This window comes from Miscanthus floridulus, chromosome 7, assembly GCF_019320115.1.
Source record: "Miscanthus floridulus cultivar M001 chromosome 7, ASM1932011v1, whole genome shotgun sequence".
In the NCBI taxonomy this organism is placed as follows: domain Eukaryota; kingdom Viridiplantae; phylum Streptophyta; class Magnoliopsida; order Poales; family Poaceae; genus Miscanthus; species Miscanthus floridulus.
The window spans coordinates 103,654,081-103,724,482 of record NC_089586.1 but is presented as its reverse complement, the minus strand read 5'-3'; the positions used below and the strand labels follow the sequence as shown (position 1 = coordinate 103,724,482).

Genomic DNA, 70,402 nt, shown 5'->3' with positions numbered 1-70,402 from the left:
AGATAAGTCTGTCGTTCACTGAGCAGCCGTCGCCGGGGAACAGGTGTCCGCCACTGGTGCTTCAACCTCCAGAGGGGCTGTCGTAGCAGGCAGACAATCAGGTGTTGCTGCTCTCATTTGGCGGCTCACGACGAGCGAGGCGACAAGCTCCTCCAACATCGGGTCGAACGAGTCGACCCATACGGGAGGTCCCGCGCTCGCACATAACGCCAATGCCAGCGGATCTGGCTCAAGGAAGCAAAGTGTAGCAAGCGCGCCCTTGCTGATGTTGGAGGAATTGATTCATGTGTCGCAGCGCTTCTCCTGAATTTATTGTGATACTCATATGGAGCCACATGTTATGAACCTGTGGATTGAGGTGGTCTGTTGCATGGTGCCAATTAGTTTGCCTTCTGCCTCTACACGATAGTAGACAAATAGTCACGAGAGCGCTAGAGGCGAGGAGGTAGAGAACATATGCTGCAGTCGAGAGTATTGAGATGCGATGGCTTCGGCCGAGTCAAAATATATATGGCATTAGGAAGAGGAAGCGGCCGATGTGGTTAAATTTTAATTTATTGTATTGGAGTCGCATGCTGGCCATGATGTATAAATACTATTACATGACCTTTGGTCCCTCGAACGGTTTCGCAAGAATTACTTCGGTGTCTCTTCATTCCTCGATGATATTTGGTGGGAATGCAATTATAACTGAGCTTAGTGACGGTCTTAAGATGACTCTTGATGATATTTGGTGGGAGTGCAATTTATAATTTAGCTTGGTGACTTGGTGGGGGTCTTATTAAGATGACGTGGCTTCATGAAATTGCAGAGAAATATTGTAGTGAGGTTTTTGCTTTATAAGAGTTATAGATGTCACGAGAGTTTACTGAGCATTATATAAGCTACGAACTTAGCAATATAAATAATCTACAAACTTAACCAATATACTGATATTGCATAATATTGATAAAGAGATAGGATCAAAATTTCATAGGATGCAACAATACCAAGTTCATATTGTTTTCTAACACATGAGAGCCTTGGAAACTAGTCCTTATTTAACTATGAAAATTAGTTGTATAGTTACTTAGACCTCACATGTTTTTTTTTAAACTGACCTCACATGGGTTTTGATTACGCTATTAGTAGTACCTCCACACAAGAACATATATATATAATACTGTAGGAAAATAGTCATATAATACTGTAGACCTATCTTTAAAGTCGAGGGACCAAAATGACTATTGCTGTTTGCAAATTTAGGTACAGCACTTGGATCCCAACAAGCAACCGAACGATATTTTGAGGTACCTTTTAAACTCCTGATTGTACTGTTGCTGTAAATATATTATGACTCCACGACAACTTAACTCAATTTCAAAATCTTCATATATCAGTAATGGATAAGTCGTAGATCAGCCTTTTGCTGTAAGTACTGGCCCCATGGTACTAATCTACAGTAAACCTTTTGCTACAAATGTTAGTAAAGCTAATTGCCTAATTCACGTTGTAAAACCTATATTTAAACCAAGAACCTATAGAATGGTTAACAAATAAAAGGGATAAGCTGGCGAAAGGGCGTGATAAAGCTGCTCAAAACAAAATCAAAATCAAAATGCTCGATCGAAAAAAAAAACGAAATTGGTACTATGGGCTGTCAGAAACAGAGCAATATGATTGGAAACATGTCGATGATTATTATTCCATCGATTACAAACTATAAGACATTTAAGCTTTTCTAGATACATAACTTTTGGTGTGAAGTTAGATGCACTATGTCTAGATACAGCCAAAATCTCTTATAATTTGAAATGGAGAGAGTATATTTGTGATGTTGACCTGTTACAAGAACATGCAGATGACAGATCAAAGACAGAACATCCAATCCCAAAACAAAACTGATAATTTGACATCATATTTTAATCTGTTCAAAGCCACCTTTGATTTTTGTTACAATATCAAGAAGTTTAAAGCTGTCGAAACAGTATGATCTGTTACAAGAACAATGCTCAGAAACGTATATCCTTTTCAACTTCAACGGTATCTAGTGACCTGAAGTCTTATTGCTTTTCTTGCTTCTACCAAATTTGATTTCATATCATACTGCTCTTTCATGTGAACTGAGGAACTCAAATTGGCTGTCATTCTTTTTCCAGGATGACTTGCTCTCTGATGGAGAAATACCCTTTTCTTCTATTTTGCCTTTACTTGGGTTCTGTGATTCTGTGATCCATAGGCAATAATAGCTTCTTTACCTATAGGCTATAGTCAGGAGGCCAGCACCCACTATCCCATGACCTGGTGTCTGACGGCATAAGTGAGATTATTTCGTAAGAACTGGGTTTAAGTTGGCAAAAGTACATCATTTACCTTGCAAAAAGTTGGTAGATCGTCACACATGTCAGCAGTTACCTGACCACCAAAACTGCTACAAAACCTACAAGTGTGCTGCACTAGATTTTTTTTGAACACTTCAACGGGGGGATTGGTCCCCACCTGATTTATTGAGTAAAGCTCAAGTTACATGATTACATGAACTTTGTACAGGGGGTTTTCGCTAGGATTTCAGAGCATCAAGACAGATTCCATAAGACATATTACATAGGGACCGAGTTGATTGCCATTTGGAGAACCGTGCTCCAATCCTCAGCAACTCGCTTGCTTCTCTTTGGCATACGAGCTTTCCAGTTTGCTGATTCAGATTTGCATTGTAGAAAAATGGTTCTGATAGGGATCACTTCATCTCTGAAAACAAACGCATTTCGGCGTTTCCAAGCACCCAGCAGCACATCATGATGAAGGCACTGTATTGGTCATCGGGGATTCCAAACACTCTCTGAATATGGTGCCAGTTTTTGCAATGTAGGCCATCAGGCTGTATTCCGAGCACCCGCCAGAACTGTGCAGCGATTGGGCATTCAAAGATTAGGTGATCAGGCGTCTCATCGTCCATTCCGCAGACCAGGCAGTTTGGCAGGTCCACGATGTTCTTGCGGTATAGGTTTGCCCTGCATTGGATTCTGCCTCTGAGGAGTAGCCAGATGAACATCTGAACCCGAGGTGGCGCCGCGTTCTTCCAGATAAAAGCCGAAGAGGGGTCATCTTGATGTCCTTGGGCTTTGAGTAGCCTGTAGATGGCCGAGGTGTCGAGTTTGTCCTTCGTCCGACTGAATGTCGACAGCCGTGTGTCCGGTTGATCCGTCAATTGGGTTTGTTGGAGGATAACCTTAAGCTGCTGCAACTCATCATTTGCCTGCGTTGACATTCGATTTACAAAGCAGCCATGAAGGTTGGAGTTAATAGCTTGCTGCACCGTTGAATCTTTCCTGGTGCAATGGGAGAAGAGCAGTGGAAGATGATCTTCCAACGCCTCGTCGCCATTCCAGACATCCGTCCAGAGAAGAGTTGATCGGCCATCCCCCAATTCCACCATTGTCAGTACTTGGTAAAGTGGTAGCAGTGACTGAAGTAGCTCCCAGTGATGTCCAAGATTTTCCCCTTTCATGTTTGCAATATCAGCCTTACCCCTGATCCACTGTGCCCATGCCGATGCATCAGTGCAGTGGAGGCGGTGGACAAGGTTAAGCAGTAGGTAGATGTTGTGAGTGCCGAAATCCCTGATTCCAAGCCCCCCAAGTTCTTTTGTGGTGCAAACGTTGGTCCAGGCCACAAGACATTTGCCGGCTGAAAATTCTTTGTTGCCGGCCCAAAGAAAGGAGCGGCGACATTTGTCTATCTAGGAGATGGTTTCTTGAGGAATCTGCATTGCTGACATGATGTACACCAGCTGTGCATCTAGGACCGAGTTGATCAAAATGACTCGTCCCATGGTATTGAGTAGGGAAGCTTGCCAGGAGTAGAGGAATTTGTCGGTCCTGTCGACATACGTTGAGAAAGCTGAGACTGGCAGTTTCGAGGCCGATAGAGGGAGGCCTAGGTAGTTTTGAGGGAAAGACTGCTGGGCACACCCCATGATGGTGACACAGTATGCTGCCAAGCCAGCGTCCATGTGAATGGGGACTAAGGTGCTCTTGCTGTAGTTGATTTTTAGACCTGTGGCCTCTGAGAAAGCTTGCAGGATATTCTTCAAAGCTTGGACATCAGCAACATCACCCCGTAGAACCAGTAGAGTATTGTCCGCATACTGAAGAACCGCGCAGGGGCTGTCACTATCCACCGGACTCCTGACTATCGCTGCTGACCGGATCATAGCCTGAAGAGAGTCATCCACCAGAAGAAAGAGGTAGGGCGACAACGGATCACCTTGTCGCAGGCCCCGTTTGCATGTAATCCAAGGGCCCGGGCAGCCATTAACAAGCACCGCCGATTTCGATGAGGATAGGATATCCCGCATCCAAGCACACCATCTATCATGAAACCCCCTGGCCTTTAGAATAGTGTCCAAACTCTCCCAAATCACTGTGTCAAAGGCCTTCGCAAAGTCTAACTTAAGCACCAAGGTCGGCAGTCTCCTTTTGTTGCAAGTCTGAATCAGTTCAGCTACAAAGACGAAAGTTTCAGAGATAGAGCGACCCTTTAAGAAGCCTGTTTGGTGTAGGTCAATCAAGTTCCCAATCTCTTTCTGCAGTCTTCTTGTGAGCATTTTGCTAAGTATCTTGATGGAGCAATTTTGTAGGCATATTGGTCTGAATGCGTCCACAGCTACAGCTCCAGGCTTCTTAGGGATAAGCACCATGTAAGAACGGTTGATCCTCTCTAGCTGCACTTGCCTCTGGTGGAAGGCTTGCAGGAAGGCCATGACCTGCGACTTTATACTGCTCCAGGCCGCCCTGTAAAAAGAAGGTCCAAAACCATCGGGGCCCGGTGCACTTGATCTGTCCATGGATTTTAGAGCTTCGAAGGCTTCCAACTCAGAGAAAGGAGCGATGAGCTCACTGGACGGCCGCTATTTGTCATGGAAGAGAGCATGCACATCAAAGTTCCAGACTGAGGTCCCTGGGTCACCGATGATGGAGCTGAAAAAGTTGGTGAGAGCTTGTATTTTCCCGTCATGGTTGACAATCACCGAGCCGTGCACTTCAACCCATCGGATGGTGTTGTTTCGCAGACGAACGGTGGCCTGGGCATGATGAAAGGCAGTTGTCGGTGTTTCGGACCGGGGGGTCCTTAACCAATGAGTGAATTTGTGTTGCGTGCCCCTAATCCCCGATGGTGATGCAAAGAGACACAAGGTTTATACTGGTTCAGGCAATCGACGCCCTACGTCCAGTCTGAGAGATCGATCTTGTATTCTTTGCACCGGAGTGCTTGTAGTAGGGGGTTACAAGCTAGGTGAGAGAGGGAGCTAGCCCTAGGTCTCGGCGGGGGTGGTGCGGGCTGCTTGAGGCGTTGTTCTCAAGCAGCGTAGAAGTGTGTGGTTCTATTAGTGAGTTCCTCTTTCTGCTCGTTGTTCTCCTCTCCCTAGAAATGGCCCCGGTCCCTCCCTTTTATACTCTAAGGGAGAACCAGGAACCTACATATGTTGCTACATAGCGTTCTATAAATGGGGATGGCGTGTTCGAGCCCTGCAGCCGGCCACTGTTGTGGTATGGTCGATGGAGTGGCCCCGTCCTTGTCGTGCAGAAGTGACGCGCCGGTCATACTTGATCTTGTGCGTCATGGGGCTCCAGTTCAGCTTGAGGCAGGACATGGCGGGTGACGTGCCGGTCATCGTGCGATGATGTCGTAGGGAGCCGAGGCTCTGTAGATGCTGAGGCCGAGCCATCGTGGGGGGCTCGGCGGACATGGATCCTCAGGCTGTCGAGCCCCTGAAGCAAACTGCCGAGGCTTTGGAGGGAATTATTGGTCCTGGGTACTGATTCTAAGGCCACAGTACCCCGGACATGGCTCCCCACGCCGCGTTGTTCTCGGAGCAGGAGTTGGCAGCACAGTGAGGCATGGGCATCAACCATGTGCATAGCGGTGGGCACAGTGGCGGGTAACCCCTGCCTAGTCCTACCTCCTGTCCCGTCGGCCATTCCGCTGTACTATGCCGAGCATGCGGCCGATGTCAGTGGCAGCAGTTGGCTGAGTTAATGCGACGCGACGTTTTGTTAGAGGGACAGGTGTAGGAAGAGGCAGCGGAGTGTTGCCGAGCCCGCCTCGCGTGAGGCGGAGGGTCGGCGACCCGGCCAAGGCCTGTGACGAGAGGTCGCCCGAGGCCAGCGATGAGGGGGCCTCGGGCGAGTCGGAGAATCGGCCGAGGCCAGCGGTTGTTAGATGGTTTCGATCTTTACGAAGTCTAAGCAGTCGCTTTTTGGTTCTTGCTTAGGGTACCCCTTCTCACGGTATCCGACAGTAGCCCCTGAGCCTTGGGGGGAGTGGAGGCACTCCCCCTGAGGTTCTGACAAGAATCGGCTTTTGATAGTTCCTATCGGAATGGTGTTTCGTACTCAAGGTTTCGGTGGGTGCGCGCGAGCGCACCCGCCGGGTGTAGCCCCCGAGGCCTTGGAGGAGTGATTTCACTTCTTCAGGGGCTTTTTTCTCTTTCGAGTGAGGGGTTTTCATTGTGTTTGCCGAGCCCGTGGGTGCGAGTTTAGATCGCTGGGCCTCGATGATACTGCGAGAAGAGCCCCTTAGCCTCTGCCTGGAGCGAGAGGGCCGTCAGGGGTTCCCTCGGCTTTTTGTACGACCCTCGCGCTTCCTTTTCGCTCGGAAGGAGGGGTGGAAGATGCCATGCTACCCTTGGTGGGCGCAAGCGATGACATCTCTGATGAGCTGTTATCGGGTAAGTCCGAGTGGAGGCCCGTACCCCGTTCGCTGGGGGTAGGCTAGCAGTCCAGGGATGCTCTCCATGAGTACCAGAGGGTTTCTCTTGTGGGTGCCGAGGCCGTTCGCTGGGCCTCGGTGGCTCGGTGCCTCCCTACGGTGGGATCCCATTCAGAGACATCTCTGTCGGTCTCAGACACGACTCAGGGCGTCCCAAGCATTTCGCTTGCTTGGACCTCGGCCTCGTACAGGCTCGCCCGTAGTCGTCCCTGACTCTGTTGCCTTGGGGCAGCTGTCGAAACTCCTGGGGGCCCAGCCTTCGAACCCCTGGACCATAACGGGCTTGGGTCGTTTGTCTTTATCTTGGGTGCAGGAAGAGCCCCCGAGCCTTCGCACGGAGCGAGAGGGTGGTCAGGGGTCCTCCTAACTTTTTTGTCCGTCCCCCGCACGTCCTTTTCGCTCGGACGGGGGGGTTGTTTGTCGAGCCCACTCGTGTGCGAGCCTGAGCTGCTGGGTCTCGGCAAAGTTGTAGGAGGAGCCCCCGAGTCTCTCGCACGGAGCGAGAGAGCGGTCAGAGGTCCCCCTAGCTTTTGGTTTGCCCCTTGCGCGTGAGGGTCTGTCCGCCGAGTCCCCCTTGGGTGCGAGCCTAGGTCGCGGGGTCTTGGTGTCTTTGCAGAAGGAGCTCCCTAGCCTCTGCACGGAGCAAGAGGGCCGTCAGGAGTTCTTCTGGCTTCTTAAACGACCCTCGCGCTTCCTTTTTGCTCGGAAGGAGGGTTTGTTTTGCCGAGCCCCCTCGCGTGCGAGCCTAAGTCGCTGGGCCTCGGCAATGTTTTGCAGGAAGAGTCCCTTTGCCTTTGCGCAGAGCAAGAGGGCCGTCAGGGGTTCTCCTAACTTTTTGTTCGACCCTCGCGCTTCCTTTTTGCTCGGAAGGAGGGGTGGAATGTGCCACGCTACCCTCGGTGGGCGCGAGCGATGGCATTTCCGGTGAGCTGTTATTGGGTAAGTCCGAGTGGAGGCCCGTACCCCGTTCGCTGGGGGTCGGCTAGCGGTCTGAAGACACGCTCCAAGAGTACCGGAGGGTTTCTCTAGTGGGTGCTGAGGCCGTTCGCTGGGCCTCGGTGGCTCGGTGCCTTCCTACGGTGGGATCCCATTTGGAGACCTCTCTGCCGGTCTTGGACACGACATAGGGCGTCCCAAGCGTTTTGCTTGCTTAGACCTTGGCCTCGCACAAGCTCGTCCATAGTCGTCCCTGACTCTGTTGCCCTGGGGCGGCTATCGAAACCCCTAAGGGCCCAGCCTTCGAACCCCTGGACCGTAGTGGGCTCGGTGCCCAGTTCCTTTGTCTGAAAGGAATCGGGTGGGGGTTATTTCTCTCCCTATGGCTAACAACGGTAGGCGCATCTTTTGAGGCAGCTTTTTCGAGGAGGTGAAACGGCGCCTGCTGCTGCTATGGTTGGACGCGACGTGGTGTCAGCCGACGGGACATAACCGTATGCGCAATTAATGAGGAGGGAGTGGGCGCGTGGGCGGTAAGACCAGATCTGGATAACCGCAGCGGATTTTTGGGGGAAACTTCCCCGATTTCATCGCCCACGATTTGCTCCCTTCCCTGCATAAATACGAAACAAGCCTCGCCCCTTCTCCCCTTACCTTGCCTGTGTCTGCCTTTGCTGCCTTCTAGCTGTTGCTAAAGAAAAACAGAGAGCACCGGGAAGAAGGGAGAGAGGGGGGAGTGAGAGGCAGAAAGCGAGCCTTACCGCCTTAGTCGCGACCTCCACCGCGTGCATGGCTAACGTCGTGGTCCTCCCGGTGGACCCATGGGATTGGTCTGATGTGACCGTGGGAGTGCTACAGTCGCTTGTCAACGACGGTCTCCTCCGCCCGATCACCGATCCTAGCAGGCCAGAGTGGATGGCTCCGGGAGGCGAACCAGAGCCGAGGCCTTGCGACGGCTACGTTGTGAGCTTCGTGTCCTTCCACGAGCGTGGTTTCGGCCTCCCGGCGGATCAGTTCATGTGGGTGCTCCCGCATTACTATGGCGTGGAGCTCCACAACTTCAACCCCAACTCCATTGCGTAGGCGGCCACCTTCGTCGCTGTCTGCGAGGGGTACCTAGGAATCCCTCCCCATTGGGAGCTGTGGCTTCACCTATTTCAGGCGACGCATACCACCAGGCCGACGGGTATGACGGGCACGAGGAAGGCGACGAGGACCGGCGGCTGCACTCTCCAAGTGCGTCAGGACCGGCTAAACCTCTACATCCCAGCCCAACTCACATCATCCAATCGTCACTGGTACTCTAGCTGGTTCTACCTCCATAACGACGACGGCGGGCTTCCTCCTTATACTGGGAGGGTAGTGGAGGTTCAGCCGGAGCACTGGCGGTATGGCGTCCCGAGCGAGGAGCAACACAACTGCTGAAGGCGCTAGAGAGGCTACGCGATCATGGCCTTACGGCGGTAGTGGCGATGGTGGCCTTCCATCGCCGGAGGGTGCTGCCGCTGATGGCGCGGCGGCGACGTTTGTTCGAGATGACGCTGGACGAGCCGATTGACGGCATCCAGATGTCTGCCGCGCCCCTCTCCGACGAGGAGGTTCTGCGCCGAGTGAACGAGGCAGTCGAGGGGCGGCAGAAGATCGGCGGCCTGTCCCCATTCCCGATGCGCCCGTCGCCGGGGTACCTTTCCCGGGTGAGTCGTGTGCGGCTGCAGCCTCCGAGGCCTCCTTATTCCTCTCCTTGGCCTGAGCCCTTATTCGTATTTGTCATTTTTTGCAGGGGATGAGGGACATACGAGCCTCCCCACCGCCCGTCCCTGAAGACGCATAGCGGCGGGCGGTGAACCGGGCGTACGTAGAGGCCCAGAAGAAGAAGAAGGACGCTAAGACGGCAAAGCGTAAGAAGAAGATCGTTGAGTGCGACGCTCTAGAAAAGCGTCGTTGGAAGCAGAAGCTCGAGGGTCTCCTAGTGGAGGCGTCTTCGTCGACGTCGGTGGAAGGTTCGAGCGGCGACGATGGTGGTGGGGTGGGGTAGGGTCCCCTCGACCGCCTCCCTAACGTCAGGGAGATGGTTCTTGGGGCGTCGGTGGGTGGTCCGACGTCCCAAGGAGGAGGAGGAGACAGCGACTCGAGGCAGATGAGCGCCTGCCCCACGGCCGAGGCCGATACGCCCAAGACGAGGGTGTTGGGAAAGCGCGCCGTCAGCCCACTGGGCTCGACGGCAGAGGTGGAGCAGGCGGCTGCGGGACCGGCTCCACCGGGGGTTGAGCGAGCGCCAGAGTCCGGCGAAGGTCGGCCGGCCTCGGCGGATACGGGGGCCGTGCCACCGCCGCCGTTGCAGAGGAGGGATGTGGTGAAGAAGCGGTTGAGCATCCGCTCGGGGTGAGTATTTTGCTAGTGAAGTTTTTTAACATCTCCTGCTTTTGTTTTGGTCACGAGTCTGATCGTGTTTTGCCCTCAGCCGGAAGCGTTAGGCGGAAGTGCCTGCCTTGGCGCCGCGCAAGGCGCTCAAGGTGGGCACGGGTTCCATCGCCCCAGGGGCGGTGGAGGTACAGGAGTTGGTCGCCCAGGTAGGGGCTACCCAGGCGGCTGTGGGGCGAGAGGAGGAGGAGGAGCCTACACTCCGCGAGGCCATAGCACCTGCAGCTGTCGAGGCCACTGTGGGTGTGGCTGAGACCCCCTCGGCCGTGGAGGCCACCGAGGCCGAGGTCGAGGTCGAGGCCCCCACGGTTGCCGAGGCCCTCCAGACCTCAGGGGCCGAGGTGGTGGAGATCGCGGCGCCCGGGAACTTCGGGGCCGAAGTGGTGGAGGCCGGAGTGAGCGCGGCGAGGGCGGCGGCCCTAGAGGTGGAGACGGAGGCGAGGCAAGCCTCAACCCTGCCGCCAATTCAGAGTGCGCTTCCGGTACAGGGGAGCACCCAGGAGGTGGGGGTCTGCCCGATCCCTACCGACAATGCTTCCCGGGGGAAGGGGGTGGCCGATGCCGGGGCGGCCAGCGCCGTGGAACAGCCGGCTTCGGCTTTGAGCGAGGGAAGTGCGGCCCTCGTGTGAGTGCGGCCTGAGCCATACGGGTGGGATCACCTGCGCGTCTGGTGGCGGAGCCGGGACGACCCTGAGGGGGAGCCCATCTTTGCACTTGAGGACGTGGCCGAGGGGGGTCGCTGGGACACCCTCGAGCAGTACCGCAGCCTAGCAGAATGATCGCTATGGACAGCGCTGTCCGTCATGGCCAATGACCTGCCCGGGGTCTCGCAGGTACATATCCCCCTTTTCTCGTGTGACGTCGTCTTTCTTCGGGTTTATTCATAGTGCTCAACTTATGTTCTGCCTATCAGGAGCTCGAGGCCCGGTCCTTCGGGAAGTCGCTGTTCCTTCGGCGGGAGAGGGGTGTCTGGGACGAGCTCTGTCGGCAGAGGGAGCTGCTCGCCCACGCCAACGAGCTTCTGTCGGTGCGGAGCACGAAGGCGGAGGATCTCCGTCTTTGCTGTGACAACCGGGAGGCTGAGGCGGCCACGGCTTAGGGGCAGGTCGCCCCTTTGGCGGCATGGGTCAAGGAGCTGGAGGAGGAACTGACCCGTGTGGCCGACGAGCGAGACGCCTCTAACTCCCGGGCAGAAGAAGTGAGGGCCACCGTCATAGCCACCGCTGGGCAGCTAGGTGCGGAGCAGCGGGCGCAGGAGCTGACGAAAGGTGCCTTGGCAGAGGCTACCAAGGCGGCCGAGGCTTCCCAAGGCAAGGCCCTAAAATGGAGGGAAAAGGCCGAGGGTGAGTCATGTTCCCTTTGTTTCGTTCGTTTTTTTATGCGTTCGACACCTGACTTCTTGTCACGACGCAGAACTAGAGAAGGAGGCTTCCAGGGCAGCCGAGGCCTCTCGTGTCGAGGTCCAGCGCTAGAAGGAGAAGGCCAAGGGTGAGTCCCGCAGGCCTCGTGCCCCTGTTTGGCTTGTTTTCTTTGACGCTTAATCCCATTCTACTTGTTTTGGCGCAGGGTTGGACGATGAGGTCTCGCGGTTGACCGAGGCCTCTGTCGCGCTACAGACAGTGCTCGATCGCGAGATCGAGGAGCACGACGTGCTGCAGAGCGCCGCTCGCACCGTCTGCGAGGCCCTGGAGATGGAGGGGGTTCAATCGGGCAGCTTCCTTAGGAGCCGCCTGACTGCGTTGATTGGCCAAGCGCATCAGCGACTATGAGAGGCGCTACACATAGGCGTCAAACGTGCCCTGGCCGTCGTCTCCTCGCACTACACCGGCGTCGACGTCGAAGGCGTCAGTGATGGCTATGTCCTGTCTGAGGATGCTGTCGAGGCCGAGGAGGAGCTGACGAGGCTGGAAGCGGCAGTCGAGGGCCCCGGCACGGCGTTGGCGAAGCTGTTCGAAGAGGAGGTGGTCCCTCCTTCGCCGTCTGCCGATGCGGGAGACCCTGCGCCTTGACCTGGGCCGAGGGGGTCATGTAATAAGTTAGATTTATTACTGTGTCGTGATGTTTGTGGCCGTCGAGGCCTTTGTGAGGTGCCTGTATATATACGTTTTTTCTAATCATTTTATTGTGTTTCCGAGCCTCTGTCCTCTGTCTCGCCTCCGAACGTATCATCTGTAAAAACTCCCTTGGAGCCTAAGTTGTCCCTCGGGTAAACGGTGGTGAGGGAGTTGCCATAGCCTGGAGGCGTAGGTCATTCTCACAGCTCGGTCGGCCTTTTAGCCTTGAGACATACTTTTGGTCCTTAGGTTCTTTACAAATAGTCTGTTAGAGCGCGCTAGAGAGAGTTTGGCGTAGGAATTTAACTGAAAATCGATTAAGAAATGGGGTCCGGGACTTAGGGGGGTCCCCCCCTTCTAGCCCCCGAGGGAGGCTCGGCCCTGCGGAGGCATGGCCGAGTCTCCCTTGAAGCGTTATCGTAAAGCGTTTTACCTTCTGTTCCAATTTCTAGACAAGTCCTTTGAAAAAACCCCCTCGGAGCCTGGGCTGCCTCTCGAGTGAAAGGTGGTGAGGGAGTTGCCGTAGCCCGGAGGCGTAGGCTTATCTCTCGGCTCGGCCAGCCTTTTGCTCTTGAGGCGAACCTCCGGTCCTTAGGTTTTTTTTGTAATCGACTTGTCCTAGTACGGGACAGGTTCCCCTTGATGGGGGTTTCTCGAAAAATTAGAACAACTAAAGACGCTTCTTTAATGTATTTCGAGAAACAAAATATACAATGCTTGGAAATTTAAGGGTAGAAACGACGTAGCTGTTCTATGTTCTAAGCGTTGGTGAGGACTTCGCCCTTCTCGTTAGCTAACTTGTAGGTCCTGGGCTTCAGCACTTGAGTGATGATGTACGGCCCTTCCTAGGGTGGGGTCAGCTTGTGGCGGCCCTTGTTGCTCTGCCTCAGTCTCAGCACCAGGTCGCCCACCTTCAGGTCTCGGCTTTGGACGCGCCGGGCTTGGTAGCGTCGTAGGGCTTGCTGGTACCTGGCTGAGTGTAGCAGCGTGACGTCTCAGGCTTCTTCCAGTTGGTCAAGGGCGTCTTCACGGGCAGTGCGGTTGCTTTGCTTGTTGTACACCTGTAGCCTCAGGGAATCGTATTCTAAGTCGGTGGGGAGGATGGCCTCGGCTCCATAGACCAGGAAGAACGGTGTGAATCCCATGGCTCGGCTCGGGGTGTTTCTTAGGCTCCAGACGACTGACGGGAGTTTGGCAAGCCATTTCTTGCCAAACTTCTTCAACCGGTTGAATATTCTTGGCTTAAGGCCTTGTAGGATCATGCCATTGGCACGCTCTACTTGGCCATTCGTCCTAGGGTGTCCTATGGCCAACCAAGCCACCCGGATGTGGTGGTCGTCGCAGAACATCAGGAACTTGCGACCGGTGAATTGTGTCCCATTGTCAGTGATGATGGTGTTAGGAACCCCAAACCTGTGGATGATGTCAGTGAAGAATAGAACCGCTTGCTCGGATTTGATTTGCATGATCGGGCGAGCCTCGATCCACTTGGAGAACTTGTCGATGGCTACCAGCAGGTGGGTGTAGCCCCCGGGGGCCTTCTGCAGAGGCCCAACCATGTCCAGACCCCACACGGTGAATGGCCATGTGATGGGGATGGTTTGGAGGGCTTGGGCCGGGAGGTGCGTCTGCCGCGCATAGTACTGACATCCCTCGCAGGAGCGTACTAGCTTGGTGGCGTTGGCAACTGCCGTTGGCCAGTAGAATCCTTGGCAAAAGGCGTTTCCGACGAGTGTCCGAGGCGCCGCATGGTGCCCGCAGGCTCCCGTGTGCAAGTCCCAAAGCAGGGCCTGGCCCGCCTCGGTAGTGATGCATCGTTGGAGGATGCCTGACGGGCTTTGCCTGTACAACTCACGGTCGTAGAGGACGTAAGTTTTGGCTCACCGTGCAAGCCGTCGGGCGTTGGTCCTGTCTGTAGGGAGCTCTCCTCGAATGAGGTAATCAAGGAACAGGACTCACCAGTCTATACCCTGGTCGGCCTCGGGAGGCTCTACTTCGATTTCCATGACTTCAGGCTCGACTGCGGAGGTCTTGGCGGCAGAGGGGGCCTTGGGCCCTTCGACGGGCTTGACCGGTGAGCCATCTTCTGCTGCCGAGGTGCAGTCGATGGAAGGTTTACGGAGGTCTCTGGCGAAGATGTTCGGGGGGACCGAGGCCCTCGCCGACGCCATCTTTGCCAGTTCGTCCGCGGCCTCGTTGTACTTTCGCGCAACGTGGTTGAGTTCGAGACCGTCGAACTTGTTCTCTAGGCGATGTACTATCATGCAGTACGCCTTCATTTTGGGGTCATGGCATCTTGACTCTTTCATCACCTGATCGACGACGAGCTGCGAATCACCCCGTATGTCGAGACGTCGCACTCCAAGTTCGATGGCGATTTGCAGGCCGTTGACGAGGGCCTCGTATTCGGCCACGTTGTTGGAGGCAGCAAAGTGAAGCCAAATCATGTAGCGCATGTGTACTCCGAGGGGCGAGACCAGGAGCAGGCCCGAGCCAGCCCCAGTCTTCATCAGAGACCCGTCGAAGTACATGGTCCAGCATTCTGATTGGATCTGAGCGGGTGGCAACTGTGTGTCGGTCCACTCGGCTACAAAGTCGGCCAGGACTTGTGATTTGATCGCTTTTCGAGGCATGAAAGACAAGGTTTCCCCCATGAGTTCGATAGCTCACTTGGCTATTCTACCCGAAGCCTCCCGGTTTTGGATTATCTCTCCCAGAGGAAAAGACGACACCACAGTCACCGGGTGGGACTCGAAGTAGTGACGCAGCTTGCGTCGAGCCAAGACTACGGCGTAAACCAGCTTCTGGATGTGGGGGTAACGCATCTTAGTCTCGGAGAGCACTTCGCTGATGAAGTAGACAGGTCGTTGGACGGGTAGAGCATGTCCCTTCTCCTACCTCTCGACTACTACGGCCGCGCTGACCACTTGGGTCATCGCGGTGACATAGAGTAAGAGGTGCTCGCCCTCGGTGGGCGAAACTAGGACGAGGGGGTTGGTGAGCAGTGCTTTGAGCCTGGCGAGGGCTTCCTCGGCCTCGGTGGTCCAAGAAAAGCGCTCAGACTTTCTCAAGAGGCGGTACAGGGGCAGGCCTTTTTCGCCGAGGCGCGAGATGAAGCGGCTTAGGGCCACAAGGCATCCCATGACCCTCTACACCCCTTTTAGGTCTCGGATCGGGCCCATGTTGGTCATGGCCGAGACCTTCTCCGGGTTGGCCTCGATACCACGTTCTGAGACTATGAATCCCAAGAGCATGCCTCGGGGAACCCCGAAGACACACTTCTCGGGGTTGAGCTTGATGCCCTTCTCTCTGAGATATGTGAAGGCAACCTCCAAGTCGCCGATGAGATCACCGGCCTTCCTAGACTTGACTACGATGTCATCCATGTAGGCCTCGACGGTTCGCCCGATGTGTTCGCCAAAGACTTGGATCATGCACCGCTGGTATGTAGCCCCTATGTTTCTGAGGCCGAACGACATGGTTACATAGCAGTACATGCCGAATGGAGTGATGAAAGAGGTCGCGAGCTGGTCGGACTCTTTCATCTTGATTTGGTGGTAACCGGAATACGCATCAAGGAAGGAGAGGGTTTCGCATCCTGCAGTGGAGTCGACGATTTGGTCAATTCGTGGTAGTGGGAATGGGACCTTCGGGCACGCTTTATTTAGACCAGTGTAGTCCACGCACATCCTCCACTTGCCACTTTTCTTCCTGACTAATATAGGGTTAGCCAACCACTCTGGATGGAATACTTCCTTGATGAACCCGGCTGCCATGAGCTTCTGCACTTCTTCGCCGATGGCCCTGCGCTTCTCCTCGTCGAACCGGCGCAGGCGCTGCTTCGTCGGCCTAGAGCCCGCCTGGATATCTAAGGCATGCTCGGCGACCTCCCTTGGTATGCCTGGCATGTCCGAGGGACTCCACGCGAACATATCGACGTTCGCACGGAGAAAGTCGACGAGCACGGCCTCCTATTTGCTATCGAGGGTGGCGCTGATCTTCAGTCCTCGGCCATTGGGGACGGTGGGATCGATAGGGACGAGCTTGACGACCTCCACGGGCTCGAAGGTCCTGACGCGCCACTTGGCGTTGAGAACCTCGCTACCAAGCTGGTCGAGATTGGCGATGAGGGTCTCGGCCTCCACGATGGCCTCAGCGTACTCGATGCACTCGACGTCGCAGTCGTATGCATGTTCGTACGTGGACTTGACGGTGATGATGCCGTTGGGGCCTGGCATCTTGAGCTTGAGGTAGGTGTAGTTGGGGACCACCATGAACTTGGCGTAGCACGGGCGCCCCAAGATGGCGTGGTAAGCCCCCTTGAACCCAACCACCTCGAAGGTGAGGACCTCCTTGCGGTAGTTGGAGGGAGTGCCAAAGCAGACGGGTAAGTCGATGCGCCCGAGGGGCCGTGTGCGCTTTCCTGGCACGACGCCGTGGAAGGGCGTGGAACCACCTCAGAGCCATGACTGGTCGAGCTCCAGGAGCTCTAGAGTGTTGACGTAGAGGATGTTGAGGCCGCTGCCTCCGTCCATGAGCACTTTGGTAAGCCAGGTTTTGCCGACGATCGGGTCGACGACAAGCGGGTACTGCCCGGGGTTTGGAACATAATTGGGGTGGTCATCCCGATCAAAGGTGATTGCCTCCTGAGACCAATCGAGGTACCGGGGGGTGGCCACCTTGACCGAGAAGACCTCCCGGCATTCCCTCTTTCGCTGGCACGCTGTGAGGCATGCCGAGGGTCCGCCAAAGATCATGAAGGCGTTGCGTACCTCGGGGAACCCATCATCTTTATCGCCGTCCCTCCCGCCGACGCCCCTTTTCCTAGCGTCATCGTCATCGGGGAGCCCGAGCCTGGCGTAGTAACGCCGGAGCATGGTGCACTCCTCGAGGGCATGCTTCACCGGACCTTGATGGTAAGGACAGGGCTTCTTAAGCATGTCATCAAATAGCCCGGGGCCCCGGGGGCCTCAGGGATTCCTGCGATCTGCTGTGGCGACATGGCCGGCCTCGAAGACCTCCTACTTCCCTAGGCGACCCTTCTTCTTTCTCTTGGGGACGCGGGTGGGTGAGGCCTCGGGGGCCTCGTCCTTCTGCTTCCCCTTGGCGTCATTGTTGGGGAAGATGGCCCCAACCGCCTCTTCGCCCGAGGCAAAGTTGGTGGTGATGTCGAGGAGTGCAGCCGCTGTGGTTGGTACATTCCGACCCAATTCTCAGACCAGGTCTCGGCAGGAGGTGCCAGAGAGGAATGCTTGGACGATTTCCGAGTCACCGACGCGGGGCAACTCGGTGCATTTCTTGGAGAAGCGCCGGATGAAATCTCGAAGAGATTTGTCCGGCTTCTGGCGGCAACCTTTGAGGTCCCAGGAGTTCCTGGGGCGCACGTAGGTGCCCTGGAAATTCCTGACGAAGACCCTCACCAAGTCGTGCCAGTCGTGGATCTGTGCGGGGGGAAGGTGTTCGAGCTAGGCTCGCGCTGAGTCTGACAAGAACAAAGGGAGGTTGCGGATGATGAGCAGGTCATCGTCCGCACCACCTAGCTGACAAGCCAGGCAATAATCGGCTAGCCATAGCTCGGGGTTCGTCTCGCCGCTATACTTTGTGAGGTTGGCAGGTTGCCGGAACCGAGCTGGGAAGTGAGCGTTGCGGATGGCTCTACTAAAGACCTGAGGGCCAGGTGGCTCGGGAGAAGGACTGCGGTCCTCTTCGCTGTCGTAGCGACCGCCTCGATGTGGGTGGTAGCCCCGGGCGGCTCCGTCGTCGTGGCGCCATTGCCTGCCAACTACTTCGTGGTCGCCTTGTGCCTCGCGTTGGTCTCCAGGTCGATCGCGCACCGAGGGGGCCCTGTTGGCCGTCGGTGCGCGAGCAGGCTCGGGACGGACCGAGGCAGCCTGGCCCCGGCGAGGTTGCGCCGTGGGTTGCTCCAAAGTGCCTTCGCGCCGGCGGGAGGCGGAACTTTCGGCCTGCTGCACCGCAGCGGTCTCGAGGAGGTCGCGGAGCTCTCCGCGGACCCGTCGCCCCTCGGTGGTGGAGGGCTCGGGCATTGCTCGGACCAGCATCGCAGCCGCTGCGACATTCTGGCTAGCACGATTAAAGATTGGGGGTGGCTCACCCCCCTCATTGTCGTTGATGCGGTGATGGACGTCGTGGGCCCTCCGTCGGGCTCCTCCGCCCTCACCGCGCCCTTGCTACTCCTGCTCGAGAGTATCCCGAAGCTGTTGCAGAAGGAGTCGGTCTTGTTCGACCTTGGCTTGAAGCTCGCGGAGCTACTCCAGGTCTGGGCATCGATGGTCCCCGCGGACGGGATTCTCGTTCCATGCTACCGGGGCTTCGAGACGCGGAGGTGTGGCATCGCCCGCCCTTGCCTGGGGCGGGGAATGGTTGCCTGTCCTCTTGTCCTCTTCGCCCGCCCTTGGCATCTCGAGCCCGACGTGGAAGCACTCACGAGACGGATCGTAAGTCCCTTCGTCGTCGGAGTCGGAGTAGCCGAAGCAGTAGTCGCTTGCAGTCATGAAGCGGCGCATGGCTTCGGGGTCACAAAGACTGGAGAAGTCTGCTCTAGCCCATGCCTCGTCTTCTTCCGAGGAGTCAACGTGGGCGTGCGCCGATGTTGCGGGGGAGAAGTCGAGGGCGAAACGTTGGTGGAGTCCTGAGGGCTCTGCGTGCTTGGAAGCGTAGGCGGAAACGAAGGCGGCGGCGGCGTTTATCAACCCGAAGGGGTACGGGGATGGTGCCACTGCCGGGCGCCGCTCCGCCGGGGCTGGCCCCTCAGGAGGTGGCGGGACAGAGCTCGATGACGAGGCGTCGCCGTGCGTCGCCGGAATCTTTTCCTTGCCCAAGCTCAGGTTAGATAAGTCCCCGACCAGGGACTCTGTACCAACAGCTGGGTAAGGGATACCGGTGGAGCGCGGCGCATTGCCCCGAGCTTGCGTGGTGACGGGGCGGTCCCGCTCGCATCGCGCCTGGTGAGTGCTACGGGAGCCGCGGCCCGGACGCTGCCTGCGCCTAGGCCGCGGGTCTGTGGTAACATCGTCGGGCAGTGGAGCTCGGGGTGTGAGGAGTACCATATCGTATCCACATCCTAGAGACATGAACTCTAGGCTCCCGAACCATACCACCGTGCCGAGACGCAACGGTCGTACGGGGTCTGCCATCCGGAACTTGCTAGGACAATGAAGCTAACACGCAGCGAGCCCCTACCTGGCGCGCCAACTGTCGGTGTTTCGGACCGGGGGGGGGTCCTTAACCAACGAGTGAATTTGTGCTGTGTGCCCCTAATCCCCGATGGTGATGCAAAGAGACACAAGGTTTATACTGGTTCAGGCAATCGACGCCCTACGTCCAGTCTGAGAGATCGATCTTGTATTCCTTGCACCGGAGTGCTCGTAGTAGGGGGTTACAAGCTAGGTGAGAGAGGGAGCTAGCCCCAGGTCTCGGCGGGGGTGGTGCGGGCTACTTGAGGCGTTGTTCTCAAGCAGCGTAGAAGTGTGTGGTTCTATTGGTCAGTTCCTCTTTCTGCTCGTTGTTCTCCTCTCCCTAGAAATGGCCCCGGTCCCTCCCTTTTATACTCTAAGGGAGAACCAGGAACCTACATATGTTGCTACATAGCGTTCTATAAATGGGGATGGCGTGTCCAAGCCCTGCAGCCGGCCACTGTTGTGGTATGGTCGATGGAGTGGCCCCGTCCTTGTCGTGCAGAAGTGACGCGCCGGTCATACTTGATCTTGTGCGTCGTGGGGCTCCAGTTCAGCTTGAGGCAGGACATGGCGGGTGACGTGCCGGTCATCATGCGATGACGTCGTAGGGAGCCGAGGCTCTGTAGATGCCGAGGCCGAGCCATCGTGGGGGGCTCGGCGGACATGGATCCTCAGGCTGCCGAGCCCCTGAAGCAAACTGCCGAGGCTTTGGAGGGAATTATTGGTCCTGGGTACTGATTCCGAGGCCACAGTACCCCGGACATGGCTCCCCATGCCGCGTTGTTCTCGGAGCAGGAGTTGGCAGCACAGTGAGGCATGGGCGTCAACCATGTGCATAGCGGTGGGCACAGTGGCGGGTAACCCCTGCCTAGTCCTGCCTCCTGTCTCGTCGGCCATTCCGCTGTACTGTGCCGAGCATGCGGCCGATGTCAGTGGCAGCAGTTGGCTGAGTTAATGCGACGCGACGTTTTGTCAGAGGGACAGGTGTAGGAAGAGGCAGCGGAGTGTTGCCGAGCCCGCCTCGCGTGAGGCGGAGGGTCGGCGACCCGGCCGAGGCCCGTGACGAGAGGTCGCCCGAGGCCAGCGATGAGGGGGCCTCGGGCGAGTCGGAGAATCGGCCGAGGCCAGCGGTTGTTAGCTGGTTTCGATCTTTACGAAGTCTAAGCAGTCGCTTTTTGGTTCTTGCTTAGGGTACCCCTTCTCACGGTATCCGACAGCAGTGTTTGCATCGCCTTCCCTGATTGCCCGGAACTTACTACGCTGCTTCCAGTAAGCTGCTTTCTCTTTGATTGCTTGGGCGAGGCAGTCAATACAAGTCTTGCGTGCCTGTAACTCATCAAAAGAAAGAGCCCGCTCCTCCTCAAAGGAATCAAGTAAGAGGATTGCGTGCCTGTCTCAAGTCGGCTAGAGCCGCGACAAAGGTTTGGGCACGGCGTTTCAGGGCGCCTCGCCAAATAATTTCCAACTGCTGCACTAGATTTGGGGGCAGCATCAGCCAGTATTCGTTTTAGTGAGCTTTGGTTGGAACCTGGAAATCTTCATAAATTAGCGCGTGTTTAGTTCCTACCTCAAATTCTCAAAAAGTGCTACAGTACCCATCACATCGAATCTTGCGATACGAGTATGGAGCATTAAATGTAGACGAAAAAAAACTAATTGCACAGTTTGGTTGGAAATTACGAGACGAACGTTTTGAGCCTAATTAGTCCATGATTGAACACTAATTATCAAATAAAAACGAAAGTGCTACAGTGGCCCAAATTTCCAAATTCACCAAACTAACCACGCGCTTAGTACAGCCTACTAACTGCAAGGTGCAAGTAAAATGATTGACTACACTACAGTTATAGCTTGATTGGGTAATAGAACACGCCGAGCTACATTTGTCAGGACAGGAACCAGGCTCTAAACTTGAAAAGCTGTCAGGACTCAGGACTTAATAACCATGTATTCAATCAAAAGTGTAATATAGATGAATTGATTCAGCTAAGGTACTACTAAAAGGAATAGCTTGCCACATAATTGGAACCAAGCATTTTAAATTTAAAAACACATAATCGGCAACCTAATGGCAATGTAATTCAAGCAGCAATGGAAATATAAACCAATGATCTCAAACATTCATCAACCCAGTACTGCAAACAGGCGAAGAAATTCACAGTTTATTTACACAGTGCAGAAAATCCACCTCTGTTTTTTGTCGTTATCATCAAAGGTGCAGGAATTCACAGTTTCAGTCATTCCTTCTGCCAATGACAGATTAAAGACACTGAAATCCCGAAGGAAAATGATGCTTTATTTGAGCCTCTGACATCATCTGTTTATTCAGTTCGCTCATCGAGAAGTCTAAATCCGTCGAAATGCGACGATCTGTTGCAAGAACAATGACTGAAACCTGCAAAACCTACTGATTTCGAGTAAGAATTCGAGGATTGAGTCCATGTACATGCAATCCCGTCCAAGAATCCTTCACAGAATCAAGTAGCCGCCAAGAATTCATCAAGAATCGCTCTCCAGAAGTACGAAGCCGACGAGATTCAATCGAGAAGGCTTCTTGATCGATGCTCAGAACCCAACCAAAGAACTCACCAAGGACAAAGAACTGACCCGCCAGGCGCCAGAGATGACGCGCCGCCCCGACGTCAAGAATCCCAACCGGTCTTGGGCGCCAGCGGCGAGGCCGCAGGCGAAGACGGCGGCGCAGCCCAGACGTTGCAGACAGGGCAGCGGGGCGAGATGGCGAGCCACTGGTCGACGCAGTCCTTGTGGAAGGCGCGGTTGCAGCGGGGGAGCATGCGAACGGTGCGGCCGGGCTCCATGGGGTCGAGGCAGATCGGGCAGAGCGCCTCCCCCCTCCTCCTCCTCGTCCTCTCTGTCCGTGGACTCCAGCACGGCGACCCCGCCGAGGCGCACCAGCTCCGCCTCCGAGAGCCCATTCTTGCCGCCCTCCTCCTCCTCCTCCTCCGACGTCTGGGGCGTGGGTGGCGGCGTCCGCGGAGCGCGGCCCCGAGCCACGGCGTCGAAGAGGTAGCAGAGCCAGACACCGAGCACCCCGAGCATGCCGATGGCGAGCGACGCCACCGCCAGGGACACCGCCCACACCTGCGCCATCTTTCTCGGCCGCTCGGTCCCCCTTCTCCCCTTGATCGATCGGTGATCGCTCGCTCGCTTGTTCTCCCCGTGGATTGAGAGTTTTAACTGTACCATTGAAAAAAAGATGGTTCTTAAGCTTTTTTTTTCTTCTTTAAGCTATTCCGTACACTTTCATCTTTAAGATTGTCAAACTGCTACATAAAAAGTCCAAACTGACCTTAGGTCCGAGCACCATGCCACTGACTTCTGCAGGACCTGAACGCATGCCACTGACATGTGACATGTGAGCCCTCCATGCCTTAGGCCACTGACCTGTGAGCCCTCCACGCACTCCGCCAGCTAGAACGGTACAAGACCGAGAAGATAGCTAGCAGATTCAGGGCTTGTTTGGCACGGCTCCTCCCGAGGAGCCGGAGCCGTTTTGAAGGAGCCATAAATTGTGGCTCCTCCAAAACGGCTCCGGCTCCTCTGTTTTTTACTGAAAAACGGCTCCTCCAAGAAAACGTTTGGCAGGGCTCCTCTGGAGGAGCCGGAGCCGGAGAGGAGCCCTGCCAAACAAGCCCTCACTCACTCACGTTAACTTGCATCTCAAACTTGCACAAATTTACAATCCATCTCACATAATTTAACAAAATCTTAAAAAAATAAAAAAATCTGAAAAATAAAAAAACATGACAATAACATTTCTGGTGACAAATAAAAAAAATCTGAAAAATAAAAAAAACAGCAATGAGCCCGCCTCCGGGCGGCGGCGGCGCGCACGGCATATTCGTGTCCAGCGGCATCAGCGGGTTCGGCTACGGCGTCGTCGTGTCCAGCGATCCTCCTCGTGATCACCACCGTCGCGCTCGCCATCTACTTCTGCACCCGCACGTCCATGCCTGTGTCCACCGCCGCGCCACGGCCATGACATGGAGCGGGCCAGCGGGGCATCGACGAGGCGACGTTCCCGGCGGTGGCCCAACGCGGCCACCACGAGCGGCTCGGACGCCTCGGCGCCGCACTTGTCGAGGGCCCACGCGGCGTCCGCTGCATTGGAGACGGTGGCCTCGGCAGCTCCTACGACGGCGTCCACCCCTCGGGCGACATCGAGCGGGAGGTCAAGCTCAGCAACTACCGCGGCGTGACGCGCGGCCGTCCCTTCGCACAACTGGGAACAGGTGTTCGCCTTCTCAAGGGAGACCATCCAGTCGTCATTCGTCGAGGTGTATGTGCACGGCGCAACCTGTCAGTGACCCCGGCCGCGGTCTTCGCCGGGTTGCCGCAAGGTCTTCGCTGCGCCGCGAATCCCGGGCGGGATGAGGAGCTGTTGTTGTAGGTACGGCGCTGCGCTGCGAGCGCCCCCCTATACCGCGCCTGCGAGCAGGGCGCAGGCCACGACAACGCCGAAGGCGGCCCCCGACGCGAGGATGTAGACCAAGGCGAGCGGGGTGCCCTTGCGCCCGCGCCCCGAACGGCATGCCGACGACGAGTCCGAGCTTGATGCAGGCGAGCACGGGCAGCGCCTTCACCGAGAGCGCGACGCCGAGGAACACGCAGAGCGGGAGGAAGGCTGCGCGGCTAGGAGCCGGCCACGGGACGGCAAGCTCCAACAGCAGCACGAGGCCCGGCGCCGCGAGGAACGACGGCACGATGGCCACCACAGCGACGGCCACACTGCACGGCCTCGCAACACCGCCCCTGCGCTAGCTCCCTTCGCGACGGGCAGGCTTCACCCTGCACCATACCGTCCACGCGACGCCATCGCCCTGCCCGGCCTCGCCCGCCCTGCTCCATCCCTGCGCTGGCTTCGCCTCGCACCTCTCTAGCACAGCGCCGTCGTCGGCCATCTCATCCCCTCCGCCATCGACCCCGCTCATCCCCTCGGCCGGATTCGCTCGCGGCGCTCCTTGGGCGAGCGCGAGCCCAGCCACCGCCCGACGCACGCCCCAGCCACCGCCACTCGGGCGAGCGCACGGCGAGCACGGAGAGGGGCAGGCGGACGTGCAGAGCCCGCATTTTAGGGCAGCTAAACGGTGAAAACCGGATGGGAGGTGAATGGAATGGTCTGGGAGGAAAAAAAAAAGCTTACATGGTATTTGCATGTGCTCAGACTTTTTAGTGCCACGTAGACAAGAGCTATCTTTTTTTTAATGGACAGGTAAAACTCTCCCGTGGATTGGTTGGTGAATGGTGGTGCCCTTTGGTAGCGCGCGGCCCGCTGTCGAATCGCACCGGTGGGGAGCTGGCGGCCTTAATAAATGCTACTAGTACGGCCTACTGGCTACCGGCAGAAACGGATCAATGGGCCTCAGAACCCGGTTCAGCCCAAGAGGACCGGCCCAAGACTGGCTCGACTAGAAAAGGGCTCGTCACTTCGTGTAGCGGAGTAGCGGACGGACCGACGGAAACGGAATCGGCTTCTTTGTGCCAAGTAGAAACACGAGGATCCCAAGTTCCCAGCACAAAGCGCAGGGGGAAGCGAACCTCGAGCAGCGCGGCCATGGCGAAGCAGGGGGCGAAGAAGATGAAGGACGAGAACAAGAAGCGCCTGGACTTACTCCTGCGCATCATCCTCGTATCCAACGTGAGCACCCGCCTCCAATCTCCTCTCCCCTCCCGTCCGTCGCGTATCGCGCGGGACAGATCCGCGCATCACTTCTTCGGCCCGTATAGATTGCTGCCGTCTAATTTGTTGTTCGTACAGCTCGTGGGGTGATGTGGTAGGTGAAACTTAGAAGAATTGGAGTAACTATTTGAAGAGTCGAAACTTAGAAGAATTGGACTAAGTATTTGAAGTATTGCGTGCTCATTTTTTTTTTCACTCTTTCCTGTAAGGCCGGAGGGGAATAACACTCTGAATAGAACTGGATCTGGGATGCCACTTTTCTGTGCCGGGAATAAAATTCCCTGAGGATGAAATTAGGTGGAGATATTCAGTTTGGCTCAGTGGAATTACTCAGTGAAATTAGGTGGAGATTTAGCTTAACACTTTGCTGTTCGCCTATGGTAGTATTGTTGTGATGTCGGGAGGTCAGTTGAGAACTATGACATGTTCCTGATACACCCAACGACTAAAAAAAATAATCTAGTCATAGATTTTTAATACTTTATTACAATCCACAAATGGCAGAAGATAGCAAATTGATGAACCTACCAGTTGAGAGCTCATGTTAGTGGGGGGGGGGGGGGGGGGGGACCATCCACGCCCCCCCCGGACCCCACTCATGTGGGAGCCTCCGGCACTAGGTCTGCCCTTTTTTTTCTTCTTATTTTTCATGTGGCGTGTTGTTTATCATGAGATCTTGTAGTGATACATTATGTGATTCATTCAAGATGGCTATACTTTGTGGATGTTTCCGTCTATTGCATTTGGCTTGACCTGCTGGAAGTATGCCACCAGCTAATTTGGGTTTGTAAGGTCTAGCTCATATATGTTTCATTGTTCTACAGGCTATTTACATAGTGGTGAGGATGGCTATAATGCATTCATCCTTCACCTGGAAGCATTGGATTGGCCTTGTGTTAACATCAGCCGCATATTTTCTTCCTTATAAGCAACTCGCCAGTATGGCAAAGCCAGTTTACTCTGATAACGGAGAACTACTGGATGGTGGCTTTGATTTGAGCACTGGTGGGGTTTGCGAGTAAGGAACTGCACTAGACTGTGTACCAGTCATCTGCTACACCAACTTGCATTATGGAACCTTTTGTTTTGACTCCCTTCAAACTGGGTGAACCATATTTTTACTTCTTATCATTGCAGGTATTTATATGATGTGATCTACATCACCGTCTTTGTGCAGCTGATGTCTATCATTTCTGAAAAATTTTGGTGGACATATTTAGTGGTAAGATAATACACATGTCATTATACTTGTATTTCTGTTCAGTTACTTTATATTGCTGCAAATAGCAGGAAATATGAAAAAAGTACCTTTTGGGCCCAATTTCACAGCATGCTTCTGGTTCTGCTTGACAGCCATTTACTCATTTTAGCTTAACTAAGCTGTCAGAAATGGGAACAGTGCTCATATACATTAGCTGATTTGTGTCTAACTTGTGTTTACTTGCTGCTAAAAACGGCTTTGCAACTCGGTAGCAAACAAACTTGTGGTTTGAACAGCCAATGCAAATTACTACCACACCACTAATCACTGTTTATTTCAAGTAGCCATGTTCTTGTATTGAGTCATTTCCTTATTTTCTGTGTCACAAAAGATTTCCTTTAGGGTTTCCAAATTCCAAGAGAGCTCGTCAATGATTGCAAACTTCTTATTGTTTTGCTTAATATTTATCTATTCATTTGCAGATTCCAGCTTTTGCTGGATACAAGATTTTTGGTTTGTTGAGAGGAACATTTTTCAGTGGCGGCTCAGAGGTAAAAAATTGATTGATAACTGATTTCAACATATTTTTTATTACAATCTTTGACTTTAACATAGTTTGCCAAAAATTAAAATCTACAGCTTTTGGCTCCTATTGTAGGAGCATATACATCTGTTTTGACATCATGTTACAAAAACCTGCAAGTTTCTTCTGCTAATGCTGTTGTCAAGGTAGTTGTAGGTTTTTAAGAAAATTGCAGTTTTTTCACAAGGTATCAAAATAATTGCAGGTTTCTGCCATAGGCCACAAAAGATGTAGTTTTTGCAACCTATGTTAAAATTCCTGTTTCAAATTTACGGAGACGAAAAATACCTGTATTTTTTTTAGAAAAAAAACAAAATTTCATTTATGAGATATAACAGACAAGTATCATATCTCTGTTTGCAGGGTGAAGTTGAAGATGAGAAGACCCGAAAGAAAAGGGAGAAGATGGAGAAGAAGGCATCTAGGGGGAAGATGATCAAAACTAGGACTCGCTGATATGACAGCTGTGCCCTGTTGCTTGAATGTTAGGTTGGTTTATCATAGCCGTCCAACTGAATTCCAAGCTGTTTGTCAAATATTCTATCGTGAATTCGTGATAGTGTTCAATGATGACTTGTTTCAAACAGCGAGTATTACGTAGGAAAAATGCCAGCTAATCTCCAACTTTTCTGATGAATAAGAATTTCCTGTGTAATTCCTGACTCTTTTTTGACCCATAAGTCATACACCGACATTGTGGCATAGCAAATGGAATATCGTGAATACACAATACACAATGGTGAACTTTTTACTGAAAGCTTGATAAGATCCTGCATCGTGGTAGCCATTGTTGTGTCATGTGAAATCTGGCATTATGGTTCTCTGAAAAAGGAGTGAGAACTGGGAAGTACTAATCAATGCCTAGTTGGTAATAACCAACTAAATTATTTTGGTGAGAACCAGTAAAACGCTATTTACTTAAGCAGGGGCACCTAAATTATTTTTAGGTGTAGAAGATTTAGTTGAATTTAAAATTGTTTAAAAATAAGACTTGCGTTTGTTTAGATCTGAGGGAGTACTAGAGTCTGCAGTCAAAAAGTGGGTACAATATTCCAAGGTGACTGGAAAATACATTATACATCCACCCAATAGCATTGCAAGACGGCCAAACCAGCGACTTCAAGTCGTCCATGAGACCATGACTCGCCTCATCATTGCAAGGGCACTCTGGCTGTGCAAGGAGCAACGTCTCGCTCTCGCACTCTCTTCTACCTGCATCTCTAATTCTCTATTTTTAGGATCGCTCCCAAATGACAGACACTGAGCTCATTAGTCCTGCTTGTACACGTGCCGCAAATCTTCCTTTCGATCTCCAAACCTTCTTCCTTCATGCGGACATTACATTTGTTCTGCTTCTTCCTTCTGTGGCGTCCATGTTTGGCCGTGCCACCAGGAAGCAGCCATGGCTCTGACGACAAGCCCCTTCTGGACCCAGCCGGCTTGGTTGCTTCATGGAACTCATCCAATTACCTTTGCAGCTGGAGGGGAGTTGTTTGCGGCCTTCGGCATCCTGAGAGTCATTTCGCTGCAGATGAACTCTTTCGGCTTGGCGGGGCGTATCTCTCCATCGCTCGGCAATCTCTCCTTCATCAGGGAGATCGATCTCGGCAACAACCATCTTGAGGGGCAGATCCCTGAAGAGCTTGGTCAACTAAGGCGGCTCCAGGTTCTGAACCTCACCTGGAACCTTTTGGAGGGAAGCATCCCGGAAGCTCTGGGAAGGTGCACTCGACTCTCGTATCTTAACCTTGGGATGAACCACCTTCAAGGTGAGCTTCCGTCAGCAATGTTAAAAAAAACGCTAGACGCTAGGCGAACGCTAGCCTATGGTTTAGAGTTTCGGAAGTTTAAACGTAGATTAAACGTGATTAAACGTTTTTGTTTTGTTTTTTACTTTTTGTGATGCTGAGAGCAAAATCAGTACTAATAACACAACTAGAAGTAATAACAGTGACCACACCTCTTGCTGCACACTTGTTTTTGACATCAGTTCCTTTCCTCCTTGGTTTCTTGCATTCAACAGCAGCTAACAATCAAAGAGAGACAAGTTAATAATCTGAAAACAGAAAAATCAAATAATAGGTAAAGAGTAGAAACTCATCTATGAGGGGCAGCTCAATATTGTACATGACTACATGTACAGCCAAGCTTCCAAACAACAGGGCAGCAGCACAAGGCAAAATATCACAAGAAAATATACACACAACAGTCACAGTTCATCACATGCCTTAATGGTCCACAAATTCAATCTTAACCCTAAATCCCCAATCCAATTCATCAATTGAGTGATTGACATGCAGAAATCAAAACTACAAAGCATGGGAAGATGGGGAGAGACCGAGGGAGCACCTGGAGAGAACGGGCGAGGGGTTGGGCCTGCACCGGCCGGCCTCTGCGTTGCCGTTGTCGACTCCTGGTCCTGCGCCGGCGGCCTGCCCTCTGTTGCAGGCGACGGCCCCTGCGCCTGCGGCTGCCAAGGAGAAGGGGAGCCCCAGCGACGACCCCTACGGCCCTACCAACGGCGGCGAGAAGCGACCAGGCGGGAGGTAGGCGGAGGCGGGACTGGAGTCAGGAGTGCGACAAATCCCGATTCTGTTTCTTGCGGCCGATTTGTGCTCCCGCGTCGGGCCCGCTTGCTGTTTTCCGCGCCCTCCCGCGCTTCTTTCCCGCGCGCGCGATTCCTTCCCTCTTCCCGCCCGCGCGCCGCGCGCTTCCCTGCTCGCGAGCCGCGCGTTTTCCACCGCCTAGCTCCGTTTTTTGACCGATTCCGCGCCGTTTAATCGCTGCCGCGCGTGTAAACGAGCGCCTAGGCGCGCCCAGCGTCTAATTGAGTGTCTACCCCCTAAACGCAACGCTGGGCGAACGTTCAGCGTTTAAACTAGATTAAACGACGTTTAATAACGTTTTTTTGAACATTGTCCGTCAGAGATAGGGTCTTTGAAAAACATTGCCTTCTTAGAGCTTTCCCATAACCATTTGTCAGGACAGATCCCACAATCCCTAGCCAACCTATCATCTATAAAAATTTTGGACCTTGGAAATTACACATTTTCAGGAGCTTTTCCTTCATATCTTGACAAGCTCCCTCATATCTCCTATGCTTCCTTTGAGTTCAACAACCTTTCTGGAGTCATCCCTCCTTCATTTTGGAACATTTCCACACTGATAAGCTTTTCTATGGCCGGAAATATGCTTGTTGGGACAATACCTCCAAACACATTCAACAATCTTCCACTTCTGCAAGTATCCTATATGGAATTGAACCAGTTTCATGGCCACATCCCAGCTTCATTAGGTAATGCTTCTGATCTATCGGAAATCCAGCTCAATGTTAACTTCTTTAGCGGAACTGTTCCCCCAGAGGTTGGGAAATTAAAACATCTCCAGTACCTAGTGTTATATGGAAATTCCCTAGAGGCTAATGAGCCCATAGATTGGAAATTTATTACCGCGTTAACTAATTGCTCCCAGTTAAAGTTTTTAGTGCTATATAATAATAGGTTTGCTGGAGTGCTTCCTGGTTCAGTTTCCAATCTGTCTTCTTCGTTATTAGATCTTTACCTTTCAAACAACACAATATCTGGGAGCATACCTAAGGGGAATAGGAGTAGGTAATCTTATCAACTTAGAAGCCCTTGACTTGAGTTTGAACCATTTCACTGGGGTTCTGCCATCTTCCCTGGGGATGGTTCAAAGTTTGCATGGCCTCAGTGTGAGGAATAACATATTAAATGGGTCCATCCCATTAGCAATAGGAAATCTCACCAGGCTAAATTATTTGGAAGTATCATCAAATAAATTTAGCGGCACGATACCCAGCACTCTCGGAAACCTGACAAACTTGCTAGAACTGTATCTCGACAATAACAACTTTATAGGATCAATTCCAACTGAAATATTCAACATACACACGCTCTCTATCATTTTGGATTTATCCTATAATAAATTGGAGGGATCAATGCCAGAAAAAATTGGAAATCTAAATAATCTTGTAGAGTTGCATCTAGAATCTAATATGCTATCAGGTGAAATTCCAGCTGCCCTAGGAGATTGCCAACTTCTCCAAATTCTCTACTTACAAAATAATTTCTTTGGAGGTAGTATTCCATTTATGTTGAGTAAAATAAAAGGTTTGGAAATTCTTGATCTCTCAAGCAACAATTTTTCAGGTCATATACCTGAGTTCTTAGGGAATCTAAGGCCACTCTATTACCTTAACCTTTCCTTCAATAACTTTGCTGGTGAACTACCTACTTTTGGTATTTTTGCAAATGGTACTGCATTTTCAATCCAAGGCAATGAAGCACTCTGTGGTGGCATCCCTTATCTTCATTTGCCTCCATGTTCTTCTGAGTGGACAAAGAAAAGACGAAGACTCCCTGTGATTCCTATTGTTATTCCTCTTGTTGCAACATTAGGGATGCTTTTGCTGCTCTATTTTTTCCTTACTTGGCACAAGAAGAAGTCAGTTGAAAATCTTTCCACTGGGTCCATCCAAGGCCATCGACTAATCTCCTATTCACAGTTGGTAAAAGCAACAGATGGTTTCTCGACAACCAACTCGCTAGGTAAAGGAACATTTGGGTCTGTGTTCAAAGGAACACAGAAGGAAGAAGTGGTGAGCCTGCAACTATTATTGCTGTAAAAGTACTAAAACTTCAAACACCTGGAGCACTCAAAAGTTTTGAAGCTGAATGTGAAGCTATGAGGAACTTGCGACACCGGAACCTTGTGAAGATAATCACATCCTGTTCAAGCATCGACTCCAAAGGGGATGATTTCAAAGCCATTTGTATTTGACTTCATGCCAAATGGTAGCCTAGAAGATTGGCTACATCCAGGTACAAGCAACCAGCTAGAGCAGAGGCGCTTAAACCTCCATCAAACAGTGAGCATAATTCTTGATGTGGCTTGTGCATTGGATTATCTTCACTGGCATGGTGTTGCGCCAATTGTGCATTGTGATCTTAAGCCAAGTAATGTACTTTTGGACACTGATATGGTAGCACATGTTGGTGACTTTGGACTTGCCAGGATTCTTGCCGACGGATCCTCTTCTTTCCAGCCTTCGACAAGCTCCATTGGATTCAGAGGGACAATTGGATACGCCCCACCAGGTCAGCCTTAAATGTATCTCAACTTATATTTAGTGAACATGATGTATCTAGAGTTAAGTATACATTGCACAAAATGCCTTTAAACCTCATGTTAATTCAGTGATACTTTAAAGGTTATCTTGTTGATATCTGAATTCGCTTGTTGAGTTTTCCTTCTTCTTTTTTCTTGAACGAACAACTTACTAATTGTACATGGTATTTCTAGGGCCAGCCAGAAAATGGTTATACGTGAGCAAAATATCAAATATTCCCTAATAGTTTATCTCATAACATCATTGCTCAATGAAACACTTTCATAGTCTCATAACATCATTGCTCAATGTAACAGAACTAGTATCAGGGCGCGCCTTCGCGCGCCCGTGCAGCAGTATCAGGGAGCCACTATATATCTTCTGGATGATTTTTTTCAGTCCATTAATCAGATTTAAATCCAATCATTGCATGACGCCTAGTTTTCTGAAAGCAGAGCAAAATCTGGTAGATAAAGGAAGGTAATTACACCCAGATTTTACCGAAAAATAAAACAATAAAGAGTGAATAAAATTACAACAATCGACAACCAGATCTAATCAAATATGCGACCTCCTCACGTGTAGCAACAATTCCACCATCAGCTTTACATGTGCAGCCGAGAGAAAATCTTGCAAAAAATAATTAAATACTCATTTGACTAAAAGAGATACAAATGAAATGAACGATAGAATAATCAACATTAATGGAAAATACATTGTTATGGTCACGCTGATGTTCAAGTTCACGTGATGAGCTCCATCTAAATTTGATATTAAAAAAATCATACAGTTACAATTTGCAAAAGCTACCATACTGACAAAACCGAGATGGCAATTACTAAAACTATTTACCTATGTACACAAAGAATTAGAGATCAAAAGTACTGAAAAACTAACATGCCGAGATAGCTCCTTCCATTTTTTCTGAACCTACTCACCTGAATACTTGTTCTAGCTGCTAATCAAGAAAACCGGTTTGATGCACTGCTGACAGACAGAGAATAGTGAAACTGAGTATAGGCAATCTAATATTAATAAAGCAAAATTTGTGCTGACACAAAAATATTGAAACACTGACACTCAAAAAACATAATAGAGTATTCACTATTGCATGAAAGTGACCTTCACAATTTTAAGCATCCTGATGCACCATTCCAACTGCATCACAGTACTCTGACTATTTTACTTCTATTTAGTTACTGAACAGAGTTTTTGAAAGCTGAACCAAACTGTAAGTACAAAACACAAAAAAAAACTGGCAGGAAGAGGTTCAAACCTCTTAGCTGCAGTTAGTCACGGCAAAGGGAAAAGAAACCAGTTGCAACCAAATCAAAGGATCTGACTAATATTGCTGTTCTTCTTACCTAAAAGACGGGAAGCAGCTAACATGGCCATGAAACCGGTACACCCCAACGCAAAAAATAAGAATAAACTCAAAACTTATTAACTGAAACTAATAGCAGCATTTACCTTGGCTGAACTAATAGAAACCGTAACTGTAGCAGGAAAGGGATATCAAATGTTTCTCTATAGAGTCAATCTTACAAAAAAAAAAGAATCACTGTACAACTCTAAGTAGGAATTAACTCTAAGCTGTCGTTATCCTCGTCACCTGTTTTTTTTGTTGTTTTGGCTCCCCTCATGACCTGTTTTTTTATTGTTTTGGTCTCCACTCATGTGTGTGTACAAATATCTGTCTTAGTAGTTAAGATGAGAAGCAGGATGAGAAGCAACTTCGCTGGGAAGCCGCTTCAACAAATCTTTTTGAAGCTAGCCTAAAAATATTAGACTTTGCCTTAGGCGCAAAGACAAAATTGTGAAGACTCATTTGGATGGGGTACATAAAAATGTTAGGATGGATGTTTCTTTTGTTAAAAAGGAAAAGCTATTTTTCTTATAGCGCAAAGAACCTTCCTTATTCAGAACGTTCTTTGTTGATATAATAAGATTAAGGCTATGAAAGCCAACAATGACAGGTATGATATATATATACGAAAATGTTTGGGCTATGTCTACATAAATTGTGCTACTTGAGCAGAGACCAAAATTGGAAGCCTCATCATTTTAATATAGCATTCCACTATGGTTAGTTTATAAAAAAAAGAGCATCATCAGCAGGCTAAACCATTTTGTGAAACCTGGTTGGTGGTTGACTGAAAGAATTCAAAGGAGAATACGTAGCATATTTTTTTTAGTGTGATAGGTTGCATGGAAGTCTCTAAATAACCAATTTCAGATTTGAGCGATGATCTAAAATAAAGGGAACTAACTAAAAAAATAGATGTGAAGCATGTATTTTACCTTCGCAGGCTTACACCTTGAGGCCGAGTGATCCAAGCGATCCAGGCAATGATGATTCACTTCTTTAGCATTTGAATAGAATTAGAGTTTTCGTAGTCTTTGACAGGGAAAATGAAAGCACGTTCTCAAGTGATATATTGTGCACTCACAGATTGCATAAATCTGTTAGTTTGTGATAGAGCGCAGGTCTAAGCATTGGGGTAATAATCATATTAGACTCCAACAGGTGATAATATTTTTTATCATAACCTGCTGATGCAATGCAACTTATACGCAACAATCTTATGCGATGACCATAAAGGAAATTACCTATCAGTTGGCAAAATTGTCTGAACAGAGATCCTTTCCAAGCATTACATATAGCTTCTTCTGAGTTTCTGTACATAATAGAAACAAATATGCAGAGGATAATAATCACTATCGAGTATAGTAACTTTTAGGTGGTCAAAGTCTTCGTATGGATTAATTGCTGAAATTACATTCTCACTAATACCAACATTTAAGAATAAGAAAAATAACAGAGAACTTGCAAATGTCTCTTAACAATCAGATGCCACCAATAATGAAAATTAACTATTGACCAGAGCTAATTTGGAAGAACACTAAAATTGTATGTTTGGAACTATTTATTGGCCCTGGGTCCATTTTTATGTGCTACATTGTTGTATTTGTAAGCTTTCTTTCTACAAATACTGAAACAAATAGGCAAAAAGTTCATCAAAACCCATATATCTCTTCTCTAGGGATACTCTTCACCAACCTCAAGTAATCAAAACGAAATTTGAGTAAACAACTTGCAGAAAACACTGCACTTCTTTGACTTTTGAACCTTTTCAAACTCCAAACACCAAAAACAATCAGAAGGGGAAGGTACCAATGTTAATTGGCAGATCCTTCTTTTAACCTGTGTTTTGTCCAATGCAGGACCAAGATTTGTCCCCCGACGGGGTCAAAGCCTATTGCTCTTATGAATTCATCAATTACTCTCTGAGCAGTTTTGCATCCACTTTTAATCAAGCAGGTTCTAACCTGAAAGGAATGATGGCAGGTCCATTGCAATTAATAGATAGCTGACCAAGTCGACATGTGCACAACCAAAGGAAATTGAGAAGTCTATAAACATGAGCACAAGAAAAAATAAAGAACAATAATAATTGCAATAGGAAAGCATAACCTGTCTATGTAGTTTTTTTTTGTTATGCAATGAGCATACAGAATGTTACCTGTTGACTATTTCTATTGTCCAAGAATAACGACAACACGCTATGGGCTGAGAGATGGATCAATATAGGACTGAAGTGTAAATGTTTAATTGCGCAATACAGGTATGAAACTAAAATGGTTCATGGATTTAGTAATATCATGAATTGAAGACCTAGGAAAAAAGTATTGGGTCCTTTACTCATCCCTGACACAGCATAGCAATACAATGAAGAAAAGCGTTGACGTACATAGAAGAATCTCTAGAATAATAGACTATCCTTGGCATACACAAGGTCCTCAGAATATGTTCAATCAGCTACACAAGCATATGTCGCTTACATTTATGGTTATGGAGATCATGGTGGTCTCCTCTACTTCAGCCTTTTTGGGATTAGTTCATGACAATGGAGATCATGGTGGTCACCTCTTCTTCAGCCTTTTTGGGATCAGTTCATGGCAACCTTCATTAGGACTCCCTTGGATAAGCGCACAAAAGGATAGAAGAAGCCTAGAAAAAGTATACACAGGTAAATCTGAAGTGGGATCCAGCAGATATTGATCAATGACAAACCATTTGTTTCGAGGCTCCAATATGTGCTACTCCTAATGTTTGATTTGTCGATTGTTAATATCTATGGTATATTTTTTTTTGTGACCGAAGAAGTTAAAGAGAACGTTATTTACTAACATTACAGAATAGAGCACTAAGTATACTTGAAGCAGTGATATTAATATACAAACACCAAGTCCACGACGAAGGTTCTAAATAGGCAGACTTTTTGCTATGTACAGAGAACCTGAGATGGTAAGGCAATGGCAGGTGTCTTTGAGTTGCAAAAGAGAACCTGAGATAGCAAGGCAAAGGCAGGTGTCTTTGAGTTGCAAAATGTAACCTTACGCGTCTGGCAAAAAAATGAAGCGGCCATGCCATCTTGTTCTGTGGCACCACTCCCTGCAGGAACATAATCAATCAAGAAAAAAAAAGGGAAAGAATTTGTATCAGTTAACTGTGGCCATCCCTTTTTGTCCAAGAAAGCATAGTTTTAGCATAACTACAAAGTAAGGTTACCTATGGATATCGAACTAAGAATCAAACTGGTAGACAGGTTTTGGAATTAGAAATTAGCAATGTGAGGTAACTGCTGACTTCCTATGACAAAACAGGAGCATGCAAAGCACCAGAGGCTGAAATTTGTTTAAGGAATTTTCGCTGAATAATTCCAGCAATGGATATAATTCGGAATTAGATGGTCGCCGAGGTATCGACTGTGTCGCTGACATTTACTGTTAATTAATAGAAAACAGATTACTCTTTCGAAGAATGTAAGCATGCATAAATTTGCTCTAGCCCATAGTAGAATATGAAGTTGGCAAAATAGAACCACATATTCTCAAAAGAGCGTAGCATATGCAATAGTAATCTACACATCATACAAAGAATTTGTGGATCACTAAAAAATATTAGGTTCGACACACCAACAGGATGAACCAATATTCAGACACCACCAATACAGTAGGTTTGGCCAATTTTGTTGGATCAAACTGAAAGCTATAGTAAATCACTGTGAAGACAGATATGCAGAAGTAATTCAACCGTACCTGACAATTCAATTACCAATCAGAATAGATGGAAGCCACATCCGTGCACATTGCCCTGGTCTGTTGGCTCCCACTACAAATCGAATAGGTGTGTAGATGATCAGTCCTTTAAATGGTTGGGCAAGTTAGTAAAAAAATTCATAGAAGCTCATATAAGGATAATTGACATAGCTGAGCCAATACTCTCTCCATAACTAAGCTGACCATGACATACATCTGACCTTTCATTATGACATTTAGGGAAACAAAATGTCGAATTTGAAGTACAAAAAATCTAATGCCGAATTGGCTCTTGGTTGGTACCAGTAAATCAGATACGATAAAATTTCGCATGGCACTGCTAAAAACTTGACTGATGAGAGCACATATGTAAAATTAGGCGGTCAATAAAATACAATATTGATGTGCGGAATAAATGTGGCTCATAGGATATCCCTAACTCAATATCTTTGTAGTAGTTGAGGCTGGTCATTACCATAAGTATTACTTGCCCATGGGAAGCTAAAGCCAAATGACAGGAATAATTATTCTTTTTGGAACATTGCATATCAAGAAACTTTAACTCTGAATTTTGTGAGGAAAAATGCATGGCCATATAAACAGTTGCGTGTCCCCCAAATCCGACTAAATAAATTGGTTTCAATTCAAGAGCTAATGGATTCTTCTTAACGAAACGATACAGAGCTTTTCTGCGTTGTTTTGAGAAAAAAAGAGCTAACTGATTGAGCTTTGGAATGGAAGCCATCAATTCGTGTAATCAGTAACCCATTTTATTCATAAATTTTTCCATGAGAACTCTTGAATCCTCTCTTTTTCTAATCACAGAAACACAGGAAAGGGAGATGGAGGGGAAAGTAGCTAGGGGGCATCAGACAGAGACCTGGATTCAGAAGGGTTGCATTCATGGGACTGCTTGAATCATAGCTGTAGTTCCCCTCGCCAATTTGCTGCCTTGGTTGAGGGATGTGAGAAACATGAGCGTCAAAGTTTAGACATGGTAAAATGACAGGAAATTTATAAGGAAAAATATTTATCGAGTTTCTATTTTTTAATACCCAAACAACTCAACTGAGATACTACATGAAATAGAGGAGCAATATGAATTGGAGGTTGCCTTGTTTGCTAAATGTGAACTGAAGCACTCCAATTATACTCTTCCCAGTCACATTTGCTGGCCATAAAAAACAAAAGGAACTATTAGGCTAGGTAAAATTACGGATAGAAAGACTAATGGAATTAGAGATCAATATGATATATCATGTGCAACTAAATAAAATATCATGGTCGTAAGAGTGCTAACACATACGAGAGAGAAATCCATAAGCTTAGTTGAGTTGGTCTACTTTCATTGGTGTAGGTCTATATCAAGGCATACAAAACTTCACATTGTTGTTGAAGAGGCAGCCCTGATGTCAGAACTTCTGCGTGGTTCCTATTTCGAAGCAGGCAGCAAAAACACTGCTCCATATTTCTTCAAGGCTAACCAAGAACTCTAAATCAAACGGACAACAAAAGAAACAAAGTTAGCTCAAACTGTCGAAGACCGAGATTCACTATTGGAAGTAAATTGACATGAAGAAGCATGTCTACCTCGTATCCCTAGCGAGTCGGCAAGCCAGATAGTATTTAATGAAAACACATAGGACATGGTTGGTACCATATAAGTGTAAGCTGAATGCCTTATCTAGAAAAGAAAGGAAAATAATGAAAACACATAGGACAAAATACTTTTCCATCATAAACTGAAGGCAACAAAATATATATTGACGTACATAAATTAGAAAGGCGCAACATGTAATCTGTTTGCCCTAAGATATTTTTGGGTTGTAGGCAGCGCCACCAAGTAAAGGAACACTCTATATAAAGGGCCTTATGAAATAAGAGGCAGTCTACAACCAAGCCATAGTAGTAGAGTATTTGGACGTAGCTGGTCAATAGAAGTAGGTAGTACTCAATATAGCAACCATTGTTAAGAGAAGAAAACCTCTAGAATTTCATGGTATCTTTAAAAAAAATTATTTCATCCTATTATCTTGTATTAAATACATCTACAAACATCAATGCATAATGGTAAAAAATATTTTATACTAACCGTACACCCCTAACCATGGACTTTTTTAATGAATAGTGTGGTCTTTGAATGTTGTCTCGGAAAAGGTCTGAGCACCTGGAACATTTTAGCATAAATTTGGTAAAAAAAAATAAATACAGGTTGGCTGGCTAAATAGTAAACTAAATGTGGAATTGAAACAAAATGAATAGAGAACCTGTATAAATAAAATATGTCCAAGGGAACTGCGCACCTCCTGATAGTTGCTCAAATCATTGCGTCGACACTTCGTAGCTTCATTCCTTCTGAGCTGAGCGGAACCGGGAGCTAGGGTTTCCTGTAGCAAAGATAGGTAGGGTTTGTAGGAAAAATAGATAGGGTTTTTAGCAAGCCAAGGAGAGGAGGAGCAAGAGAGAGAGCGGCTTCACCTGGAGCTCTCGCGCCTGAAGCCGTCGCGTGAGGTTTGGTCGTGCCGGTGCGGCGCCAGCAGCCTCCGCGCCTGGACCCAGCCCGCATCGGCGGCCTCCACGTCGGGCGCCAGGGGGGCGCTCGCCCCGCACTGTGCCGGGGTCCGCCCCGCCCGCACCTGCCGCCAGCGCGGGGCCCGCCCTAGCTTGCGCAGCGCCGTGGGCACCCTCGGCCTGCGGCCTTAAGAGAGACAGCGTCGAGATCAAGAGAGGAAGGATGAATAGAGGAGTGGGGAAGGGGAGGAAGGATGAATAGAGGAGCAGGGGAGGGGAGGCGCGAGCGGCGGCGGGAGCGGCAGCGGGGGCGCGAGCGGCGGGTGGGCGGCGGCGGCGTCCGTGCGAGCCGCGGGAGGAATGGGGGAGGACGGGGAAGAGATGAGGCCGACTATGTGGAGCCAAAATCGGAAGCCGCGGTATATATTCGCTGGGCTGGCTCCGGAGTAGAAGCCGGACTACGCTGAGAGAATGCGTAGACGAGAAGCAGACGAGAAGCCGGTGGAAGCCACTAAGGAGCGGCGGAAGCTGATTCCAGTGAAATCCGATCCGAGCAATCACAGCCACACGATTCAAGATCGGACGGCTGCAGGAATTTCAGGCGACGTGGACAGGGCTCCTGGCCGAGGAGCATGTCCGGCTTGTCTAGTTTAATATGGTGTTGGGAATATGGTTTCAATCCATGGAGACATCTATAGCTATGGAGTTCTTATCCTTGAGATGGTAACTGGGAGAAGACCCACGGATAATGCAGTTGAGCATGGACTGAGCCTTCGAAATTATGTTGAGATGGCCATTGACAACCGAGTTATGGACATTATCAACATGGAGTTGGTGACAGAGCTTGAAAATGAGAATGCCAGAGTAGATGGTGCACCGACCAGAAAAAGGCTGGCCCTTGTTTCATTACTTAAACGTGGGATATTATGCACTGAGGAAACGCCATCGACTAGGATGTCAACCAAAGATATCATCAAGGAGCTGCATGAAATAAAAAAGGCTCTCGGATAATAATAATAATTATAACGAGAATAAAAGCACAAAGTTAGAAGGCATGTACCAAGTATCAAGTATTCTTCACTAGATTACGTGGGTGCGTCTCTTGAAGTTTAGAGAATCATCCTTTTATGTGTGGGTTTCAAATTTCAATTACCGCGTGTTGCTGTGGAACTTTTTTTGAAATAAAACCATTGCATGTACGAGTTTTATATATATATATATATATATATATATATATATATATATATATATATATATATATATATATATATATATATATATATATTCCGACATCCATTTTTATTAAAATTGAGCACAACAATGAAAGGATCCGATAAAAAACTAACAGAATTAGATCGAATTATAACATGATGGAATGACAAAGCAAATAGCAATACATGGATGCCTTTTATACTTTTTGTATATTGAAAGTAGTAATTACGCTTAGTGAAGATGACGTCGATAACTTGCATTAGGAGGTTGAAGGTTAGTGGGATGACATGGCTATTAGTGGAAGATTATATGGATAGTTAACGCGAGATGATGTGATGTTGAGATAGAACTAGTTTTATAAAAGATATACTCCCTCAATCCCAAAATAATTATAACTATAGAATTCAAATATAATCCCAAAATATATGCTTGTATAGAAGAAAAAGACATACAATACTTTCGATTAGGGCATGCTAAAGACCATCAGTTGGAGTAGCAGCTACAAGTTCACCCGCCTGCCACAAGTGTCACCCTTTTATAGGGGGCACAATTGTTCTTTTTGTACGGATTTTTCAAGATGGAGTTTGAATATCAACTTTTGTGACAATATACATCTATACAAGTACTATGGATGTGCATTATTTCAAATTTTTAAGGGATATTTGGATTGGTACCATTGTAATTCTTCCGACTTTGAGATGTACCATTACAATTCACGAAATCTGAAATATACCATTGCAACTCTACGTTTCGCTGAACCATACCATTGTCTACGTATGCTAGCAGCTTTGGCCCATTCTCAGACATACGAGTACCATGCGTATTTTAGTATGGAAATTTCTGCCCCTGACTCCATCATGATAGACCCTCTGCGATCTAGCCAGTGGACCGATCCATCCCTTTCTCCATCTCGCGATTTTTCTCCTTCACAGTCTGTACAGCACGCGCGACGGCCGGTCGCCGCCTCGCCCCATCGCCCTGTGCCGCCGCAAAGAGGACACCGGTCGCCGCCCTCGCCCCATCGTCCTGTGCCGCGGACTCCAGCTCTTGTCGGGCACCAAGGAGCCGGGGCCGGGCCAAGGTGCTGGCGCCGTCGGAGGGCGCGTCCGGCGGCCATGGCTGACCCGACGGAGGATGCCAGTGAGGAGAGGTATGGATCTCGATCCTCTGCTTCTATGTCTTCAATCCATGCATGGTTGCAAGTGGGTAGAGGAATTGCGCTGCGCTGACCCTAGTGTTTTTTGTCGATTTTTTTCCTGCTAGGGTTCGATTGTTGACCCTAGACAGTTGGCCATCCAAAATCGCAGATGTTGATGCATTTGCTGCCCTAGAGCCTGTGTGTGTGTTGCCTCCTCTGTGTGTGTTGCCTCCTGATTCACAGCCAAATATGAATGAGAACCCTAATCCAAATCATGTTGAGCAGCCTACTACTCCTGTTAGCCCTGCTGCCAATCCTATTGCTGAGCCAGATGAAGGAGCAGAGCATCCTTCTGTTACTGAAATAGAGCCTGATAGAGAGCCAGACATGTTTGATAACGAGGAGGAGTATGTGGGCGTCGATGATGAGTCAATGTACATGCCAGTACCTCCTCATCAGAACACTAACAATGCACAGGCTACTAACCATACTCCTCCAGCACCATGTTTCAATGCTGATGAAACTGTTGGTGGTCCTGCTCAAGGAGGTGATCCTCTTGAGGCAGAGGTTGATGATGCAGATCCACTCGAGGTCCATGTGATACATGATCCAGAGAATCCCAACATTGTCAAGGGAGCGTGGTTTCCCGATATTGTTGCATTCAGAAAGGCAATCAGGCATTACGCAGTGAAGAAAGGCTTTGTGTTTGCTGATCTGCAAACTGATCCAACAAGGTTTATTGCCAAGTGTAAAGCAGAGGGGTGTCCTTGGCGCATCCATGCTTCTAGGATTTTTGACGGCAAGACAATAGAGGTAAAACTGCCAGTAGTATTGGTGTATGATTTCATATTTATGCAATTGACACCATATTTCTTATTTGTATAACTGACGACATGCTGCTCTTGTTTGTGTAGATCAAAAGACTACCTTTCGATCACGACTGTCCTAGCACCAAATTCCAAGAAGGAAAGACAGCCACCCAAGGCTGGTGTGCAGATAGGTTGGCAGATTGGCTCAAGAAGAATCCAACCAAGCGTGCATCTGACTGCAGGGACAAGTTGGAGACTGACTTTGGCATCAAACTGAAGTACTCCAAAGCCTGGTCAGGTATGAAGGTAGCAATGGACAAGATACATGGGAAATATGAGGACAGCTTTCAATTGCTTTTTAATTGGGCTTTTCAAATTAAGCAAGTTTCTCCTGGTAGCATAGTGGAGATAGATTTGGAGAAGATTGAAGACAAATACAGGTTTAGGAGGATGTTTGTCGCTCTTAGAGCATGTGTTGACGGATTTTTGGCCGGGTGCAGACCTTTCATTGGTGTAGATGCTTCATACTTGCATGGTAAATATAAAGGTCAATTAGCTTCAGCTACTGGTGTGGATGGACACAATTGGTTGTACCATATAGCTTATGCTTTTTTTGAGTCAGAAACTGAAGACAACTGGAAATGGTTTCTACAGCAGCTGCGTAAGGCTATAGGAGATGTGCCAAATCTAGTTATATGTACAGATGCATGCAAAGGATTGGAGACTGCAGTGGGGGCTGTTTTCCCAGAAGCTGAGAACAGGGAGTGTATGAGGCACTTGTATCAAAACTTTTTGAAGAAATATTCTGGTGATGTGATCACTGAACACTTGTACCCTGCAGCTAAAAGCTACACATTTGGTATGTGGCAGTGGCATATGAAGAAAATTTTTGAGTTTGAACCAAGGACCATTGATTACCTTGAGCAGTACCACAATAGGATATGGCGAAGGAGTGCCTTCTCAGAGAACAGCAAGTGTGACTACTTGACAAATAATGTTTCAGAGAGCTTCAATGCACAGATAAAGAAGTTTAAAGGATTGCTATTGCATGAATTGGTTGATAGAATCAGAGAACTCATAATGGAGACAAGATACAGAAGGAAGATGGTTGGTATGCAGTGTGCTGATGGAATACTCCCTAATGTGATTAAGGACCTAAACTTGATCAGCAATAATGTTAAAGTGGTGAAGGTAGCAGTTTGTGATGTTGAGGTTGCTGAAGTAACCATCTTGGATGACTGGCATAATCATAGGAGGGAAACAGTTGACCTCCAGAACCACAATTGCTCCTGCAGACAGTGGCAAGTGACAGGGAAGCCATGCAAACATGCTTTGGCATGGATTCTATCAAACAGAGGGCTGAGAATTGAAGATTATGTCCATGAATACTACTCAGTTGCTAGGTTCAAGGCAACCTATGCGGACAGAATTGAACCTATCCCAGATAGGTCTCAGTGGCCAGTTGTAGACCTAGGATTCAAAGTGTATCCACCCTTGCTAGGAAGAGGAGCAGGAAGACCAAAGGTGGTCAGGCAAAGAGGATGTTTAGAGAAAAATGCAAACAAAAAGAAGGTCAAATGTCCGAGATGTGGAGATTTCGGCCACTTTCAAAAAACTTGCAAAATGCCAGAGGTCGGAGAAGATGGTGAGAGAGCTCCTCCAAGGAGCAAGGCGGCCAAAAGGTATGTTTTTGTGCACTGGATATTTGTCTCTTTTCTTCATTACACTAAACATGTAACGTGCGCTAATCACAGTTTACACGCTTAAAGGCTCCTGGTTAAATCATAATTAGGAATAGTGGCTAGGACAGAAACCAAGTAGGGCACTTGATGTTCAGAAAAATGGCTCCTAGAGTCCTAGTTAAAACATTTTACCATCCTGTAATGTGATCTGAACTTGCTCACATAGACATCTTACTTGATTCCATACTGGCAAAGGATTAGAGCACTTAGACACACATATGAATTCTGCAGCGTCAGAAGAGATAGCAGGGTAGGTTCACCAGTGACAGAATACTTCACTGTTCTGGAGACTGGTCTTTGGAGAATATGCAGTCTGATATGCAGGAAACAGAAACAGAGTTTGATATGCAGTCTCTCATGAACTGAATATTTGTCTCTTTTCTTCATTACACTAAATATGTAACGTGCGCTAATTACAATGTAGGAAAAGAGCTCGCACAGAAGAAGCTGGACCCTCACAAGCCAAGAAGAAGAAGACTCAGAAGAAGAAGAAGGGCACCCCCAAAAAGAAGAAGACACCCATCAAGAAAAAGCTCCTGAAGGCTGCAGCCAACCCTCCTGCTACTGAACCTTCTAGCCTCAGGAGGCTGGTCTTTGGAGAATAGAGGCTTATGATATGCTTGTGCTGATGTGGTCCAACCTTTTGTAATAAAATTACAACTTTGTATGGAGGAACCTTGTAGTAGCCATGCTTTTGTGAGAGCCTAGTGGTTGGTGAGGTCCAACCTTTTTTATTTGCAATACTGGAACATCCTAGTGATGAACTAATTGTCTGTGAACTTGTATGCTTGTCAACCTAGATTGCTAAATCAAGTGGTTGCTAAATCAAGTGTTGTTATGGCCTAAATCAAGTGTTGTGGCATATCTGTGAACTTGTATGCTGCCATATATGGCATATATATGCTGCTGTTGATATGCCATGAACATGTCAATTTTCTGGAATGTATATGTCGATTTTTTTCTGGACTGAAATCACAGAACACAAGGTTCCATTCAAGACACTGATTTCATCCAATTCGACGACAAGGTTCCATTCAAGACAAATCACAGAACACAAGGTTCCATTGAAGACACTGATTTCATCCAATTCGACGACAAGGTTCCATTCAAGACACAAGGTTCCATTCAAGAACACAAGGTTCCATTCAAGACACAAGGTTCCATTCAACACATTTCATCCAATTCAAGACACAGACACAAGGTTCCATTCGACGACACAGACATACAAGTAGCTAACACACACACACATTTTCCGTTCACTTCCACATACAGGCAAGCACAACACCAATGAGGAGACCTACAAATCCCATAAAAACTGAAAAATCCAACACAATTTGCTTTGACTCTGCATTGGGCTCAGGCTTTGGCTCAGCTTTCGTCTCAGCACCTACCAACGTCTTCGGTCTCCAAAGTTCACCTACAACCATGGCGACTGTTTTCTTCGCCTCTTCCAATTCTGCTACAACAATGGCCAGTGTTTTCTTCACCTCTTCCAATTCTTCCTTCAATTCTATGTAACAGTCACTTGAAGCTGACTGCCCAGCCTGCATCTGGCGTTCTGTAGCTTCTAAGGTCTCATACTCCTTCTCATTTCGGATGAAGCCACAGGTAGTATCATCATCCTATGATCACAACATAATGCACCAATTAGACTTAACATCAACACATAGCGCTAAAAAATGTCAACAATGCTAACCTTTATGTTGTAAGGGCACTTCAGGAACCACTGGCCCTTTGTCGCTGTCTGCTTGCTTTGGATCCTGACCAGAGGAACATGGCAAAAGGGGCACTGCCTTGTGCCGCTGCCCATCGAGCTCGAGGCTGTCAAAGTGTGCTTCCTCGGACTTGAACTCCACCGAGCGGCCATGGCTGGCCTCGCCTGAACCGAGGGAGAAGACCACGGGCGGGGGCGGTCGAGGGAGGAGAGTGCGGCGCGCGTGCGGGGCACGCAGCGGGCACGCGGCGGGGCGACTGCGACGGCGGAACGGAGCGTCGACGGCCGCGACAAGGCGCGCGTGCGGGGCACGCAGCGGGCACGCGGCGGGGCGACCGCGACGGCGGAACGGAGCGTCGACGGCCGCGACAAGGCGCGCGTGCGGGGCACGCGGCGGGGCGACCGCGATGGCGGAACGGAGCTTTGACGGCCGCGACAAGGCGCGCGTGCGGGCCACGCAGCGGGCGCGTGTGCGGGCTCAGGCGGCGCGGCGGGGCGTGCAGGGCTCAGGCGGCGCGTAGGGGTACGCGACGGGCGCGTGTGCGGGCTCAGGCGAGCCACTGACCTCCAGCACGTGATGGCTAGGGTTAGGGTTTCGGTGGCCGCCGCCGGCACAGTCAAGGAGAGGGAGAGGAACAGAGTGAAGGAAAGGAAGAAGAGTGAGCTGGGGCCACGATTGAGACGGGGGCAGCGCTGGATCTATCAGGATGGAGTCAGGGGCAGAAATGTCCATACTAAAATACGTATGGTACTCGTATGTCTGAGAATGGGCCAAAGCTGCTAGCATACGTAGACAATGGTATGGTTCAGCGAAACGTAGAGTTGCAATGGTATATTTCAGATTTCGCGAATTGTAATGGTACATCTCAAAGTTGGAAGAATTGCAATGGTACCAATCCAAATATCCCAATTTTTAAGTGTGTCTTTCTAGTGAGTTTTCGCGATTCATTGCAAAGGAGGTTATTTGAAACGGTAACATTACAATTTTTATATTTCTGAAATATACCATTATAATTTGTTTATTTGAAATTGTTTGTCGAATCTTATCATTTTGTAAATTTGCCATGGCAGTTCGGGATGGACATTATATTGCCAACGAATATCAAATCCAAGTAGTATATATAGTATTAATGTTGGTTGTTTCTGTTACTTAGCACGAACGGTAGGGACTATGCTAGTGAATGAATTGATGTTTGTTTCTTGCGGTTGATCTTCCGATACCAATTAGGAATAGGCTAATTATAAAACTAATTACATAGATAGAGGCTAATTCTATTAAGTCTAATTAATTCATAATTTGACAATGTGGTGCTACAGTAAACATTTTGCTAATGATGAACTAATTAGGCTTAATAGATTTGTCTCACAAATTAGTCTAGGGCTTATGCAATTAGTTTTATAATTAGCTTAAGTCTAATCCTCCTAATTAGCCTTCAAACATTCGATGTGATAGGGACTAAACTTTAGCCAAAGGATCCAAACACCGGATAATGTGGTGCAACGTGTATTCAAAAAATATCGTTAGTTAAGTTTTGCTTTATACTTCCTCTGTTCCAAATTATAAGTCGCTTTGACTTTTTTGGTTCATCTATTTTGTTATGTATCTAGACATATATTATATCTAGATATATAACAAAATAAATATTTCTAAAAAGTCAAAACAACGTATAATTTGAAATGGAAGGAGCAGAAGATATAGATATAAATACAGCTGGAGTTGTATTGCGGCATCAGCACATGTTATTGATGGCGCAACAGCTACTTCCGGTGATAAGATTACTAAGGACACATAAGTAAAAATGGGTGAGACTGCCAATCGAACGCTTGAATGTTTTTGTGTAATTATGGGGCCGGGCGTTTGGTTTATGGAATTGATTGGTCCATCTTTCAGCTTGTTCGTTTATTGGTTTTAGTTAGAGCTTATCAGCCAACTAGCGATGTTTTCCTCTCACGATAAATCAGCATCAGTCAAACTTATCAGCCCAGAAACCAACCAACGAACAGACTGATTATCTTATTTAGTTTTTTATTTGGTTTATATAATAGAATGAGTTATCTATTGCCATCTTATTCTTTATAACCTAATAGTTAGTATTAATATGAAGAATAAAGTTATTCTATTAAATTTGAAAAATAGACTCACAATGCATCATCTCGTCTAGAATAGATTGATTCTCTAAAACCAAACACTCCATTAGTGACCCAAGATTGACGGATCAACGGCTAACTTGAACACATCAATAAACGGGTACTTTTTTTTTGTGTCATCGATTTTTTTTTATCGGTACTTCACTTTTTTTTTCCGCTCCCATTACACTTCAACTGTGTACTGCCATTTTTACAAGTTCAGCATAGTATCATTTTTTTTTGCCTCTCATATAAATACAGCGATAGTATCTGTTCGGATATAAACACACACCGTCACACACACACGGTATACGAACAAAACTATACTCGAAGATCACCAGACTCCAAATGTGACGGGCACATCACTTGATCATCGTAGCACATCTACAGAGGCAACACACCGTCACACACACGTCAAATCTACAACGCAACTGAGAGATACCCGAAAATCATCAAACTCCAAATGTGACGGGCATGTTAGTTGATCATCATGGCACATCTACATAGGCAACTGAAATTATTAACAGAGAATAATTCTCCGAGGTGAGGAACGGGCGCTGAGTCTGGGACTCGAACGATGGTCGGCACGGAGCAAGCCACAGCCTCCTGCCACTCGCTACGCGCAGTCCTCAGCGTAGTATCAATTGTACTGTTGTTTCGCTTGCATCCCTCTCCGGCTGCAGAGCAGACAATAGACGACGCCGGCGACGAAAAAACTGACGAACCAGGCATTATTGTACCACGTGACAAACGCACTGGAGACACTCGGCAGAACTCCAACCTTGTGCAGAAATCCCGGCACGATAGGCGCAACTCCGGCCACCATTGCAACCATCGCGGCGACGTTGAAACCACCCTGGAAGTAGTAAGGGCTGCCCCTGTCTTCGGAGTAAAGCGCGTCGACGTCCAAGGCGGTGCGCCGGACAATGTAGTGGTCGGCGAGGACGACCCCTCCGATGGGGCCCATGAGCGCCGAGTAGCCGAGAAGCCAGGTGTAGACGAAGCTCTCACTGGAGCTGAGCAGCCGCCAGGGCTGGAAGGCAATGCCGAGCAGCGCGGTGACGAACGCCCCCTTGGCGAACGTGAACCTCCGCGGGCTCATGCTGACCAGCGCGTTCGCCGGTGCGACGACGTTGGCGGCGATGTTGGTCGTGATGGTTGCGAGGGCCGATGCCGAAGATGGCAAGAAACGTCGTCGCCGGCCCTCCGATGCGGCCGAGGAGCTCGATTGGGTCGGATATGACGTGGCCGAAGATGGCCTCGGTGGCGGAGGTGATGGCGAGCCCGGCGAAGGTGAACATGCCCATGAACACTGGCAGCCCCGCCTGGCCGAGCACCTGGTCCGCCTGGCTCCGCGCGTACCGCGCGAAGTCCGGTATGTTGATGGCCACCGTCGCCCAGAAGCTGATGTTAGCTGTGAGCGACGGGAAGAAGACCTTCCAGAACTCTGCGCCTGTCAACCTCGGCGGCAGCGAGAGGATTCGCCCGAACCCACCGGCCGATGTGTAGGCCCAGGCCAGCAGCGCGGAGGTGAGCACGATGAGCACCGGCGCCGAGTACTTCTCGAGCTTGCGGATGCCCTCCATACCGTTCATGATGACGCCGAGCTGCGCGGCCCAGAACGCGAGGAAGCACGCGAACTCGAGCGGCGCCGCGCCGAGCCCGGGCACCGGCGTGAGCAGCGGTGGGTAGGACTTGAGCCGGGACGGGAGGAGCAAAAATATGGCGCGGCCCCCGATCCAGGACTCGATGCCGAACCAGCCGCAGCCGACGAGCGCGCGGATGACGGCCGGGACGTGCGCGCCGCGGACGCCGAACGCGGCGCGCGCGAGCACCGGGAACGGCAGGCCGTGCGTGACCGCGGGCGCGGCCGTGAGGACGAGCGTGACGAGGACGATGAGGTTGGCGAAGGCGACGGTGGCGACGCCCTGGAGCGCGGACATGCCGAGGTCCACGAGGCTGCCCGCGAGGTAGTAGGACGGCACGCCGACGACGAGGCCGACCCAGAGGCTGGCGAGGTCCCAGGCCGTCATGGTGCGTTCCGAAGGTGGGGTAGGGGAAAGGTCCGACTCGTTCGACGTCGACCTGGGGCTCGCCGGCAGGAGCCGCGGGCGGGAGGCGACCGTGACCGTGACCGCTAGGCCCGGACTCCGCGGGAGGAGTGGCAGCCGCGGCGCCGCCTGGGACTTGGAGCTCGCCGCCACGAGGCGGTGGTGCAAATGTTCCGAATGGCGCGCGGTGAGGGCCTTTGACATCGCCATGGACATGGCCTTGGCCGCCCGGCCGGAGAACGGGGAGGCAGAGTATGGAGATTGGACAGGGTGTGGGAGCTTAGCGGTAGGGAGCTGGGAGGAGAGGAATCAGAGGATATGGGGATCTTGACATCTTGTTGCTTGGTTAGTTGCTCTGGGTGTGACTGTGCATCCGGGCCCACTGCTTTCGACAGCGAAGCCTGATTCCTTGTGGGCTCGGTTGCCGTCGGATCGTGACTACAAGAGTGAGACCTCAGCCGTGCGATGGGAATCAGAGGGTAGAATGAACACTCAGCTGGAGTATTTTAAAGAGCCATTAGGTGCGTGTTGGCGATGCTTTGCCACGAGGGTGACTGGTTGAGGATTCCAACGAAACTCTCTTTACACAAGATCCCAACTTGCCAAGTCCTTCTTCAGCCATGTGATAGGCCATTTTTATGCTTACGATCGGATCTCATCTCTTGGACACTCTTGCCATATCATTCGTCTAACATCTCAACTAGTGCTTTGTTTATCGTAGAGGTTAAATCATCAGTATCATAAGCGCAACGGCGTTGAAAATTTGGAGGTGAGCTCTTTCTTTTTCTTTTCTTAAAGAAATGATCACAATTAGCTTGGGCCAATAGCATGACTTCACGGGCCAAATGACGAGCCCACTCAAATGAAAGGAAAGTCAGCCATCTAGCTGGGCCAGGGGAACACACCTGTCACACGAAAACTAGTTGCTTTGCTCAAAAAAAAAAAAAAAACTAATTGCTCCACCAAAATTCTCAGCAAAAATGTTTTCGTGCTGAAAAAACGAGTAATCTCATGCAGCCTCTGTTTCGGTTCAATTTAAATTTTCAGCAGATATTTAGACCAATCCATGAAAATCAGTTTAGATAAAACAATAGTAAGTGAAGAAATTAAATAAGCATGCATACAACAAACCAAGATATAATAACCATAACACGAAAAGAAGGCAGCGATAAAATCAATCAATCAATCAATCCACACACACAGCCAAATCCTCGAATCATCTCACGCAGAGCATCGTAAAACTCATCATATGTGCACGTGGCAGTTCACCCGGTGGAACGAGGTCGTCGACGCGAAGTCGATGGGCACCGCGGGGCAGCTGGCGCGAACGGTGTACTTGCGCGTCCTCACCACGCCGTACCGGAACCGCACCTTGGCGACGACGTGCACGTCCACCGTCAGCTTCCCCGCCGTGCGCTCCTTCATGCCCTCCTCCACGTCCCGCGGCAGCGCCGTCCCGGCGTCCGCCGGCGCCGCCCGCGCGACCACGTCGACGCGGGTCTCGTCCTCCGGCGGCTGGAAGAAGCCCGGCGCGTGCGCGCCCGCGAGGTACGTGCCGTTGTACCAGATGCCGACGTCGACCCAGCGGTAGTACACGCTCGCGCGCTCGTTCGGGTTGATGGCGCGCAGGGTGAGGTCGAACGCGCCCGCCAGCCCGCCGGCGGCCGTGAAGTTGAACCCCGTCGTGGCGGCGTGGTCGACGGAGAGGTAGAGCTTGGACGGGTGGAGGAAGAGCCACAGGATCACGATGATGAAGACGACCACTAGCAGCGCCAGCACCGTCGCCGCGGCGCAGGCGCACCGGAACGTCGACGGCCGCATGCGTCTGGGCTCCGCCATCTCTCCCAACAGACCAACAACACCCGATTCTTTTGGTCGAGAAGCCTGGGGCACTAGACTGGCGTGCAGTTCTTGATCGACGTCGTAGCTGCTCTCGTAGCGATCCATCAGGAACGTTGCAGTGGCCGCTCTATATAGTGAGCTCTAGCACGATACTTTGAGTGGCGAGAGGAGCGTTCTACACGGGTCATGACAGGCTGTAGCTGGAGTGGCCCGGCGGTTTTCGTGCGCAAGCGACGCACGCGAGCTGTGGCGCGCAGCGAGTTCTTTGAATGGTGCTAGGCGTTGTTCGTAATTCGTATTGTGTTTGGGCGCTTTGGATAGAGCTGTGGTTTTGGAATTCTTCTCGCTCACTCCCGCTCTGGAATCGATTCGAAGGTAGGGAAAGTATATAGGGACCCGGCCCACGAGTGGGGATGCATATCTTAGACTAAGAATGTGCTCACACTGGCTAGGATCTTCACCTTTTCGGTGAAAAGATGAGAGTTGTAGAAGAGGCAAGAATGTGCAGAAAGTACCTCGAGAAGGCCGGTATTGCCTCGCCTCTTCCTGTGACCTGTATAGCTTTGATGACAAAGACGAGAGCACAAGTAACGTTGGCTCTATGAGTTCTTTGGCATAACTTTATTCAAGACCTAAATTAAATACTAGGTGGAACAAAGTCTTAGTTTCGTATGAGATTTGAGTAAAGATTGACTCGGCTTAAATATATGATAATTGTGTGCACCTGTTGTGAAGTTGAGAGAGACGTGGTGTGAGCGTGCATGATGGCAGGTTTTGTCACTAGGACTAATTGATGGATTCACTACCATTTTTGCGGAAGTAGTACATGATAACTACTATCTATTAAAATAAGTAATGTCTGGTTACTTCATGACTATTCCATCGATGGATTCATTACCATTCATGAGGAGTAATACATGGCATCTACTATCTATCAAAGGAAATAATGTCTGATTACCATTTATTAGGCCTTGTTTGGATGCATATATATATTCGCCTCAATCCACATATGTTGAAGTGTAATTTAAACTAAATTCCATTCCATTTCAGTCCAACATATGTGGATTGAGGTGTATACACATGCATTCAAAAGGCCTTACTAGGTTTATCCTCGATCTGTTGCACCTCGTCCACTATGGCCCTGTTCGGCTTACCCCATATTTGATTTATTCGGCTTGTTTTTTCAGTCAGAACATTGTTTTTTTCTCTCACAACAATTCAGTCAAAACAATATTTTTCAGCCAGTTTCAGTCAAGATTCAGACCAGCGAACGGGGCCTATAAAAAAGGCGCCTCTTGCTTGTCTCGTGAACATACTTGCGTACCCACCGCCTCGTGCACAGGCGAGTTGTGAGTGTAGGCCTCCAAAACCACGGCAGTCGCTGTGAACCTGCACGAGTGATGGACTGCTTGTGCCTTCGGTATACGACGGTGAAGACATCCCGTTGACATTCCAGTACATGGCAGGTGACAACTACAGTGCTTTCTCTTTGCACTGTGTCAACCTTTGATCGATCACCCAAGCAACGACGCCTCATGGCCCTACCTTAGGGTACATTATTGCCACTTATGTTACTACAGATTTTTATATATGAATTAGTATGCTGCTCATGTGATTTGAGAATATATCACACATGCATATGCCTGTCATAAATCTTTTGCTATTTATTTTCTAGATTAAAATATGTCGGAATTTGCCCAAATATGTAACAAGTTTCATATAGGGTGATAAGTAATCGTTGATGATTATATGGAGACAAAACCAACATCAAAATTATAATAATCTCGATGAAATCTATAGCTTTGTAGTTTAGTTTGTTCTTATTTGATATCTTTGCAGTATCAAATATAAAATCTCATAGTCCACGGTCAACCGGATCGGCCCAAGCTCACCAGCGGCCTGTCAACCATTGCACCATCACCAGCCCACGCTCTCACACACACCAGGGGTCGTACGTTGTCACAGAAATACTCCGCCCAGGCGCCTACAAGTTGAAAACCATCAACGGCGAGGTCTTTACCAACGCCTGGAACATTGAGCAGCTACATCGTTTTTACCCTTAAATAAACGCATGTTTCTTCTTATCAGCTTTTGTCTTTACAAAACTCCGATCTTTAGTGACATCCGACCCCTGCAAATTGTGAGGGGACGGACCTCACTCGGGGGCTGATACAAGTACAAGTACGTTTACCTTGCAAACACTTCCTGTATTATCTTTGAAAACTTTATCTAAGTTTTCCGTTCTTCTCGTAAACAAGTCCTAAAGGACTAAGATTTTGGGAATAAATTCTGAGTACGACTGGTAGGACTGCGGGAGACCCATGCTCCAGCAGCTACAACCTCTTTGCTCACCAGCGTGATCATAATTAATTCACCCGCACTCCTAGTTTCTTACAACTTGGGCCACGGGAAGGGTCAGAGGGCACCGAAACCTCTTCTACAAAAAGAGGAAGCTGAAAAGTTGTTTGCCGTAATAAAAGATGAAAATTTGTTCATTTTTGCACAAATTAACCACTTACAAAATGATTTCATCACGCAAAGGACTAGTGTACTCCTAAAATCCAAAAGACTATTCACTCGGGGGCTCCCCCAAACTTATTCAATTACATTCTCTACTTAGCTTTACTACGAGTACTACTGCGGTCGCCGTGCCAAGCTCTCCATCGGCAACGTCTGGGCATGTACACGGACCAGTTCGTGTACTGCGGCCGCCGCGCCATGCCCTCCATCGGTGACGTCCCACTGCTTTGCCGAATCTTCAGAAGCGCCGTCATCTGCAACAATGAGCACCACGCCGGCGACTGTGGTGTCCCAACCTCGGGGCGCCCAGGGACTACGCCATCGTCATCGGCTGCAACCCCGACAACGGTGCCTCCGCCGGGATGCTCGGGGACTACGCCATCGTCATCAGCCGCAACCCTGACAACGGCGTCGGGGCAGAAAGCGCCTCCCGTTGAAGGAAGGCCGCGACCAACGGCGGCGAAATCGACAACGCTCATCGCCCTCCGGCGCCTTTTCTCCTTTGGCAGCGGCGACCCCTCCTCAGCACAGGCGAACCACGCCATCTCATCTACGTTGGATAACCTCCAGCTTGACATTGCGCTCTGGAATCACGAGCGGACTTGTGAGTTTTTCTCTCCCTAGCATTACCCTCTCTTACTTAGGAACCGATACATTCGGTGGAAAGGAAGGAGAAGAGGTGGCGGCTCGGAGGCTGGCGAGGAGGTGGGGCAAGAACTCTTCCCCCCCTATTTAAAAAGGGGGCTTAGCAGCTAAGGAAAGGCGAAAGGTTCGGATGAAAAACTCTCTGCCTTCCCCTATTCAATACAAATGTGAAATCAATGTTGACAGAAATCTGAGGGGACGCGTCGGAAATGACAGGACGCGCTCTGGTCGACGGGACGCCGCCTGGTAAGCCAGAACGTCACACGGGCATGGCCCGCCACTAATGCGCCCCGGATGCGAGAACCGGGGCACGCTCACCTGTAGGTGACTCTTCGCTTCCCCATGCAGGACCATGGAATGACCCAACGACGGAACCTCCCTCCAGGGGGAGCCCAGCGGGCCTCCTGGGTCGATCGAGCGGCCCAGGCAAAACAATGAATGAATGACCAATTGAAAGATAAGTACCCCTGTTTACTTACTTTGAGTATTAAATTCTTTACTGAGCCTCCAACCCCAGCAACGGCTGGGGCATGGACATCGCTCGGGGGCTGCCGAGGGCGCATGTTTGTTTAAACACCCTCTTAGCCCAACCCCTCCTTACGTTTGGGAAACCAAAAGCACAGCGTATGGGAACAAAACGTGAAAACAACTAGGCAAACCAACAGACCCTACATCCCGACGGCTACGGAGATGTTTGTTCACCAACATAATCACGTTCACAGTTCCTCACATTACTAGCCTTGGCTCTCGCCTTCCCGAAAGGAGTTTGGAGGGGTCCACCTACAGAGCCCCCTTCAGGGGGGAAACTGGCAGATCGCTTAAAAATCAATCGCAAAAACAAAAGTAGCGATACTTATGCAGGTTACGCCGGCCTCGTCGAAAACATCGAACCTGGCTCGGACACGTCTGGTAGGAGCTTCCCACGGCTCATACCACCAAGGTAACGTTACCGACCCCCGCTTTCGTTTCGATTAAACTATATGTTAAATTCATACGTCCAAACGTTACATATGCAAATTCTTGCATCCCAACGCTTTGTGTCACATCACGAAGTGGTAGCCGCTTCATTCAATATGAGCAACGCCGGACCGAGGTTCGAAGGCTGGCCTGCGAAGGGCTCGAGGCCACCTCGTGTCAAAAAGAGCCAGGGGAGGAAAACCAAAATGAGCCCCAGCGGCCTTGCCCGACCCCGTCCAGAAAAGGACAGGGACATTTCGACCTTTCTCGTTCGATTCTAACCTCGAGCCAGACCCACAGAATCTCCATCGAGCAGAGGCCAACGGGCCGCCTGAGCCCAACAAACGGCTCGGGCATCTACCGGGAGGCGGGTTCAGAAGTAGTGGAATGCCACATGAGGGCTCTGCTGACCCCATCAGCGAATGATGGATCCGGATTCCACACGAACATACCCGTTAGCGAGCTCATTGAGCACGACACTCGAGCCATCGAGGCAAGTGTCGTCAACTCAGCCCCTCCGGTCGTAGAAACCGAGGATGGGGTAGCGCGCGAAAACACGGCCGACCCCTAGTAGACCCTCAAGGACTCGGGGGCTCAAGCCACTCGATCCAAGATCGAGAGACCGAGGTTCAATGGCTGACCAGCGAAGGGTCCGGGGCCGCCTCGCGTCGAACAAGAGCTAGGGGAGAAAACACATATGAGCCTCAACGGCCTTTGCTCGACCCGCATTAAGGTGAATAGGGTCATCTCAACCTTTCTTGTTCAATCCAGCCTCTAGCCGAGCCCATAGAAACCCCATTGAGGGGAATCTATTAGAAGGCAGGCAAAGGAGTAACAGAACGCCCCTCGAGGGCTTCGCCGATCCTACCGCGAAGCAAACAAGATCGGATTCCATCCGAACATCCCCGTTAGCGAGCTCATAGTGCACGGTCACGCAACGATCATCAAAGTCCTAGGTAAGAGGTACGAGTAAATACAAACATAAGTTCACCTCCCTCGCTCTGATCTCCAGTAACATCTGACCCCAGCAACCGCAAGGGGTCGGATCTCACTTGGGGGCTGATAAAGGTATGGGTACCTCCTTTCTTTTTTCGAAAAAACATTGCATTAGATCTCCTCCTCGCATCAAGACTGGCGGTAAGATTCAGGGGAACAGACTGGCAAGATGGCATCATTGCCGGGGATTGAACCCGGGTCATCCCGCGTGAGCCCACGTCTAGACAACTACGATAATTTTGCTCACCAGCACACTTAAAATTTCCTCCACAAAACTTCGGGCCCTACGGTCTTAACAAATGGAAGGATCGATTGTCGAAATCCTTTCATCACAAAAAAGAGAAGAAGGTAAGATTAAACAAATGAAATGAAAATTACGAAACTGTTTCCAGGACACAAAAATACTGACACTTGTTCACATATTACAAATAAGTGTTTATCAAGCTAACTACTTCCATGAAGGGAGAACCTCTTGTTTTAGCTGATCTGCCAGGTTCCGCGCGAGGGGAGCCACTGCCTTTTCCATCTTGTCCAGCTCATCGTCATCATAAACAGGCGCAAAACCATGACTCATTACCTTCAGGTTGATCTCTTGATCGTATGGGAATGGGCGACAGCAAAGGCTTGGGTGATCCCAGCATGGAAGGCATCCTCCTCAAGTTGGCCTACCCATGCTGTGATTCCCATGGCACGAGCTGCAAGCGAGCTGGATCCTTCTGGCTGTGCCACCTCCAGGGTGTCGGTAACCACACTGATGGTAGTTTGCAGCAGGTCGTGATCGTCGCTTTCGACCTAGAGGATCTCTCGCACCTCGGCAAGCTCCTTCTCCAACCTAGTAACAACATTCTCAACATCCAACCTCCGGCTCACCGCATCCCCAAGATCCGCCCGGAGGGAGTCGGCCACCCCACGTGCCTCGTCATGCTCTCGGATGGCCCGATCCGCCCTCTGCTGCAAAGCCACGGACCTCCCCTCAGCCTTAAGCTTAAGATCTCGCTCCATCTCTAGCTCTGCCAGGAGCTCATCGGCCTGCTCACTAGCCGTGGCATTCTTCTGCAGCAGCTCATCTCGCTCCTTTTGGAGCCTGGCGATCTCCTCCACATCTAGCTTCGTCCTCGCCGACAAATCCTCAAACATCGCATGAAACTCCTCCACGTCACGACGTGCCTCGGCCTCCCGCCGCTGGACGACAGCAAGCTACGCGCTCACATCTCCTCGTAGCCGGGCCTCCTCGGTGAGGCAGTCCCACTCTGCCTTTCGCTCACGGAGAAACCAGGATTTGTTCTGGCTACGGGCAGCAAGATTCTGAAAAAGAAGATCGGTATAAAAAATACGAAAACACAAGGATACGAAAAGGAGGAGAACAAGGCGAATACCCGGCTAGAAGGAACGATGATTTCGCGCAGGGCTCCATTGGCCTGGTTCAAGGCATTGATCACGGCTGAGAACCCGATGTCAAGGTTCTCCTGCTCCACACTCTCGGCAACATCATCAAGCGAGAACAGAGCCGACGACGGATCCCGAGCATCCATCTAGTGGAGTGTCGGCTCGCTCCGCGGAGGGGAACGACTGCCCCCCGACAACAGGGCTAGGGGCGATAGCCGACGAGTCCTTCCCACCACCGCCAAGATGCCTAGAGACCCACCGGCCGTATCCTCCCCTGTTTGGCCCACCTCGGAGGCCACCACGGCCGCATCCGACCCCGCCGGGCCTAACGCAGTCGCGGCCTCTCCCATCTAGACCTCCGATGGCGTGGACTGCGCCGCTCCCTCGGACACCACTGTGGCCGCATGCAACTCCGCCCGATCTACGTCGGGCGCCGTCTCTATGGCCACCAGAGGCGCGGACTGTGCCACCCCCTCAGACACAACCATGGCTGTGTTCGGCTGCTCCTGGCCTGACGCGGTCACGGTCGCCTGTTTAGCAACCACCACGGGTGCCGCCGGTCCGGCCAACGAGGCTGCGATGCTCCTGCCTAAAACAGGGGCGACGTCGGGTAGCACCAGTCGTCCTGTCTGAAGGGCAAGGCTCTTCTTGGGTGCCAGCCCCAGAGGGTGGCCCCGTCATAAGAATCTACAAAAAAGGAAAAAGCGTAAGATCAGAACAGAAAAATAAAGGGAACAACGAGGGGAGTCGATGACGTACTCTAACACTTTCGGGCGGTGGGTATGTTTCGGGGACGAACCCCCAGACCCCTGCTCCAACTCATGCGGGCAGGATCATTTCGAGCCTACCCCCTACTCCAAGGCAGGGGGGATCATCTCCCTTGTCTCATGAGGCGCGGCGCCAGAGCTGCTCCCCTCCATCACCTCTCAGGGCGCGATGTCGAAGCCGCTCCCCTCCACCGTCTCATGGGGCATAGCACCAGAGCCGCTCCCCTCCATCACCTCTCGGGGCATGGCGTCGGAGCCGCTCCCCTCCACCATCTCATGGGGCACGGCACTAGAGCCGCTCCTCTCCACCACCTCTCAGGGCGTGGCGTCGGAGCCGCCCCCTCCACCAGCACCGTGGGGACAGTCTCGGATCTGACCCCTCCCATCCACCGATCCTCCGCCGGCACCCCAAGGGTAGCGGTGGATCCACCGGCTCCCACCGGACCCAGGGGTAGGCCTGGCTCCACTGCTCCCGCAGACTCGCTTCCCTCCGCATGGAACAAGAAGGGTCCCTGCATGGGCAACGAGTCCTCGTTCACCAGGTCACCCCAATCCACGTCAGCTGCTTCCTCATCCGACTCATCGTCATCATCATCGTCTTCACTGCTTGTCTCCTCTACTCGATCTCGAGCTTGCTGCTTCCGTATCGCCTTCTTCTTCACAAGTTCCCACGTCTTCTTGTCCCAACTAGCCGCGGCGTGGTTTGCTGCCGCCCGGGTTGGGTCCTTCGGTAATGGAGCCGGGCTATCCTTGAAGTGCAGTCCCCCTGGCTGGTCCTGCCATCCCAAGGTTAACATCTAGGGATCAAAAATTACAGGAGACAAAAGGAGCAAGAGACAAGAAAACCTATGAAGTCAACAAACCCCGGTTCCGGTCGCATTGGGGGATGCCCCGGCACCAGATACATGAAGTCAAGGATAGCGCCAGCGAAGTCCTTCGTGGGCTCCATCGCCTCCTTGATTCGCTGCGCCACTTCAGAGAAAGGGAGCGCCTCGTCGACGAGCACCGTCCCTTCAAACGACGCTGCGGGCACCATCTGATATAGGGGAAGTGTGCGCGCCATCAGCGGCGCCACCCTCCTCACATGGTAGGCACCGATGATCCCCGACCCCTTCACACCCCTCTGCTTCAGAGTTTGGATGGCGGCGAGAAGGCTGTTGAGTTGCTTCTTCCCCTTGCTCGGGATGCCCAACCCCCACGACCCTGGGGCCTCCAAGATGTAGTGCCCGATGAAAGCTGGCAAGGGGGCAGCGGCGTCGTTCTTGATATAAAACCATTGCGAATGCCACCCCTTGTTGGAGGTGGACAAACGCATTAGCAGGTACATCCTCCCTCGGTTCTTGCGGAGGTGGATGCTGGTGCACCCCACCGGCGCATGCAGCTCTTGCTGCCCGACTCGCCTCTTCACCAGATTAACGGCAAAGATATACCGCCACAGGTTAAAGTGGGGATCGATCCCCAAGAACTCCTCGCTCAGCCTGGGCGTTCGGTTTTAACCGACCGTTCGGTTCGGTTTTTTCGGTTTTTTAGAATTTCGGTTTCCAGAAAATGACTCCCGATCAGTTTGCTAAATTTTCAAAAACCGACCAATTTTGGTTCGGTTTTTTAATTCGGTTTTTTGGTTAAAACCGAATAAACCGAATATCAGACAGGACTTAGAACTGACAGCACAACACAGTACAAACTTGCACAGCACAGTATATTATTTGAAGACTCAAGACTGTTACAAACTTAACAATTCAATGCTCAAATCAAATATTACAAATTTACAGTTCATTCTTGATAATAAACCACAGTACTCCATCAGTTTTGATAAACAACAGGGGAAAAAACAGGTTTCTCGGTATTTCAGTTTTTCGGTTCGGTATGGCATAGAAACCGAAACCGAACCGAAAAACCGAACTTCACAGAACTGAAAACCGAAACCAAACCGAAAAACCGAACTACCGAATATTCGGTTCGGTTTCGGTTCGGTTCGGTTCGGTGTTCGGTCTTCGGTGAAAAAGTGCCTAGGCTGACTCCTCGCACAGGGCGACGAACGCCGCAATATATTGGATCCCGTTGGGGGTAAGGTGCTGCAGTTCCACCTGATAATAGTCCAGCAATCCCCAGAAAAATGGATGGGCGGGCATGACGAATCCCCGCTCATGGAAGTGAGCAAAAGACACAACGTACCCTTCAAGCGGCTGTGGCTCCTCCTCCTCACCGGGCAGTCGCCACTCCTCAGTGGCGGTCAATGGGCAAAGGAGGCCTCGGTGGACGAGACCCTCCAGGCGCCGAAGGGAAGGGGGTAGGAGGCAAGGGCGATTAGCGGCAGAGGTTTCGGACGCGAAGGCAAGGGGGTGAAATACGGAACCCTGGGGGCGAACGCTATGGTTTTATAGGGTCGACAGATGTGAGAAGGGCAACTGTCCGCCTCGATCTCTGGGCCTACCACGCGCACCATTGCGTCACGTCACAGGATACGCGCCCATGATCCCTATCTCTCCCACAAAAATCACGCCGAACGGTTCACCTTCCCGAAGCGACCGAACTCTTTTCCCACAGAGGGGACATGGACTAGAAAAATCTCTTCTCTAATCCGTATGGGCCCATAATGACTGGGGGTCGGTCCAAACCAACTCAATGGCTGCCCCAACGAAGGATGGACCCACGAGAAACTAGAACTCAAACACGCAAGCGTCACCAGGGCCTTGATCCGTAGTCAGGTCCCAGCCAGGCCGGCACTGAGTAAAATTTCCGTGAACGGAATACCACGATTCCCTTAAAAATATCCCATCGACAAAAAACCAAGTTCTTCAGCCTTACCCATGAAGGATCCGATACTACCCCCCAGGTGACTCTACTCGAGTCACCCGGGGGCTCGGGGGCTACACCCATCGGGTGCGCTCGTGCGCACCCTCTGGCAAATTAACTCCGACGAAATTGAAAACACCCCCCGGACGATTCTGTCCGAATCACCTGGGGGCTTGGGGGCTACTGTCGGGGACCTAACACTGGGGTACCCCAGGAGGTGAAACCAATAACCATTGAACGTTAAAAACTTCTGGACGGACAAGGGCACCGCTACGTTTCTTGCCTGAATGACAGGAGTTTGGTTCCGCCTCGCCCGACGCCTTTGGGCCAGCTCCACCTCGCCCGAGGGCTTAGGGATAGACTCTGCCTTGCCTGATCCCCGAGGGCCAGGCTCGGTCTCGCCCAAGGGATAAGGGCCAGCTCCGCCTCACCCGAGAGCTTAGGGATTGACTCCGCCTCGCCCTACCCCTAAGGGACGGGCTCGGTATCGCCCGAGGGATGCCCACAGCACTGCTTCCTACTCCGACCCCATGACCGGGGCTTGCAGGAAGCCTGCTCACCGCTCTTCTCCGACCGACGCACTGAGGGCCGACAGAAGCCATCTGACCAGGGGCTCCCCATTCGGAGAGAACCAGAAGACATGCGGAGAAAGGCAAGGCATGGCTCATAAGTCAAAACCACTGAACCAGAGTCCATACCTTGCGCCCCGACAGGAAAAGTACTACCAGGGAACGATGGGATGGGTGCTTTAGACCCTTCTAGACATAGCAGAGCCTGAATAGTGTTGTGGGCACGTGCTCTTCACCCTACAGAGTTGTGGGCGCCGCCTTCAGCCCTCGAGCATGGAACCCAACGTAGACATACGACAACCACTACGGTCCAGAAAAAGACTCGCATCCTCCACAAATGATGGATATGCTATCACCACGATATGGTCCCAAGGGAGCGGCACCCGCTTCATGGACCCTTGGGTCCACCAGATCAGAGTATCCGCTTTAGCCTCTAGATGCCCCCTCCGATCAAAAGGCTTTGCCCACAGCACTGCTTCCTGCTCCGACCTCGTGACTCTGACCCTGCGACCGGGGCTCGCGGGAAGCCTGCTCACCGCTTTTCTCTGACCGGCGCACTGAGGGCCGACTGGAGCCATCCGACCAGGAGCTCCCCGTTCAGAGGGAACCAGAAGGCATGCGGAGCAAGGCTGGGCGAGGCTCATAAGTCAAAACTACTGTACCAGAGTCCATACCCTACGCGGGGCAGTACTCTGTAGCCATCCTGACATTCTACAGTAGCATCAACAGTATTGTAGGCGCTTATCATCCTTTCGTACCCACTGGAATGGACAACAAGGCTTCCTTTCGTACCCACTGGAATGGACAACAAGGCTTGGTAGACATGAACAACAAGGCTAGGTAGCGTACACATCCAAGCCCTCTCACTTGTAAAGCCGTCCCCTTCATCTATAAAAGGGGATGCGCTTCCTCCAACAAAGGGACGGACTCTTGATGAACAACACACATCACACAAAGTCAAGCTGCTATCAGGCTCTTGACATCCTTTCAACCCTTCCATCAGAGACTTGGGACCAGTCCCTCTCTTTACCGTTTGTACCCCCTACTATGAACCGTTTTTTTGGTGCTAATAACACGAGCAGCAACAGACTGGACGTAGGGACATTAGGCCCGAACCAATATAAATCTTGTGTCCTTTAGCGCACCATCCGGGCCTAACGCGCATCACTATAAATCTACTTGCCGGTGCTTGTACGAAACACCGACAGTTATGCACCGGGGCTTGCCTTAGGCAGGTGGAGTGTCAGCTCAGTCAGTCAGTGGTGGCTCTAGGACCTCCTCCTGCACGAGAATCTCCTCCTCGTACTCGATGATTTCCTTGAACTCGTGATCTCCAATGGTGATGATCTCCGCCAACTCGTTCTCTACATGCATGCGATGATGATGCAACACTTAACATTTTAGTAACAACAAGTCTTAAAATAAGAATACACTTGGTAAGCTACTAAGTTAGCTCTAAAGGCTAAGATACTAAGCTAACTATTATCTTCATCAAGTAAAGTGTTGGGTTCAACTAACCAACACCTAGCTTTATAATTGAAGGATATATCTTTATTTCTACTAATGATTTAATGTATATTTGAAACAAAGATCATTTAACTGCCCTTATGTTAAGTCTATTCTAAAGCTACAAAAATTATAGTGAGCACATAATAATACCATGAAGCTACTGTAAAATTTTCAAAGCTAAAGCTATCACCAATTTTTACCACAAAAATTCCTACAATATTTAAACTAATACTATTAAGCACTCTCAAATGATTTAATGGCTCCTAGTATCAACAAGCACATATATGAACTAAATACACTAACAGATAGAGCATGATTTAATTACTAAAGTTTAGCTTAGAATTAAAATGAAAAGCTATTTCTATTTTCCACAAAAATGGAAAACTCTATGGTGTGTAACATTAAGCGTTGTATGGTTTAATACCATATGGGGTTTTGACTGAACGTTGACTCAACTTATATGATTGGAAATTATTCATCTAAATTGAGAAGCTGAGAAAAGGACAAAGGCGTGCCACACACGCGTGCGCGCGCGCCGCTGCCGTAGGCCGGGCCTAGCCGTGGCCGCGGGCGTGGGCCAAGGCCGTGGGCAGGGCATGGTGAGGCGAGGTAGGCGGCGAGCGGGCGGGCGTGGCCAGTCTTTTGCCACTTAATCCACATAACAACGGGAGTTACTCCCCTTGATGGTGGAGGCAAACTAATCACGACAGTTACTGTCTCTTCCGCTTCCGTCTCTCTGTCTCTGTCTCCTGGGATTCTCTGCTGCCTCTCTTCTCCCCGTCCATATATTCGAGTCATTGAAAGGTCCTAATGGCTAGAGGGGGGGGGGTGAATAGCCTAATAAAATTTCTACAACAACACTTAACAAAATGGTTAGACAATTATGAGGCGAAGCAAGTGTTGCGCTAGCCTACTCAAAATGCAAGCCACCTACCACAATTCTAGTTTAGATAGTGTCAATTCACACAAGAGCTATGACACTACCCGATGTTAGTGTGCTCTCAAAGGCTAACTAAAGAGCCACACCAACCAAGCAAGCAAGCTCTCACAACTAGCTACACTAAAGAGCTTGTCAACTAATTTGCGGTAAAGTAAAGAGAGTGATCAAGATAGTTATACCGCCGTGTCGAGGAGTGAACCAATCAATCACAAGGATGAATAACAAAGAAGACCAATCACCTCGGAATCAAAGGATGAACATAATGATTTTTTACCGAGGTTCACTTGCTTGCCGGCAAGCTACTCCTCGTTGTGGCGATTCACTCACTTGGAGGTTCACACGCTAATTGGCTTCACACGCCAAACCCTTAATAGGGTGCCATACAACCAACACAAGATGAGGATCACACAAGCCACGAGCAATCCACTAGATTACCTTTTGGCTCTTCGCCGGGGAAAGGTCAAGAACCCCTCACAATCACCACGATCAGAGCCGAAGACAATCACCACCCTCTGCTCAACGATCCTCGCTGCTCCAAGCCATCTAGGTGGCAGCAACCACTAAGAGTAACAAGCGAAATCCATAGCGAAACACGAACACCAAGTGCCTCTAGATGCAATCACTCAAGCAATGCACTTGGATCACTCCCAATCTCACTATGATGATGAATCAATGATGGAGATGAGTGGGAGGGCTTTGGCTAAGCTCACAAGGTTGCTATGTCAATGAAAATGGCCAAAGATAATGAGCTATAGCTGGCCATGGGGCTTAAATAGAAGCCCCCATGGAATAGAGCCGTTATACCCCTTCACTGGGCATAACATGGGCCGACCGGACGCTCCGGTCCAACTGACCGGACACTCCGGTCCAACAGACCGGACGCTGCTCCTTAGCGTTGGGTCGCCTAATGGCGTCCACGTGTCTCCTGCATTCAACTGTGAATGTTTGATCTCAACAGTCGGTATGTTGACCGGACGCTCCGACGGAGCTGACCGGACGCTGGACTCCCAGCATCCGGTCGTTTACAGTAAGGGTCCAAAACTAGTTTTTGCCGACCGGACACAACCCAGCGTCCGGTGCTTAACCCTAAGCACTGTGCCGACCAACAATACGACCGGACGCTGCCTTTTAGCGTCCGATCACAGAGCGACCCAACGTCCGGTCAGTTGACCGACGCCAGCGACATTGCGACCAACTCCATTTCACCTCTAACTTCTTCACCCTTGCTTAAATGTGCTAACCACCAAGTGTATCACCTTGTGCACATGTGTTAGCATATTTTTCACAAACATTTTCAAGGGTGTTAGCACTCCACTAGATCCTAAATGCATATGCAATGAGTTAGAGCATCTAGTGGCACTTTGATAATCGTATTCCGATACAAGCTTCACCCCTCTTAATAGTACGGCTATCAAACCTAAATGTGATCACACTCTCTAAGTGTCTTGATCACCAAAACAAAATAGCTCCTACAAGTTATACCTTTGCCTTGAGCTTTTTGTTTTTCTCTTTCTTCTTTTCAAGTTTAAGCCCTTGATCATCGCCATGCCATCACCATTGTCATGCTATGATCTTCATTAGCTTCTCCACTTGAAGTGTGCTACCTATTTCATGACCACTTGATAAACTAGGTTAGCACTTAGGGTTTCATCAATTCACCAAAACCAAACTAGAGCTTTCAATCTCCCCCTTTTTGGTAATTGATGACAACCCTTATACAAGGATATGAATTAAAATTCAATTAAATCCATGTTGCTTGCCCAAGCATATTTACCATGTGTAAAAGGATATGGACAAGTTTCATGAACCTCAAATGGTAGCAATTGCTCCCCCTACATATGTGCTAAGAGTTTGGATTATAGCTTGCACATATGCTTAGATAGGAAATGTAGGAGTCAATGTCTACCATATGATGCTAAGGTATAAAAGATGGACCTTTGAAGCGTGATACCAATCGGAGTGCACCAATATACCATCCTTAGCACCATGGTTAGCTCAATACCACTTGGAAACAATACTTGAAATGAAAGTTATCTAGTGGTTTCATTTCATCATTCAATCTTACAACTAACACACATCACACAAGCATGGATGTTTTAAATTTAATACTTGTGCCATGCAAGCAAACATTTGAAATGCACAATCAAATGCACCATACAAGTTCATGAGCTTGCTCCCCCTACTTGTGTGCTTTAAAATTGTAGTTGATCCCTTTCCTTTTTCATATCTCTCCCCCTATGTCATATCCCTTTATGATATTTCTTCCCCTTTTTTACTATCTTTGCTACTATCTTTGTTTCTCTCTCCCTTTATCATCAATGACCACAAAGGTTCTAAATATAGATAGTATTACTTGTAGGGTCAAGATTATCAATGTCAATCAATGGGGTGAGAATCATTTTCCCAAATTTGGTCCAATCTAGATTATTTCCCAAAGATATTTAACTCGGTTTGATCCAAGGACAAGCTTCTTCACACCTCCAAATAAGGGTTATCTTGTATCATGTTGAGTTAAACACTTATAGTTCATTTTCTAGATTAGACACTAGGTTTACAAGCCCATAAACATGTCATATGCCATCACTAGATCAAGTCAAGCATAGAAGCAATAGTGATACCATATAGACATCAAAATCATTTGATTTTCATGAATGGGCCTAATAAGATAGAACCACTTGAAGGGTCCTAATAAGATTGAAAAAAATATGACTAGATGCACTAAACATGTCCTTAGCAAGGATGTATGCCATGCCAATCAACTTTTACCTTGGATTGCTTGAAGGAGAGGCATGTCATATGAGTGGGGGTGCATCAACACATATTTGAGAAATCCAATATGTTCAACTCATTCCTTAGCTTGCAAAACCTTTTCTCATCCAATGGCTTAGTGAATATATCGGTAAGTTGATCTTCGGTGCCAACACTCTCAATGCAAATGTCCCTTTTTTGTTGGTGATCTCTTATGAAATGGTGGCGAACATCAATGTGCTTTGTTCTTGCATGTTGAACCGGATTGTTTGTCAACTTGATTGCACTCTCATTGTCACATAGCAATGGCACTTTCTTGAACTTGATTCCAAAGTCACTCAAAGTGGCCTTCATCCAAAGTACTTATGCACAACAACTACCGGCGGATATGTATTCGGCTTTGGCGATTGATAATGCAACACTATTTTGCTTCTTTGATGACCATGAAACAAGTGATCTTCCCAACAATTGACATATGCCCGAGGTGCTCTTTCTTTCAACCTTGCATCCCACATAATCCGAGTCGGAGTAACCAACTAGCTCAAACTTTGCTCCTTTGGGATACCACAAACCAACATTTGGTGTATGCTTCAAGTACCTCAATATTCTCTTTGTAGCCTTCAAATGACTTTCTCTTGGTGAGGCTTGAAATCTTGCACACATGCATACACTAAACATGACATCTAGCCTTGATGCGGTCACATAGAGTAGGCTTCCAATCATAGACCGAAACAACTTTTGATCTATAATATTGCCACTAGCATCACTATCCAAGTTGCTATTGGTTCCCATTGGTGTGCTAATGACTTTGCTATCAATCATGCCAAACTTCTTGATCATGTCCTTGATGTACTTGCCTTGACTCACAAATGTACCATTCTTTAATTGCTTGATTTGAAGACCAAGGAAGTAGCTTAACTCTCCAATCATGGATATTTCAAACTCATTAGCCATCATCTTTCCAAACTCATCACAAAATTCTTGATTGGTTGATCCAAATATGATGTCATCAATATAGATTTGCAATACAAATAGATCTTTTCCAATCTTCTTGATGAAAAGAGTGGTGTCAACCTTGCCCATGGTGAACCCTTTAGAGAGTAGGAAATCTCTCAATCTCTCATACCATGCTCTAGGTGCTTGCTTCAAGCCATACAATGCCTTCTTTAACTTGTACACATGGTTGGGCTTCTTGTCATCTTCAAAACCAGGAGGTTGCTTAACATATACTTCTTCATTGATGTAGCCATTGAGAAATGCACTCTTAACATCCATTTGATAGAGCTTGATGTTGTGAGCACAAGCATAGGCTAGCAAGATTCTTATAGCTTCCAATCTAGCAACAGGGGCATATGTTTCTCCAAAGTCAAGACCTTCAACTTGTGTATAGCCTTGTGCTACTAATCTTACTTTGTTCCTTACTACTATTCCATCTTGATCTTGCTTGTTTCTAAAGATCCATTTGGTTCCAATCACATTGTGTCCCTTATGTCTTTCTACCAACTCCCATACTTGATTTCTTATGAAGTTATTCAATTCTTCATGCATAGCATTCACCCAATCAACATCCTTCAAAGCTTTCTTTGGTTCAATGGATGACATAAATGAGAAGTATTCACAAAATAATGCCAATCTTGATCTTGTTTGTACACCTCTTGAAATATCACCAATGATAGTGTCCAATGGATGATCTCTTGCAACATTTGTTGGTTGAAGGATTGGAACTTGATTGCTTGCACTTGCTTGATCCTTGGGTTGAGGTGATGGACTAGCCACTTGATCTTGTTCATTGTCATGAGATCCATTTGCACTATCTTGATTTGTATCATCTTGCATATTTGAGTTAGAGAGCACTTGCACTTGATCATCTTCATCATCATTCACTTGCCTAGGCCTCAATTCACCAACATCTATGTTCTTCATTGCATTTGAAAGTTGAATGCCTCTAACATCTTCCAAGTTTTCATCCTCTACTTGCGAACCCTTGGTTTCATCAAATTCAACATCATGAACTTCCTCAAGAGTACCATTATCCAAATTCCAAACTCTATATGCTTTGCTTGTGGTGGAATACCCAAGTATGAAATCCTTCATCACACTTCTTGTCAAACTTGCCCAATCTTGTGCCTTTCTTCAAGATATAGCATTTGCAACCAAAGACCCGAAAATATACAATGCTGGGCTTTCTACCATTCAAGAGCTCATATGGTGTCTTTTCTTTCATTCGGTGACAATAGAGGCGGTTGCTATAATAGCAAGCCATGTTGATAGCTTCGGCCCAAAAGGATTGACTCACATTGTATTCACTAAGCATAGACCTTGCCATATCAATGAGTGTTCTATTTTTCCT

General features: G+C 49.5%; 5 protein-coding genes, 1 long non-coding RNA gene and 2 pseudogenes across 6 annotated transcripts; 4 read left to right on the top strand and 4 right to left on the bottom strand.

The window, feature by feature from the left end:
- The first annotated feature begins 9,754 nt into the window (after window positions 1-9,754).
- LOC136465991 (facilitator of iron transport 1-like) lies at window positions 9,755-10,736 on the top strand. The gene is made up of 2 exons (XM_066464514.1): window positions 9,755-10,039; window positions 10,161-10,736. The coding sequence occupies exons 1-2, from the start codon at window positions 9,755-9,757 to the stop codon at window positions 10,734-10,736; spliced, it is 861 nt and encodes a 286-aa protein (XP_066320611.1).
- A 10,463-nt stretch (window positions 10,737-21,199) lies between these two features.
- LOC136464075 (E3 ubiquitin-protein ligase ATL23-like) lies at window positions 21,200-22,547 on the bottom strand (annotated as a pseudogene).
- Window positions 22,548-24,836: 2,289 nt separating this feature from the next.
- On the top strand, window positions 24,837-27,497 carry LOC136464074 (uncharacterized). The gene is made up of 5 exons (XM_066463033.1): window positions 24,837-25,016; window positions 25,883-26,076; window positions 26,196-26,280; window positions 26,742-26,810; window positions 27,206-27,497. Exons 1-5 carry the CDS (start codon window positions 24,933-24,935, stop codon window positions 27,296-27,298), a joined length of 525 nt encoding a protein of 174 aa, XP_066319130.1. The 5' UTR covers window positions 24,837-24,932; the 3' UTR covers window positions 27,299-27,497.
- A 674-nt stretch (window positions 27,498-28,171) lies between these two features.
- On the top strand, window positions 28,172-40,726 carry LOC136465990 (receptor kinase-like protein Xa21; annotated as a pseudogene).
- On the bottom strand, window positions 38,185-39,500 carry LOC136467460 (uncharacterized). Its single transcript, XR_010761589.1, has 4 exons — window positions 39,377-39,500; window positions 38,664-38,757; window positions 38,380-38,565; window positions 38,185-38,244 (listed from the first exon to the last, which is right to left on the bottom strand). It is a non-coding gene; the product is annotated as an uncharacterized lncRNA (long non-coding RNA).
- Window positions 40,727-41,911: 1,185 nt separating the features above from the next.
- Window positions 41,912-45,090, top strand: LOC136465989 (uncharacterized). Its single transcript, XM_066464513.1, has 4 exons — window positions 41,912-41,998; window positions 42,178-42,747; window positions 42,849-44,425; window positions 44,910-45,090. Exons 1-4 carry the CDS (start codon window positions 41,912-41,914, stop codon window positions 45,088-45,090), a joined length of 2,415 nt encoding a protein of 804 aa, XP_066320610.1.
- Window positions 45,091-48,578: 3,488 nt separating this feature from the next.
- Window positions 48,579-50,676, bottom strand: LOC136464073 (purine-uracil permease NCS1-like). Its single transcript, XM_066463032.1, is given in 2 exon segments — window positions 48,579-49,491; window positions 49,493-50,676. Coding segments are annotated over 2 exon segments (1,626 nt in total). The 5' UTR covers window positions 50,594-50,676; the 3' UTR covers window positions 48,579-48,966.
- An 845-nt stretch (window positions 50,677-51,521) lies between these two features.
- On the bottom strand, window positions 51,522-52,386 carry LOC136464072 (uncharacterized protein At1g08160-like). The gene has a single exon (XM_066463031.1). The coding sequence runs from the start codon at window positions 52,322-52,324 to the stop codon at window positions 51,623-51,625; it is 702 nt and encodes a 233-aa protein (XP_066319128.1). The 5' UTR covers window positions 52,325-52,386; the 3' UTR covers window positions 51,522-51,622.
- Window positions 52,387-70,402: the final 18,016 nt, after the last annotated feature.

Bases quoted from the DNA above. Each gene is read 5' to 3' on its own strand.
- LOC136465991 (XM_066464514.1), top strand. From the start codon at position 9,755: ATGGTTCTTGGGGCGTCGGTGGGTGGTCCGACGTCCCAAGGAGGAGGA. The intron at 10,040-10,160 runs GTGAAGAAGCGG...CGGAAGCGTTAG, and splicing joins CGTTGCAGAGGAGGGATGTG to GCGGAAGTGCCTGCCTTGGC.
- LOC136464074 (XM_066463033.1), top strand. From the start codon at position 24,933: ATGGCGAAGCAGGGGGCGAAGAAGATGAAGGACGAGAACAAGAAGCGC. The intron at 26,281-26,741 runs GTAAGATAATAC...ATTCATTTGCAG, and splicing joins TTTGGTGGACATATTTAGTG to ATTCCAGCTTTTGCTGGATA. The intron at 26,811-27,205 runs GTAAAAAATTGA...CTCTGTTTGCAG, and splicing joins TTTTCAGTGGCGGCTCAGAG to GGTGAAGTTGAAGATGAGAA.
- LOC136465989 (XM_066464513.1), top strand. From the start codon at position 41,912: ATGGCTGACCCGACGGAGGATGCCAGTGAGGAGAGGTATGGATCTCGA. The intron at 41,999-42,177 runs GTGGGTAGAGGA...CCTGATTCACAG, and splicing joins CAATCCATGCATGGTTGCAA to CCAAATATGAATGAGAACCC. The intron at 42,748-42,848 runs GTAAAACTGCCA...TTGTTTGTGTAG, and splicing joins TTGACGGCAAGACAATAGAG to ATCAAAAGACTACCTTTCGA.
- LOC136464072 (XM_066463031.1), bottom strand. From the start codon at position 52,324: ATGGATCGCTACGAGAGCAGCTACGACGTCGATCAAGAACTGCACGCC.